Source organism: Diadema setosum, chromosome 16 (assembly GCF_964275005.1).
Source record: "Diadema setosum chromosome 16, eeDiaSeto1, whole genome shotgun sequence".
Lineage (NCBI taxonomy): Eukaryota > Metazoa > Echinodermata > Echinoidea > Diadematoida > Diadematidae > Diadema > Diadema setosum.
The window spans coordinates 8,120,251-8,192,339 of record NC_092700.1 but is presented as its reverse complement, the minus strand read 5'-3'; the positions used below and the strand labels follow the sequence as shown (position 1 = coordinate 8,192,339).

The window sequence follows — 72,089 nt, the reverse complement described above, 5'->3', positions numbered from 1 at the left end:
CCCATTCACAACGATCGTTTGCGCTAGGAATCCAGTCCCTCATTTATCGTGGGCTTGGTAAGGAATCCGTGTCTGGAACGATGAAGTCTTATTGATGATTTATTATGTCTGTCACAATAATGTGATATGTCAACATTATTTCATCCCCTATCCATTCCCCTGTCTGTATATCATTTCTCTCATTCCTGAGGAACCTATTATGATACAGGCTTTCGGCATTTAAACACCGATATCATTATATCAAACTCGAACCCGAGTCTGGACTGAGCAATGTTGTGTGTAAGCATATACCGTCCCCTCTAGCAAGAGGCAAAACACTCTGTCCCTCGGATAGGACATAAAATGGAGGTCCCGTGTATGAGAGAGTAACAACTCATGCACGTAAAAGAACCCGCTTCATTCATTCATCGCAAAGAGCAGGGTGTTTAACCCGGTGAAGTGGTCCCACCTCACATCCAACTGGACCCCATGGAAGACCAGCTTAACATACATGTAGCTGAATATGGGCTATCCAGCCATCTTCACAGATGGGAAATGAACAAACAAACAAACAAGGGAGCAATAATGCTATCGTGTTGGACGATAATCTTTCTTACCCCGCTTATAATTACTTAGATGCTTTCCAATATGTTTTCAGTATGTCATTTTTATATATTTACATAATATTATCTATATGTAATATTAAGTATATTCACTTCTGCCATTGCATTGCAAATTCAAATAATCAAGAGGGATTAGCACTTAACCCTAAAAAGACTGGGGGGGGGGGGGGCCCTAAAAGGCCCCCCCCCTCGACATTTCGCGCGATTACTCTGCAACATGCAATGCTCTCGCCGCGATGCTCTATGACTTTTTTCTTTCGAGTTTCCCGCACATTTTGACGCCAAATTTGTGACGCCCGGGGGTACGGTTCTGAAGTTACATAACTTTTTGTACATGCACGTGAGACCGAAAATGGCTCAAAAATGTGATTTTGTGTACAAAGTCAATGCAAATTGAGTTTTTTCACATGGTTCATATAAATATGCTTATTTTTACTCTCAATGGCTAAAATTAATTTGTTTTAGTAGTATCTTGCTTCAAAAAGTGTCTGCCACAAATTTTGTTTAAAAAACAGCAAAAACAAAAGGTCGAAAAAACAAAGAAATACATAAGAAATTCATAAAACAATAAAATAAATAAGAAATTAATTTTGATACCGAATTTTTTTCAAGTACATTTGCGAAGAATGCCACAAAGAATAATTAGACCAGAAATGAGCACTTCTGGAGCTTTATTTACTGATTTAGATCAAAGAGTCTGATTTCTCGCATATATTAGCATAATTAATCAAAATAAAATAAAAGAAGACTATTTTGGAAAATTTAAATATACGATCTTGTAGATTACATCGCACACTACCATTGTGCAAATTTCCGCGGTGATCGCGCAATCCACGGCTAAGATCTTAAGGGGGGCCCTTTAGGCCCCCCCCCAGTCTTTCAAGCTACCAAAATAGCCCAGTCTTTTTAGGGTTAATGTAACAGCACAGCGAGATATCGTTTTAAGCAAGAAGAAGATGACCTCTGTATGAGCTCTTCAGGATTTTACTCTGGTGGGAATTATTATAATTGATGAATAGGGCATATACATTAAATCAACTTTTATTTCATGGTTGAGTTCATTGTTCATGTCTTGGCAGTGAAAACACAAAATTCCTCTTCATGCTTATTATTATACTTTTTCCCATTGTCTGTTGGAGACATTTTTTTTTTTTTTCGGCAAATGATCATTGCTTTCTAAAAGCCATAAAATCCACTTTTAGTGTTACTTGGAGATGTATTATCTATGCGCTTGTGAGAGAGTTCAGCATACCGGTATATTTTGTCCTCATTGTTCCGTTATCCCAAAAGACGATTTTAGTATTGGTATAACCTTTATTCAGCATGATTTGAGCAATATTCCCATCAATGAGGCAAAGTGTACGTTTAGATCGCTTTCGTAAGACTTCAGTGTATTGAACTCTTTTATCTTATTGTATTTCTCTTGTTAAATGTATTGGCTGCATGTGTTAATGCTAATTATAAGAGATAATGGAGCAAACAAACGATAAGAAACCAAGGGAGGTCACTAATTGGAACGGTGCAGCTTTCTTAGCGGTTATCTCGAAATTATTGTCCGTTTCCATTCCAAACCAGGTACCGTCCCAGGTCCGATAGTGTTTGGCGCCCTCATCGACCTAGTATGTATAGTGTGGCAGACGGATTGCGACGGGTCGCGGACGTGCTGGCTGTACCAAAACGCCGATTTCAGCCTGGTTGTCCTTTCGGTCACGATGGTTCTACGGGTACTCAGCCTAACGTTCATCTGTCTGGCGCTTCTTTTCTACAAGCCAGCGGAGCCCGGTGACGACAAGGAAAACGTTTCGAATGACGCCCTCACAAGCCACACGACAATGGACACAGAATTCAGCACATCTGTCCGCGAGCCTTCGTACTGACACTCTTCGCTTGACATGAATCTGGCTCTTTGAAGACAGGAATCCGACTGAGGCGCCATTTTGTTTTATCCTTGTTGGATGTCACTGAGTTCTCAAAGTGGACTGTACAGTACTGGTTGAGGTGGGGATTCAGGTTTATAACATTATAAAGTGAGATAAGGAGAAGCCTCTTATGAAATATGAAAGAGCATGGATTCAACGTTTATTTGATGAAAATTGGTTTTCAAATGGCTGAGATATCCAAAAAAGTGATAATGATAAAAGGCGAAGGCCACGCCTTTTATTAGGATCTCTTTGTTTCACCTTGTTTTGGGATATCTCAGCCATTTCAAAACGGATTTTCATCAAATAAACTTTTGATACCCCTTAGAATAATATTGCATGCTCTTTGATATCTCATAGAGTAGTTTCTGAATATCTCCCAAAATCTTAAAAGCTAAATCCTCACCTCAACCAGAACTGTACACACCTAACACTGAAAAGTACTAGTATTCGATTCTTTTTAGCTTTTCACAACGTCGTAACTGCAAGGATTAAGATTTGTGTTGTGCGCAAGCCTGGCGTGTACCCCATCGTCTGTGTGGTCAATGATTTTGTCACGAAATGCAATCTTTTTGTCACGTGGCTGACGACAGATGTACGAGACGCATGCGCACAATTTTTGTAGACTCGCCGTGTGTGTAGATTCTTCGTTCTGGAGCGAATATCTCAATTTTATGAACTGCTGTAAAAGTAGACGGCAAATAATCAGCACCAAGGCAACCATTTACTAGTAGTAACTGATTCAGGTAAAGGCTGGCTCATTAGAGTTTCTAGTAAAGGCATGATGTGATGGTTAACATGCTCACAATAACTGTACGCATGATCTTGAAAGAAGGAAATAAGAATGGATGGGAATTCATAGCAAGCGGAGACATTCGCATTTCAAAAAATTATGAAAGACTGTACAGTTGTAGTTCACTTCATACTGATAATAAGTATACACCATTCAGAAATACACGTTTTATGTGAAGACAAATTTGACACCGTTCAACTCATCGTCGGATTTTGTCCTTTTTAAAATTTTAGATGGTTGGAGTGATAAGTATCACTACTTTTAATCGTCATTGATTTATTTATACTGAATGTGGAGTGGATATTTGATACTACGTACGTTTCTTTCACGACTGTGAATACGAAGTCTAAAAATAAAGCAAGAATGCCAGTGTACTCAAAGAGTTGAAAATTACCGCCAAAGGTAAATACATTTGCCAGTGCACACAGTGCGTAGAATGTGATAACATAAGTTTTGTAATGTGAAGTTGCATTTAGAGGTTATGTCGACCATCTAAAAAAAAAAAAAAAAAAAAAAAAAAAAAAAATGAAATTACCAGTTTTAGTCACACCCTGTCTGGATTTCCGTCTTATGGCATTTTATAACTAAAATGTCCACGAGAGATTGTGTGATAAGCATGGTATTGTGTCACACAAAAAATTGTCTAAAACCAGAATCTTTGAAATTTCTTTTGGAAAAGCACTTTCCACATAGATATAAAAGAAAGACGACTCACTGAAATATACCGAAATGAACGAAATACGTACCTTTGTAGCAACTTTTGGACGTGGAATATGTGACCATTAGTAACTGAAATTCTTTGTTCACCGGCTGTAGTTGTAAGCCAGTGAAGAAATAATTTTATCTCTTTGTCTTTGGATGGTTGTTATTGTTTCATTTTCACTGTTTTGTAGTTAATGAAGGAGATTTTTATTTACATACGTATCATAAACAATGATACACTTAAAAAATGTTTTCATCAGTATTATGATTTTATTAAAAATGTGGACCCGAGTTGGTAATAAGTTTGACTTGTATGTTTTCGCCAAAAGAGGGCGATAGACACCTAAGTCAAGCAGCAAGGTACCGGGAGGCGTGTTTTTTTTTTTAGACGGCGCAGATTGGGGACCCTAAAAATCTATTGGGGACCTTATCCGTAAACCTAACCCTAATCCTAATCCTAACCCTAACCATCAAACCCTAACCCTAACCCTAACCCTAACCCCAACCCCAACCCCAACCCCAACCCCAACCCCAACCCCAACCCCAACCCTAACCCTAACCAAAAACCCTAACCCAACGTTTTTCCCATAGGTTTAACACGCGCCATGCCCCAATCCGTGCCGTCTTAAAAAACAAACAAACAAACAAACGCTACCGGGAGAGCCGACGAGTTAATACTGAAAAATAATTGAAGACCTGAATATAAGAACGACCCAAGTCCAATTTTTGGCCAAATTCAATTTGACATGGGAAATTGTAGCTTATGCATAGACTCATCTTGTGTATAAATGATAAATCCTAATTACCCCCGGAAGTGCCTGAAATTAATGAGTTAAATCTTATATGAATGTAAAAATGAAGGACTTGGGTCATTCTTACATTCATATTATAGCGCCCTCTCTCGTCCTTCTCTCATCTTTATAGCAGAATCAGTATATGATTGAAAGTAGGACCCAAGTCCATCACACAAAATGGCCTCTCCACAATTAATGTAAATGTTAAGTCATAGATGTTCTAATTTGTATATACAATGTTGCCTTCCCATCACAGTTGAATAGAATATTATTGGACAAATAAAAAAGATATTCAGTTTTTTTAAGTTTACTCGAAAATGGTCTTCCATGGACTTGGGTCGTTGTAATATTCATATGCTCAATTGATTTACTTTTTGTGCAATGAAGCAAGGTTATAAACACATCCCATCAAACTTGTATGTATGTCTTTCTGTCTTGAGTACCATTGTGAACCAAGCATTTCATCGTGATGTAATGCTTTTAGACCTCATGACCTTTACCAATATCGCAATGCAATTCATAAGTATTGTACATTGATTATTATCTTTTTGAAAATTTTTTATCAGTTTGATGCTTCATAACCCATATCTCACATACCTTTAGTTTGACGTCTTACCAGAGATATGGTTACGATTCTGAGCATTATGCACCCGATGGTCGTAAAAACATCTTTAAGTACTCATAGCTGTTCAAGTAATTTCAATGCAGACCGCTTTGTTGATTTCTATTTACTGGAATTTTTTTCTGACTGTGCTACTCAGCTCCTGAAAAACACTTGTTTGTTTGGGATAATGAACAATGATAATTATCGTCAATGACAAACCGCACGCGATTTCTATAGACAAAGAGAATCATTAAACCTTATATTATTATTGTTTTTATTATTATTATTGTTATGACGCATTGTGTTTCTTTCAGGCTGTCTTTATCTTATTATGACGTTCATCAGGCTCTAAGGTTGAAAACGCTGTACAGTACTTTCTGAATAATTGGGAAACAAAAGATACTTGCGGAAATGAAGCCTGAAAACATTACATCCGGAATGTACCAAATAATTCAGTTAACAATAAAATCACAGTTCCACGTGAAATAATTACTATTATTATCTCATAATCATAGTCTTAAAGAAGAGCTTTACTTTCAAGCTATTGTTTCATCATCAATCTTCTCCGTCTCCCCCCCCCCCCCCTCCGCGTTTTTATTGTTTTTTTTTTCTTTGCCTCTAAAATAATCATCTTTTAATTCCTAGTTTCCATTCTTTAGTCTCTATCTTCTTCTCTGGTAACAAAAGTATATCATCTTCATTACCACTACGATTACGTTTATCATCATCATCATCATCATCATCATCATCATCATCACCATCATCGGCGTCATCGTCGTCGTCGTCATCATCGTCATTCCCATCGTAACCCTCGTCATCATGGTCATCATATCATCATCCCCGTCATCGTCTTCTTAATCACCACCATCATCATCATAACTATCATCCTCGTCGTTATCATCATAATGATATGTAACGAACTAAGTAACAAATTCATATTTGAAGGCCAGTCTCAAAATTCAAAGTAAGTTTGTCGAAATCAACCGCAAAACATGCAGATGTATATTATCTGTTATTAATGTCTTGTGCCATTACAAATGAGGAAGAATGACTCACATTTGTACTACAGTGGTGTTTGTTCCTATTTCCGCATTGCCCCTTCGGCTGTAGTACCGCTGTGGTTAACTGATTACCTCCGGAATACTGAGAAGTCCTGTTCGCATGCACTTGACTGATGGGACTTTATTATCTGGTAAAACGGATTAACTTTGACATTGCTGTCAATCTGTCCCTATCTTATCAAAACCAACAACAACAACAAGAACATCACTGACGTCACTTGTAGGTTTAAAGGGTATTTATGATTTTTTTTTTTTTTTTTTTTTTTTTTTTTTTTTTTTTTTTAGGGGAAGATCCCGAAAGCAAGTTTGAAAGGATCGAAATTATAATGGACACAGCTTTTTGAATGAACACTTCGGATACCTACCGCCCGGCAACGGAAATATAGAAACCTTACTGTGCAGCTGCATGTATATATGGCAGAAGTCATATAATGTCATTCACTAATAAAAGACGCGTGGCTTCCTCGTATAGGGGGGCTTCCATTTCCCTGTTACAAAGAAGAATGTGCCATTAAGACCAGCTATCCATGCACACAATCGCATCACAGCAGCCATTATCACAGAGCATCATACAGTGAAAGAAGCTTTACAATGTGCAGGATAATCATCAGCGGAGATGGGGCTGGGACATCTGTTATTGTCGTTGCTCATCAGCTGCTCGTGGCACACACATAATTATACACACATACACACAGACATACACACAGTGTATAAATATACATATGTATGTAGATGTAGTGAAAACTGTGAGCAAAGTTTTCCTTTTTTGTTTTTGTTTTAATAAACCCCTCAAAATAAGTTCTGCAATTAAAGTTTGATATATCATAAAAAATATTTCTCATTATCCCGGCGTTATCTTCATTAAACATGACATCATAAGAAAGCCTGATTAATTTTCTTTAAAATGATACCTCATTTGCTATGACTGGGTGTTCATGGAATGTGCAAAACGGCCGAGTATGGGGACAGCTCAAAAGTGAAAAGTCGCAACAATTTTGCTATTGATAATGTACAGTTTTGATGAGAAAGGGCCACTGGAACGGGTAATACCATGAATACTGGGGAGCGGTTCATGCCGTAAAACATGAGGTATACAACCTCCTAATAATCATTAGTATTCTTGCCCTCCGGAAAAATGAAAATCCTTATCATCGTTGCCGCTTCCCTCATTCACAAACTTATTGTTACTGCTAACTGATGATACGATTTACATCAGCTATAATATCTCTGACCGAATGAACAGTACTTTTGTTCCATACTCTTGACGATTTTACGAGATAGCCACACAACACCTTTTCAAAGATATCATTATCATTATCATCATTATCACCAGTTTGGTCCATTTTGTTTACAAACATTAATCTCTATGTAATGTCAACAGTATATTATAGTTAGCTGGTAATTCTCTCATGCTTCTGATGATGATTATGATAATAACGATAAAGATGACGATATTAAGAAAAATGATATTAATTATGATAGATACAATAACAAAGTCCTGCCATGCTATAGAGCTGATGATCACACACATTTTCCCAAACAAACAAAGCAAAAGAATTAATTGAAAGTAGTGCGTATTGGTGCCAAGAGTCACAATCCTTTCGCATGCACCTTTAGTGCCCTCGCTTGTTACAAAATAGATAGAACTGTAACAAAAAAAAAAAAAAAATGAAACTAATTACAAGACAAACTGGCTCTCTTGCAACCTTGTTTTCCCGCTGCCATCACGTCAAGCACTTGCACACAATTTTGGTATAACAAGCACTGTCGGAATTGTGAATTGATTACTCGTCTTTGTCAATTATTTATCGCTTTCAGCAACTCCTATGTATAGCACCATCTTGAAAGGGTCGACTGTCAATGCGACCAATCAAAGAGGAGCACATTCACTATCTTTTAAGTATCTATCGCAGCTATAATACAATGACAACTGTGTGTCCGAGTTGTCATCTTCTAGTCTTCTTGTTATGTAATCGCTGAATAATTACCGACACTCTCAGTGCGTTGGCAGGAAGAACAGGGACCCCTTTTAATCGATATGTGCCCATATACTGCAGGCTGCAAGACAACAAAGGCATTATAGAATATTTCTAACAACCTTACCAATAATGTAGAGAGAGGCCCTATGCTTGCTAACTCTTCCTGTGTAAGGAATTTTGTGCAGTGTAACTAAATGTACAATGCGATGGATTTTTCTGAGCCAAAAATACACCCACGGCACACAACGGGTTATCATGAAAATACGCGGAAGTAGATCTGAAGTGCTTGTGAAAGGCCGATCCTTTCAGGAGTTAGCAATGTAAGGTGATATTTCCCGGAGTAGCTGGAAATTTTCGCCATTAATGATAAAAAATGTTAACGGATTTTGCAGTTTTAAGGCCAGTTAAAACTTCCTTATCCTTTTTAGAAATTGTAGGGTTATGTATAACATCACTAGGCCTGTCCCTTTTAATTGAAATCCTTTCAAAGGAAAGAACAAAGAGAGCTAAGCCCATTCAATTCGATTTCAGGTTCAAGGTTTCTTCCAAATCCCAGAATATAATTATATCATGATTTATCTCTCTGTACATTTATATATGATTGTACAGCATAAATCGCACTCATTAAACTAGGAAACTTGTGGTTTTCACCCAGGAATGTTCATAGCAGAATAACGAGTATAATACAGAACGTAATAACAATTATAATTATGTCAGTCAATAGACAGATATACATGCAAACATGCGTATTGCATTATGAAAACAACCAAGACCTGGACATGTTTCGTAACGAAGTTAAAACCACATTGCTGTTGGGATCATAGTGTAGGGAAAGCAGACATATCTTTTTCGAAACATATTAGGGAGGTTTGTTGCAAAAATCTAATGTAATAGCAGTGTTATATGATACTATTCCCGTGTTCCTGTTTGGTTAGCAAATGTCAACAGGTAACCATTATTTTCATTTGCAAATTAAAGAGAATGACATCAAGATGAAGAAGAGGATTGAAGTAAAATATAAAAGTTATGGAAATTACAAGACGTGAATTATGAGAAAGAGCAATTTCCCTGGGTTATTTATCGAGTGTTGAAACTCAACTGGCGAGAGACATGGGGAGGGGGGGGGGGGGGAGAGAAGGTAAAATCGCATTGTATATTAAAAATACTAATCTTTAGATTCCACGGGAAATTCAGCAGGGTGGTCCACAAATTGAAATTTGAGCATGCTGCAAGCTCAGAATCTGAGAATATTTCAAATATTGCTCACATCGAGCAGGGAGTACGCAATTTTTCGCAGCTTATCTCTTTCACAACTCTCTTTGCTGCTTACATTCATTGTTCTCTCATGTTTTGCACACACATATCTCAGTACCAGATACCAGATAGTTTGATGTTTCTTATGTTTTGCACATGTTTTTCACATTTTATTTTGAGCTTGTTGCAAATTTTTGAGGATGTTGCACAGGATGTTGCTGGCTTTTGAGGATATTGCACAAGAGTTGAAGATGTTGCACAAGAATTTGAACATGTTGCAGCGACACGCTGAAACCCCGCGTGGACCATCCTGAACTGTGACTTGGCGAGTTAGACCACTGGGTTTGAGATTTTATTTTAATGCATGTTAGTTCCACCATTGACCAATATTTCAGGAACTGTTTGCCTCTAAAATACAGTGAAAGACAATGTTTGTAGTGCAGTGATAGTATCGCGATTCAAATTATTTTGCACTGCTTTTGGGTACTAGTATAGTAATTTTCAGATGACAATTCATATTCTTTCAGATCGAGAAAATGACGGTTTTAAAATGGATAGGTTATAAAGGATTCCTTTTACTCTGGACTAAAGTTATGTTAAATATGAAATTTGGAACTAGAAAACGCATGCACATACCAAACACCTAAGTAACGAAGTAAGCATTGCAACGCTTATCTGTATGTATGCAGCTATTCTACTCGTCAAATTTCAATTGTTACTATGACATGTCACAATGGTTTTTGTCATAGTTTGCTGTCGGCATTATGATATTCATCAAGTTTGTTACAATTTTTGATTTTATCTCCACAGAAGCATTCTCTTCTGCCTGAGTTTACTTAAATCCATGGTATATCCGCAAAGAAGACCAAGTGTGCTCTTGTACACATTCAAATGTTGTTCATCTTTTCAAAGCGATAATTCTTTTCTCCTTGTTACGAAATAGGCACTTCCGCGTTCTCACAACTCACAACACGGTTTCAACGAGAAGACAGTATCATTTGGGGGCGTGGTCGGCTTCGGTTATGTTCGGGTCTGTGTGTAGTGCGTGTGTGGCTTTGTGTGTATGCGTGTACTGCATGAATGTCCACCTACGAGGTACACTCACTTATTGCGTTTTCATAACGATAAAAACTACGATTGCGCGCGCAGGGTGTAGTCGCTCGTTCATTCATTCATTCGATGGATGTGGATGGCGTGATTCTGCGTACACATAAAAGCAGGGAAAGACACGCGTCTTGCTCAATATTTCTATGAACTTGGTACGCACGCGCGCGCTGGTGAGATTCGTATCCTATCGTGTTATGGTTTTACTTCGAAAGGTCAGCAGACAGGTTGGGGAAATAAGTGTGTTATGTGCTGTGTGGAAAGCTCGCTGACTTTCTCCACGCGAGTATTCCGCCCATGAAATTGTGAAGTGTACTACCGTTGAGTTCGTGTTCGAGACAGCTCCTCGCCCGATCGACTTTGTGTGTGTTTGTGTGTGTAACGTGTGTACGTGTGTATCAGTACAGGGAATGTACGATCGGCGAACGAACGATCGAAACCCCATCCATCCATCCACCGCGAGCTTCCGAGACAAACAAGGAAGATAGCATCCTACGCCTAACGAGATAAGTGATCCTCACGAAAAGATGACTGTTAGATGACACTGGATTTGTTGGAATTTAAGAAAGGAATTTACTCATGGCAAGGACTTCACTTGAGCACGAACACGACGAGAAGTGCGTGTCGAAATGCAGATATTCACGTAAGTACAAGTAGACGCAAAAATGCCTACTTCTCAAGACATGATCGTCTGCGTACATAAGAGTACCGGCGTTCATGTTGCGTGTGTTCTTGTGTACCGGCGTGTGTTATGGTATGGTGTGGGTGAACCTCCCTGATCGGAGCAGGTGATAACGGGTGAAAGTTTTTGCTGTGTAGCATACGTGCGTGAGATACAATCGCTTCCGCCTGCGAGTATACCTTACATGATTCTGTGATGTTGTGCGTGTATTCAATATTAACTCACTGGGCTAAAGCTATTAAAGAGTAGAACAAACGAGTGCATGGATTTCCTATCCCAATTTCTGTCGTAATCGTGTAGACTCCAGAGGAGAGAAGCTTTGCAAATTATGCAACTATTAATGTCAATACAATTGTACCACGACGCAGTGCTGAAATAATTATCAAATGGAATCGATAAGAGACGATCCTTAATTTCACACAAGATGAGATACCGACGTTCTTTGGCTTTTGACCATTTGTGACAGTTGAGTTAAGCATGACTCACTTTTGAGATGTATGTTAGAACGTTCTATATCAAAGTGTATACACTGTGTTCAATGGTGTTAGATAGGCCTGTAACTGTATGTGTTTTCCGCTGTTTTGATTTACCGCTGACCACCAGCGATCATGCTCGATTAAGCGAAAACGGGAGAACAGTAGAACCGTTGAATTGCTACCCATGCATAGACGTTTAAATCCTATAACACTTGATGAAGCAGAGACGTGACTACTGAATTGGCAACTTCTCAACAAATTGCTGACTACTCCGACTGATCTAGCCCTCTGTAGAAAGGCCTATCGTAAAAGAAACAAGGCATGTGAATGTAGTCAGGACAGGGGCCAGGACTAAGGAGGTAGGCCTAAGTACTTTCCTTCTTAATAAGTTAATAGTCCAACTCGTGACTTGACTTGTTCCAGAGCATGAGCGCGAGCACGCTAAGGCCGGGCGTCTTTACTGACATTGTCTTGGTCCAAGGCACGGGCTGAGATGTCAAATTCGCCGCTTCGGTGATTGCCCCCAGTGCGTTGTCACGACATTCAGATCTTCTCCTGACGACAATGATTTATTCCTGCTTGATTTATTCATTTTTTTCTTTGGTTTGTTTTTGTTGATTCTGCGATGTGAATGTTATCTATATCTTTGCACTATCCGGAAGGCGACGAACATTACCGCATCCTCAACTTCCTTCCATTACAAGGCTTTTTCTTTCTTTATCTATTTTTAGTTTTTTTTTTTTATTACTGCGGCCTCACGGACTTTAGACAAAATTGGATATAAAAATATTGCAAACAGAATCCAGCTCAAGCACCGTTGCTATTGGTACAGTGCATGTATTTTTATGTGTACCTGTGTGTGTGTTGGGGGAAGGGGGTAACCTAATGTTAAAGAGTAACAAACAATGTGTGCACCTCTTTACTAGTTAGGCCTACTTCATGGTGGCGTGGATGTTGGTTACTTATATCTCATTGCTTTGCATTTGAAAATATTGAGGTAAATAGTTTTTTTTTTTTAGGTGTGTATTACATAATCACGCACTTTCGTCAGAAGCCTATTAAAACAGGAAAAAAAAATACAACTTTTAACTCAACTGTTCAAATTAGATCGACGTGACATTAGAAATTGCATACATTTGAAACGTGCTTTTGCATTTCATCTGTTCTTTCAACCCGGATGCGAAATGACTTAATCATCTAAACTCAAAATCTAGTGACCGCGAAAACACCGCAAACCGAGGATTATTTTCTGTCCCTTTTCAACGAAATGGAGGGTTTTTTGAAAAAAGAAAATATGCACGTACACTAACAATCACAGCTTTCAAATCCTGAGTTGGGCGAGAAGTTGTGTAATAATAATTGATGCGATGTTGTTTAGGCAGGATCGAAGCAGCGCGTGATGTCGCAATAATTGCTTTGTGATGTCACAGATATTTTACTTCGTGACATAACCATATACCGAGTACTACTGAGATTGTACTACGTATTTGGTAAATGTTTTCATAAAAAGTGACGTCAATTTTCCCTCATTACCACGGATAGTCAAAAATGCCAGCGTTCTGAAATAGTTGACTATACGTCACGTGAAACTATTCAACCAATCACTATACCTCGAGGATGAATTTTTGATCCCAAATGTATTATTGCGAAGTTTGCGTTGTGATTCATACCCTAATAAGGGCAAGGAAAAATGTCAATTTGTTTAATGTAGGCCTACTTTCAATTAACCAGTGTTGCCTATAAAAGATAAGTAACAATGTAATGACCCTTCACAGGTGTTTGGCACTGCCTCAATCGTCAATCTTGCCATAGATAAATCCGACTTCAGATCACTGTAACTTTATATGGCATCCATTAAAGGTAGGGAGTCCCATTTGCATGCCTCAAATGAAGAGTTGTATAAATACAGTGGTATGTTGAAGAGAGTATCATTTTAGAAACTCCCATAAAGTATTGAAAGTGGAAGGTAACATTTAGTACATTTTTATTGACCGTTAGATTTTTAATTGAATTTTTTTTTTTCGAGGCTCACCGTAAATTCCAGTACATTACTAGGCTACCTTTGCAGACCCATGCACTGCATGTGTGTCCATCATGTATATTTTGTGAAGAAAGTTCATCAAAACTTACAAACATTTCTACATTCTTGCCACACACTCTATAATGTTATTACATCAGCTCTTATACTTTTAGATTTGTGTTTATAGCAGAAGACTGCAACAAAAAGGCTTAAGTGTGGCTGACACACAGAACTACTGAGTAGTTGAGTTTCGTGCATTATTCAAATTGTAGATAACTGTAGACTTCCAACTTTCTCAGCAGTGGCATAAAAAGGTCCCCTGAGGTTCATATTTAATGTTTTGCTGCATTTTGGGAGGTCTGTAAAAGGTATCCCCTACCTTTAGGGGGGGGGGGGGGGCTTCTATTATAAAGAGCAAAACCACTTTCAATGGAATATGCAATGAGGAAGCTGTGTTGCTATGTCAGTGCATAAATTATTCTTTGGTTACGTATACTTGAAGCCATTCAGTTAGAAATTACCATAAAAACACAGTTAGCAGACCGAATTGGCCTATGGGAGATGAGACGAACGTGACTATTTTCATGGAAACACTGCCAGGGATGCTTCCGAAGGGGACAAAAGGAAACAAGGGATTACCGCTACTTCTCGGGGACAGTTATTGAACATCTGCGCCTGTTGTCAAACAAAAGGCCGATCGAGGGATTTTCGGTTCTCACGTGTGTGGACAATAAAAAAAAAAAGGAAGACCCTCTCTGCGTTTAAGTTGAGTTTAGACAAATGAGAAGAATGTATAGTCACTGTATGAATGAAATTTGACGAAGAGTTTCGAAAATTGCAGAATTGAAAAGGAAAGTTGTACAGTCTGTTTTCAAGCCAGACGGCTATACCGATCGTGGTTGTGTATGCAAATTAGACAAGGTAACGATATCATTCGCCAACAGCTTTACCAGACACTTGTTTAACGTATAAGTCAATAATACTTCTCAATAATTACAACGTTTCCCCTTTTATTAAATAATGCATTCCTTACACCTGGTTCTAGAACAATTACGTTGAGTTTAAAGGCTATTATCATGTCATCTTCTTGAATGGCGTGCGTGTGTGTGTGTCCACGTGGGGGGGGGGGGTGCATGTGGGCGGTTTGTCGATAAGTGAGTCTTCCTTCATTCACTCCCTACCCCCCCCCCCATCTTTTTCATCATGTGCATTTGCATTTATAACAACCAAATTCTACCCACAAACATAACCCTGCCCCTAATTCTAATCCTCGCATCAAACTACATGTACATGTATATAAGCCCCTAATTTTATTATGTAAAGTCCATGGGGGAAATAAAAACCGGAGCAATTGTCGCAGGAGCAAATGTCGTGTCAGGCATTATCCCTGCACCTCCCTCCCCCAGCCCCCCTCGGGACTTCTCGTGAATAATACATTAGCGATGCCACGCGAGGTATCACCGCAGCCTGAACGAGGAACACCTACATGTATACGGTACCCCATGGAACTGCCGTCTCTATAAAATACCAATGTTGAATGCACTCGTATAATATCGCTGGCTTCTTGCCAATGCTGACGCACAGTTGTGGTTCGTGGCTTGGTCCCTATATGATATTGATAAACCGAAAAATGATTAATTCCATTCAGAAACCTGCTCCGTATTCCATGTAATTTGCTTTGTCATTCTTAAACGAAATCCTCCAGCAGAAAAAAAAAAAAAAAACAACAACAACACCAAAAAACAACGCAGTATAATTTAAACGACAGTGGAACCGGGAAGTCCGCCTACTGCGACGTATGCATTTGACAAGTGTGAACAGAAAAATTATCAGTGATTATCATTGCAATAATTTTGCGTTGTGAGACTCACAATTAGACATACATAGGCCGCTGACACCGGGGAAAAACACGATTATACATTAAGTAAGGCATATTTTACAATTATGCAATGAAGGCGGAGAAGAGAAGAGAAGAAGAAGGTGACGAAAGGATATCCGTCGTATTTCTATAGATATTAAATGAGACGCTGCATGATTTTGTCTTTCAGATGCTTATTGAAAAGAAATATCACAGAGCAAACTATTAAAGTAACCAACCACACTCTCATGCAGAGAACATCCCAACAGTCTTATACACGCTGCATATCCACACACAGGAGCTAGGAATCCTGTTTATTCTGTAGCCGAACTCCATTTTTTTTTTCAGTTGTCTATCACGAGGTCACATGAAATGGCATCATGACATGAAACCATAAAAAACCCGTGGTTGTTGTCATGTTGTCATGGTGTTCTTGCAGTATCACAATGCGAAGTACAAATCTATTTTATTTACGCAGTATGGGGTAAAATCGTGATGTTCCCAAGTCGTTATTATAGACATTATTGAACGGTTATATGGATTCATTTTGTTGCTTATGTATGCAAAGTATGAGGAATTACATTCAGCCATTGCTGTTCATGGTCTTGGTGGTTCTCCACATAAACCAAGTTCTACTCTGTCATAAAAGCCAAAAGATTTTGTGCGTGAGTGTGCAAAGACCTCACCCCTGAAATTAAGTTTCCAAACTGTCGTACTTGTTGTCGTTTAATCAATTCGTATACTATAGTCTTAGGTTGTATGAGCTGTTGTGCTTTTGGTTAGAATCATCTCTTACAAGTCTGCAATCTGTATGGGGTTCGTTTCATAAAAGTCGTATGACATCTAACTTTTCACTCAAAAGACACACTTAATGATAGACTTCATGAAATGGATTTTACTTTTCTTTGAAAATCTGTCAAAGCTATATTTTTATGAACTTTTCGGCCATTCTGATCAGGATATATCTGAAAGACTTTTATGTGATGACTTTATGAAATAGACCCCAGGTTACGGTATGTAACTAATTTTCACTATAACGTTTCGCGAACAGTGAAATACATCAAACAATAACACCAGCAAGATAAATTGAGTAACGAAAAGCGATCATTGTTTTGGTGTAATTATCGCTAATTGTATTATCATCATCATCGTCATCATCACCATCACCACCATCATCATCATTTATCATCGTTGTAAAGTATAGTACTTTAGCGGTGTAGTAGACCGTATACCACGTTGTGCCAGTATCGCAAATAATAGATACACGATGTATTGCATGTAATTATGTTAAAGGGAAGATAAACCCCAAGAACAATGTGGATTGAGTGAAAGCAGCAACATTAGTAGAACACATCAGTGAAAGTTTGAAGAAAATCTGACAATCGATGCAAAAGTTATGAATTTTTAAAGTTTTGGTGTTGGAACCGCTGGATGAGGAGACTAGTAGAGGTGATGACGTATGAGTGGACTACAATATCAAGAAAATATAAAGAAAATACTACAAAAATCCATTTTTCATGAAAATTACAAATTCCATCAACTTGATATTGACATATGTTAAGGGTAGCAATTATTCCCCCTGCTTTCTGAAAGCGGTTGGTCCACTGCTCTTTCATAATTCTAGAAAAGTGAATTTTTGTTGAATATCCTTTATATTTTCTTTGTATTGTTGTCCACTCATACGTCATATCCTCTAGTAGTCTCCTCATCCAGCGGTTCCAACACCAAAACTTTAAAAATTCATAACTTTTGCATCGATTGTCCGACTTTTCTCAAACTTTCACTGATGTGTTCTACTAATGTTGCTGCTTTCACTCAATCCACATTGCTCTTTGGGTTTATCTTCCCTTTAAAGCTGTACTAATTTATAGCCCCGATGAATAACGGATAAGTACGTATCGATTGAGAGATAAAATGCTGGTGGTTCTGATGCAATGAGGAAATTCGACTGTTTACACCGCATGGTCAAGAGGTCAGTTCACAATAAGCTAGAGCTAGAGATCAGTACCTGACAATTAATTTCACGACCTGAAGAGAGAGTGGACAAAGAGTCGAGTTTAAAAAGGAAATTTATCAAGAATGCTTATGATAATTAGACAAATTCTATAGTGTATACAATTTTACAACATACTAGTAATGAAATTGTATGGACTGACTTTATCGGCTGGGTCACAAAACGGATTTGGTCCGGTTGAAAATGAGCCGGATTAGTCCCGGAATGGAGGGTAATTTATGCTACAGTCACACACGGCCGGATTTCGAACCGGGTCCATATAGGAATTAAAACCGTATCGACCCGGTTCGAGCCGTATAGACCCGTATTGACCCACATCGAACCGTATAAAAATCAATACGGAATTGAAATCCGTGAGAAAATTTTGAACATGAGCAAAAATTTTTCACCGCCGTATCGTGGCCCCCGGAATCCATCAGGAGTTGACATGGGTTACGATGCGGGTCAATGCGGGTCTCTATCGGTAAGCACTATTTGGGCACCCGTCCTGCTTCATCATGAATATTCATCACGCAGTAAGATACTGTACTAGTAAATGGCAGAACGCTGGATACGTGGAAAACGTATCGCCGGGAAATGTAAAAAATTTCGAAAAATTGCATCAACGGGGAATGTTAAAACGTCTCGCCTGGAGATGGAAAAATGTTCAGTTTTGCCGAGAAATGTAAAAACGCTGCCGGGAAATGAAAAAATTATATATTTCCACGGTATTACGGATACATGTAGATGATGAATATTCATGAAGAAGCGGGACGGGTGCCCAGATAGTGCTTACCGTCTCTATCGCACGAACCGGGTCGATACGGTTTTAATTCCTTATGGGCCCGGTACGAAATCCGGCCGTGTGTGACTCTAGCATAATAGAGTTTAGTGATGGAGACGAGTGAAAACGGTGAATACGACGAAAAGAGTGTAGATGCTGGGTGGTCCACAACTTGAAATTCGAGCATGTTTCAAGCTCAGAATCCGAGAATATTGCCGAAATTGTAAAAAAGCTATCTTGTAAATGGCAACAACGCAGTCTCCCCCCCCCCTCCCAAGCGCACCTATGGCAGCCTCTAGCTCTTCCTCCTCTACTCCGAAATTTACCTTTATAGCCACTGATTGATATACACTTAAACGATTTTGATTGTCAGGTATCCATTTTCATCATCATGTTCAAGAGGGATACATTATCTCACCCAGCATGTCCAGTAAAAGGCATCGCTTGCGTATGCTTCCGGACAGGATCTCGAACCCATGATTTTGTTTTTAAGAGTAAGCAGAGTCCATCTCCAAGTGATACACATGTACATGAATGTTGTTGTTGTTTTGGTTTTAATGGCGTGTATCACTCAAGATTGAGTATTTACACAGTTTTACAAGATTTAGTATTTTCACAGTTTATAACCTCATTTCAAGGCAGTTCATTGAAAAAAAATGACGATGTTGATAATAATAATGATAATACTAACCCTTGTGTAGGCCTGAATGTAGCAGTCATCATTATAACCTTTTTAGTTTTATGTTATGAGATGAATCCTTTACATGATTGCAACAACATGCTGCCATCATGGCATGATAGGTTCCTTGCTCGCTGATTGGACTTTTTTTTTTCAATAATAGTTTTCTCACCTCGTGCGATGGACTAGCCTAGGCTAATTTGAGGGACAGCGTATCATGCGGGTATTTAACGACAGTGACAAAATGCTGGTATATTATTTGTATGACAATTTGTTTTTCCATCTCTCTATACAGAAACATGTAATTTTATCAGGTCAAGCTGCAGAAATTATCATTCTGTCACTACTATTGGCAACTCTGAATTTCACTGCACACTTTATTATAACGGAAGTTAATGTAATAATACTGTTCGTGATTTAACTGCATGGGTGAATTCGTAGAATCTGGGCCTTGTTTCATGAAGAGTTAAAGATTATAATATACTTGATTTCAATTATAAGTCTATGGCAGCCTGTGTGTTAAAGAAATTTAAAATCCATTATATCTTTTGATAAAATGGGGCCCAGGTTGATCTTCTTTGTATAATGTATATATTGCCAATTTCTTTCGAAGTTACTGCAACTGAAATGATCACTAAAAGTATAGGAAAATCTGTATCAAGGGGGCTTAAATTTAAGAGTGTTTTAATGATGTTCCATACCTTTAAATGAAATGGTAACGACTAATCTTTATCGAAATTTATGGTAAAGTGATGTAACGCCAAATTGCAGAAATTTGGGCGTTTTTAATATCCGGACAATCCAAAAGGGTGATTCAAACACTGGCAGATGATTGTGAGTGTAGACCTACACGTACCCACATGATGACTAAATACGTGTTGCAGGCAAGTACATACATGTTTCACCACGCTTTCTTGATAATAGAAGTTGACAGACAATCATGGAATTCAAAGAACCAGTGGGCATTTTGTAGAGCCGTTTTACATAAAGGTGTCTCCTGTTATCTACAGCAGGGAGAGTGTCTATCGTTAATTGTTCAATGCAGTGAAATGTCTTATTTTATACTCGTAACTGCAAAGAAACATCCTGTTACGAACTTAATGTGTAGATGAGATCCTCCTCTTTGCGTTATAGGCCGTTAGTATTTGTGCTGCTGCTAATGATTTAATGCTGATGATATTTAATTATAAAAATTAATAAAGAATTAATATAACTATTTCAAACATTTATACCGAAAATGATGATTGATAACAATGATGTTGTTAAATCACAGAAAATAGGGCCATTCGATGCTATTATCATCATTATATATATATAATATTTAGTTGATTATTTATTTAGCGCCTTCTCCACTGTATAAAAAATCGCTATGCAGATGTCATCCCTGGTCGCCATAGAAGATAGAATATACATTATCATTTCCTTCATGGTTATGAATTACAGTTTTCAACGTCAGGAGCCACATGGCTTTTGATAGTAGCATGTCATTATTTTTCATGGAAACCCGGAATGAAAAAGTTGCTTAGTGATCATGATTGCGTAAGATTCCAGCAGGTATGAGCTAATGAATGACACGTGTGTGAAAGTGACAGGAAAGATACTGAGGAGAGTGAGAGTTAGAGAGAAAGAGAGAGATTATTGTATAGACGAATATTGAGCAAACGTTAATTAGTTCTCCGTGCTACTGAGGAGTCACATCAACATATTTAATAGATGACTAATCGAGCCATACATATATACGTCATTTTTCGTTATATGGACGCCATGTATGCTGCATCAATAATCACATGTACAGGGTATGTGTGTGTGTGTGTGTGTGTGTGTTTGTGTGTGTCTGCGTGTGTCTGCGTGTCTGTATGGTCATAGGGATGCGGTGGCATGGGTAATGCGGTCGAATACAGGGTAGCTTCCGCGATTATGCAATCATTTTTCTGATGGTCCGTGTGTTCATCAGCGGTAGAACCCTTCTGTGGTTCATCGCACTTTGCTCCGCCTAATCATCCTGTACAACACGCATAGCCCCACAGTCTTTACATTTCACGATGAATTTGCCCAGGTTTCTTTCATCATGGTTGATAAACTATGTATACTCCCTGGACTATAACAGTCCATCAACTCATATTGTGTATTATATTTTGGATAGCAAATTTATCCTCTCGTGTTTGGTTGAAAGAGCTTCTCGTGATTATGTATATTTTCAGCAACATCAGAGTGTTGGCATGTTTGACGCTCCATAAAGTAATGATGACATTTTGCAAATAACCTACTTAGGTAGTATACCACAGTATATTCATAGTACAACTGTATTTGCAAAATGATGTCACAATTACCGAGTAAAGCATTTTTGAAATTTGCACCGTCACTGACTCTGTGAAAATTAATGTAACAATTTTTTAACAAACAATTGTTACGTCACAAACCAATTCTGACATCGCGCACTGCATGCGTCGTACCGTCTCTCGAAAATGTGACAATTCCAAAAAAGTGACGTCACAAAACAATTTTGACATTGCGCGCTGCTCGTACCGTCATTCTGTGAAATGTATCAATTTCTTGTAAAGCAATTGTGACGTCATAAAGCAATTCTGACATTGCGCAATGCTTCGTACCGTCACTCTGAAATTTATGTAACATTTTTTGAAAGCAGCCTGACATCGTGCGCTGCTTACTCGCTTTACATTCCCCCCTTCTTATTTTTTTTTTAATCCAAAATATTTGAAAAGAAATATACTTTGCCTAAAATTTCAAGTTTCTGGTTAAAACTATGGGCCTCGATGTCTCCTAAAGAACTATTCATTTCGGGGCTGGGCCCCTTAGTGAATAGTTCCTTTGGTTTCACCTCTGCCCGTAGTTTTAACCAGAAACTCTCAAGGCAAAGTATAATTTGTATAGTAACTAGTATACATGTACAGGTAATTTTATGCTCGGGATACCGTTGGAGAATTATGCATGTATAATGCGGTGAAGTGTATAATTCTTCAAATTAATTGCACTTTGTGTGCGATTCGAAATGTGACAGTGAATTCCAAATTGCCTTTTTTTTTGTTTAATTTCGTGCACGTCTTACACAATATTCTAACGTTTCTTGTTCTATTGTGAACGGCATCGTCTGGTTACTTTGAAGGACAAGTATTGTATGCATTGGATATAATAGGTCCATATTTGACATTGAGTGTAGGGGAAATTATATTCGTGTTTAATTATAATGTTGAAACGTAGTACTTTTAATCTCTTTCCGTCTTTTTGTGTTTTATAGGAAAACCAGCTAACGAAAAGTATATAATGTCTATTTCATTTTTTTTAACCAAGCGTCTATATTCAATTTCATACTGTTGCACAACAAATAAAATCACAATTGAGAATTGTTCTCATCAGTCTCTGTAGACATGGGTAGACATACATGGCTATATTGCATCTTCGAGTGCAACTGGGTTGAGAATGCATAGTGCTCACATAAAATAGTAAAACTTATAAATTGAGCTTCAGTATGATCATGTGAGCCATTATGTATACATGATACGCTAATAATATTTTTGTCTGTGTTTGATGTGGTTATAATTATTTTTGTATGGTCATACATGCACGTGAGCATTAATTTTGTGTGCCTACAATGTGGGGATCTCTACAGTGTGGGCATAATCAATGCCACAGTGAAAAGAAAAAAAAAAGATTTTGGCGATCCCGTTTCTTGGTTGGTTTTGGACATCTTTTATTAGTGTAAAAACAGTATTCGGGCAATGTTGTTTTACCGATCACAAGTCAAATCTCGCAATGCATGTGCAGATCAAAAAGGTGTAGATTTGACGGGCCATATTATCTAAAGACGAATTGAAGATTTCTGGCGCATTCGGCAACTGTTTGATAAAATCTTGTGTTTCAGAATTGTCTTGCCTTCCATTCTTTATTTCATTTGCGAGATGTTCCTTCCTGATACACTTTTATGTCAAGTTCTGTGTGTGTGTGTTTGTGTCCGTGCGTGCGTGCGTGCGTGTGTGTGTGTGTGTGTGTGTGTTGGGTGGGGGGGGGGATTCCCAGAATATAGACAAAGAAGAAAAGGAACTTCTCATCCGGATATAAGATCTTCATTCACGACTCTTACCCCGAACCCCGAGGTCACGATAATGACAGCTGGTAATACTGTATATGTGCATATACAATGCTTGACGTGCAAGATGATGGAAGGATTAGGAAATGAGTACAGACATATTGTACTACCACAGGGTTGCGATCATGACGAGATTTATGCATTGTATACATCTGGTCTGGCGATAGAGGACGAGTTGACGGTGAGAGAGGGCGATATGAAAGTCAAGGGAGGGCGAGTTTATGATACTACTAGTAGTAGTTTTCATCCATGTCTTGCCTCCTCTTCCTAGCTCTTCTCATGTCCTGTTTCCTCGCTTCCTGTTCTTCGTTTGCTGTGTTAAACCATGGACCGTTGTAGGTCCATGGTTAAACGAAAGACATCGGTACATATGTATTTCCTTGTTTACTGCATTGAACATCAATAAATCATTTAAAGACAAAAAAGAATATAATAGCAGGGAGCAAGAGAAAGATCTTAAGAGAAGATTTTGATTTCAATTTCAATTTCAGTTTATTTTCATATTTCTCAGTGAAAAATACATCAAATATAACAACATGAAATATAACAATAAAATTGGCAGAGATTTCGTCAGAGTAGTAATATTGGTTTATCTGCTCAAGGACAACAATAAATTCCACAAATCTATACATTACACAATCGATTTATGCACCACATGATGTTAAGATATATAGGCCGAAGTCTGGAATGCCCCTTTAAGATGGCATATTTTTTCCATGAAATATCTGCTAATTTGCATAATTCATGAAACAATATGGAATAAAAAAATGTAACTGGCTTCTTTCATTATTCTGTGTTAATAATGCCTGATTATTCATTTTTGTTTGAGTCTAATCATTTTATTCAAGTTAATCATGATGTGCATATTTTTGAATGACAATGTACGGAGTTCAGACTATAGCCTGCCATGACATTTCCTCCTGCTCAACATTGCAGTGCGATCCCTTGAAATGCGTTCTCATTTTTCGTAGAATAGCAAATTGATAACAGAATTCTCCTTCAAAGACAAGCAGACAGACAGACAAAGAAACGAACAAACAAAACATTCAAACACAAAATCATATCGGCTCAGCGAGAGCGCACACCCGTTCCAGAGATCAGGGAGAAATGTGATGGCCGTGATGTGTTTCACACTGAAGGTGATTGATTGTGCTCACCTTCGTGCCAGTAATGAAACCAGCAATCATAAATATTCCATTCGATATGGTTCGAGGTATCTTATTAGTATCCTTCGCCAATTCATGTGCACCGGAATAGCAAGTTACCCTCTAAAGTAACATAACATAGACTACAATACGGCTGCTCGACTATTGCGTTCGCACACACCCACGTACACACGCACGCACACACTGTTTTTGGATCGTCATGTTAGATATGTTGTACATCATTGTATAACTAATGTGTGCATGAAAAATATAATGATGCAATACGGAAAACAATAATGGTATGGTCTGAACATAGCTTAATTATGTAGTAATATCTTATTACGACATTTCAGCTGTGACATTCATAATTGCCGATTATTAATTTTATAGCATGCACCTGTGCTTTGATACTGTCAGCTGGTTGTGTTACTCTTTACCTCCCAGCTTCCGTGTTGAGCTTCTTATGTTCTTTTTTTTTTTGACTTTGGACTCGTTTTCATATCCTTGCTGTTTCTAGGTTGACCCGATTTAGATTTGAAGAACCACTTATACACGGGGTTGTAAAATGATAAACCTAGCAATCTAGATTGTCCAGTGTGCACTTCATGTGTATCGTCTTCGCTAATTGTAGGTATACGGAGAAGTGATACATGTAAAATCTGTCATGATACTTTTTGCACCTTCATCAATCATCAAGCATCAGGCATCATGGGTTAATTTCAATCACGAGATTGTGTCATAATGTGTTATGCGCAAATATCATGTATATTGTAATGTGTACAATGTATGAGTGCCTTATTAATAACAAGTTATTAAACCACAATAATTGGCTCTTCTAAATCACAATAGAATAAATGTCTATATATTTACATATAAAACAAACGCATAAATGCACACAGAGACACACAAGTTACTTCGTTAATATCAATCGGAAACCCACCAACAACGAAAACCGACAAAATGATGAGGGAAAAAAAGAATAGGTGCAAAGTATATAATCATAACGATAATACACAAGAGCAACAATGAAGTCGTCTAACATGATAATAAATTATGTGCAATAAATATCTCTTAAGATGAGATAGAACGACGTTCCTGTCCTCACTATTTTCCGTAGTTTGCATTAAAAAAAAAAAAAAAAAAAAACAGGGGGAGGAGTTGCAGAGGTTTCATCAAAATCAGAGCTAATCATTGATTATGGAATGTTTGACTTTTCCCTGTATATTCACGAATCGGTTATTGAAAATCAGTCACAACTATACGATACGTCAAATACTTGTATAATAGTCACATTAACAGAGGCAATGACGTCGATCATCACATCAAAGTTAGTATCCGATTGAACCTTACATAAAGTTATATATAATAAAATTACGCTAAAATTTCCTTTCTTTTGAACCATAATGTGAAACTTTGAAATTATGATATTCTATGACATAAATCATATTTTACGACGAAATGCCTATCACGATTCTGATCGTCCATTTCATTCCTTGGATCAAAATTAACTCTAAATTTTGAGAAATTGCACTACATAAACGTCCTCTTGTCCAAATTAGAAAATTCACAATTTTCATTTTTACAAGAGCGTGTTTTACACTTGGATTTTGATACGAGTTAATGCATTAAAGTGTCTAATATAGCACGCTTGACTGCATCTAAACTGCAATGTCATTTCTGTGCAATCTCATCCATTTCCTCAATAAAACAACACAGAGATTGAGAGAGAGAAAAAGAGAGAGACAGGGACGGTGTGAGAATGAAAGAGAACAAAGCTTGCTTTTTCTTTTTCAGGGATATAATCCGTTCAGATTGACTAATTGAATTCCACTCGCGGCCTCTGACGATCATTGAACCACTGAAGAACTTTCTACTTGCCTTCTTTCTGTATTAATTTTACGCAGAGCATGTCCGTGAACGAACCATGAACTTGATGTGCTGCATGATGTGTTCGGGACGGGGATGAACTTTAAAGGGGCGCAATATCCCAAGAAACTTACTTTGCAGTTTCTCCGAATTTCAGTGAGGTTATTTTGTAATAATCGGGTTGCTCTTGCGTTTGTAACGTCGAAATTGATTAAGTTTACCAAAAATGACTTATGTTTTGGTATACCAAACATTTCTAAAAGCGCACGGTGACATTTCAGTGTTAACTCATAATTTCTGTTTTGTAATCATATTGACCGTACACACATTGCAACACTTTTGCTTAAGGGCATGAAGACGATGTCTATGAAGAACAATCGAAATGTATATAAAACACTATAAATAGAGTTAGGCCTATGTTTTCGTTCGCCTCACTAATTGAACAAAGAGAGACTACACCCAAATTAACAACAACAAAAAAGAAGAAGAAGAAGACAGGACTTCCCTTCAGTTATGTTTGTGAAATTACGGTTATGATTATGAGCAGCAAGCGATGTATAAAGATTCCAGCTTTACACCCCATGCAGTCGACGAATTTATGACTCATCGAACTCCTCGTCGAGTTAACCAACAAGAACCGTTGAGGCTTGAAATGGAATTCCGCACCATGACTTAATACATGCAATGAAGTTGGCTTTATAAATTGATAGACTACGATAAGACCAGCATGCGCCTTCCTCAAGATATGGTTCCTACCGCACGCAATCGGCCTACAAGTATACTACTAATGTCTTGATATAATTGTGTCATCAGCTCACAACATTCCTCTTATTTTCTGCACAAACGTGTCGTTATAAAGAATAATTGTACTTTTGGTCAGTAATTCAGATACAACCACATCCCCTAAGATAAACAGTATTATTGCTGGGCAATTGCAACATAACAATTTGAAACAAACATTAATATATTTTCTTTTCATTATTATTTCATGTTGGCAATGGAAGTTAAGTGACGATTTGCACTTATGTTAATGGGAGGATTGCGAGACCATGCATGACATTACCATCCTATCCAATTTGCACATGATTTGGTTAATAAATACTGTGTATAATGACTATGCTGTTTATGTAGAGTCCGGTATAATCTTCGAACATTCTACACAGCCAGTCTATATCGTGAGAACTCGCTGGTTATATAGCCCATATTCATAAAACATGCGCGCCAGTGCTGTTCCGTGCGGACTACAAAAGGTAATTACCCCATTATCGAAACGTTTTGAAATCTGCGTTTGTTGTTGCTAAGTGAAGTGAAGAAAAGTGACTTCTGTCAAACTGCCAACTTTAATATGCAGGGACGGCCAAAGTGCACATTAGGGGCTGTATCTTCATCGTAAACTGCGATAAAAGGGTTTGCAGAACAATTTGTGTGCGGGGTCACAGACCTACTCTTTCTCAAATTTCTCCGCCTTCCTTGTATCTTACACCGCCAACCTGAAAGATCAAACGTTCTAATTTGTAAGATGGTCATAAACGTTGGGTAATGAAGAAGAAGTGTTTTAAAACAGATCCAAAAACAGAAATGGGATCCCAGCTTACATGAAAACCATCCAACTTCGTAATATAATTCGTTAGATAATCGTTTCCGTTCAACAATAAAACGAAGTGGTTCATTATACTTTTATGGCCAATATCAATTAAACAATAAGCAGACATGAATTAATTGGCGTCCAAGTTTCTTCCTGATGACTATTGTAACATGCACTGTAAGCATTCATTATCCAACAGCCTCATGTTTGATGTTTGCGGAAACAACGTTTCAAGCAAATGCAAGTCCTACATGTATGATTCTGCTTGATACATTGTAGAAACTGTGGAATTCAAAACGTGTAGCCTTGCACTATCAGTATAGTAACGTATAGGAAACATTCTTGTCCATCAGTGAACAGAACTTCATGTGATGGAAGTTTAGGTAAAGATAGAAAAATTTACGAAACTATATAATATTATGTAAACATGCATTTAAAAAAAAGTGACATTCTAATTTGGTTGTAGGCTGTTTTAACAGCGGAACGATCATTAACTCGCTTCGGCATTCTTTGTTTTCGCATTCTCAAATAATTACCGGATTGCACGATGATTCTAGTATGAAATCTGCATTTGAACTTGTGCTATTGTGTGCTCTTGCAAGCAATCCCATCATGTTAGGAAAACAGGGAAACGTTCGTTACGAGAGACAAACAGTGATGCAGCGAGTATAGTCAGCCTTATACTGTTATTGTTGTGTGACGATGGTGGTGACAATATTGGTAATATAACAGTATGTTTATTTCCGAAGCTTTACGATGACACGCACATCTCACACCAGATAGACAAACGGGTGGTTATATACTGAGCAATGAGTATCACACCTGCGCGCGGGAGGTCGACTGTGTGTATAGGCCTACACCGTATCACCGATCCGTTTTGATATAATAATAAACTATCTTCATGACATTAGTATGCCCTGTGAGTGAGACTCTTGGATTCCCGTCTGACTGAATAGCTAATTGTCCTCTGACGGACTCACTACAATGGCAGCCAGACGAATGCCTTAGAGGTGATGGCATTTCATGCACTGCTGTCAATAGACAAGTACTACATAATATCTACATGCATGAGTCGACACCACTTTGATCAGGACTCGAATGAAACGGGAACACCACGTGACTTTAAAGGACCTAATCTGCAAGTACGTGTTGACTTACATTTACAGTACGTGTTTATCTATAATATCCTTACCACTCGGTGGCAAAAAGAATGTCCCATAATTTGGTAAAGATACTATTAATAGCCAATACTATGGTAATGAGATCACAAAAGACACTGTACGGGCACATGCAATTAATTGTCAATGTCATGTTCAGATCATGGGAAGGACCTTTTTCAAATGTCTTTGGTTCAAAGTATAATGATGCAGCTGTGATTGTCAGATGATGCCATCGAGGGTGTCTTGGTCGAGGATGTAATTATAACTGATATAACTGTGGGTGTATCCAAGTAATCCAAATGAAAACTGCAGAAAAAATTATAACATGTTATGTGACACATAGTTAAATAAGTGATGACATTGTTACAAGTGATGATCAGGGAATGGGTACTATGTTAAGTTAATACAAGTCAATTATATGTATTTGCATTGCATAATATTAATAACAAGTCCTTCAAAGAGAGATACAATAGCATTTCAATCTACAAAATATTCAGCGCTATAGATGAGACGTTGGCTCTATTTTCATGAAACAAATATAAGCATAAAAATGATAAAACCAATCTGTACTGCATTTTTGTACTCTGGCAGCAGTCAGAATATTATCCTAACCAATCGTTAGAAAATATTGTATCAATTGTTACGGCAAGTGTACAGAGTGGGCGATGGGCTTGTAATTACCTCCGCCAATAGGTGAAACCTACGACCAAACTTGCAGGGTGTGTTGATGAGGTAAGAAAGAAACGATTGACCTTTGGAGTCATGAGGTCAAAGGTCATAGGGGTTATATAATGGACGTAAAATAATCTTAATTTCCCAATAACTCAAGGACGGAACGATGATCGGATTTTCAAAAACTTGCAGACTGTGTTCATAATGAAGCATTAAAGAAACTATTAAATGTTTGGGGTTATGAGGTCAAAGGTCATATAGGGGTCGTTAAGGACATAGAATTTGCTTTACAGTATCTACCAATAACTCAAGAACGGATGATTGGATATTCACCAAAAAGATATTGATGCGTATAAAGATGTCCCTGTACTACCTGTACTCTAATTTAGTACATGTATAATGTGTTAAAGATACGAAATGGCGATATTTTAATCATGACTGCTTGGCAGAGGTCTGCTGTTTCGGAGTGCCCCTTTTAATAGCTTATGATATGGGATATCTAGGCCTATATATTTCTGTGGTATATCACAGACCAAATTAAGTACATGCAGAAAGGTGAGAGGCGTCACCTCCCTGGTACGCTGCAAAAAGTCCGGTGTTAAATACACTGTATGAAACACCGAGCTGGTGTTAAATTTCCGGTGCTCATTCATGGTGTTAGATTAACACCTCCGGGTGTCATTTCAAAATTTAAGATTGTTTTTTTTTTGAATAGTTTCTTAGTTACTGCACTTCTCGTTAATTTTGAACTTCAACAAGACGATAGAGAATTTTTCCGATAAAGTGCTTGATTTTTGAAAAAACGTGTAAATACATTTACACCACAATAACACCAGTTGGTGTGGTCTCCTATTGAAGCTGGACGGGTGTTATACCATTGAAATTAACACCACCAATATCAAATCAACACCATGCGGTGTCATTAATGAATTAACTCTAGCGCAGTGTCAAAAATATCACCAGCTACAGTGTCAAATTAACACCACGAAGTGCCAGGTGAACACTTTTTAACACCGTCACAGTACATTTTCTACACCTGTGGGTGTGGTCCTCTATTGAAGATTGATAGGTGTTATACAGATTTAACACCCATGGTGTTAAATCTAACACCGATGTTTTTACTAGTAGTCGAAGATTATAATATACTGTCACCTCGAACACAAGGTCACTGAACTAGGTAGGTCTGCCTAAGTAATCCAATGTATAGTTATATCGGTCGAGCCATGGTCGGGCAAACCATTACATAGCGGGAGTCTAGAAAGACTGAAAGGTCACTGCAACACAAATTGGCAATTTCATGTTTGTTCAGGTTGTTTTCGTCGCTGGCTCTGGGATGTTTTCTCCCTCTTCATTTCCATCATTTTCCTGGTCAAAATCCATTATCGGTTAGTGAGGAACTTAAACGAGGCCGGAACATGCTGGCTCGCACGCAAAGATAATTATGATTTAAGTTGGGGATTTTATGAAAGTTTATACCACTTGTTACCGGCAAATTGACAGCATTTTTTTTTTTAACATTGATACACACAAACACACTCATATGCACACAGAGCAAAAAAAAAAAAAAAAAAAAAAAAAAAAAAAAAAAATCCTACCCCCCCCCTCTCTCTCTCTCTCTCAACTCCTACATTGTCCTATACACTTTTAGGGCCTATACATATTTGACCCGTGATGTGTGACTGCAACATACTAAACAGGGTTGGCCTACTAGGGCAATCCATCCCGTCTTAAGTAACTGAATATGAATTGCAACAAGAAATGAAAAGTAAGTCTTTGATTACTTCACCACAATAAATAAACAGATTACCAATTACTTTCCATGTGTCATGGCAGACTACAGTTTGCACAAGTCGTGCAGAATGCACTCAAACAAGGGAAGTTTATTTAGCCACTTCCCTGACTTGTCGGCAATTAAATGTCTGCCGACGACCAGGCAATATACAACAACTGGTCTGCATTGCGGCTTAGAACTAATTTATGTTGCCCATTTTGTCAGAAATTTCTGTCATTGATCTGTTGATCGGTGATATGAGCAGGAGATATCGCGCGTCATTATATTTCGCTGTTTAAAAGTCTACTTTATTTTCGAAAGGATAAGACCCGGTACCTTCGTAAACCGCAACCGGAATTGAAGTGAAACTACCACCCCATGCATGTTCAAATCTACTGCCGAATGGACAAATTAAAATTAAACAGACAGAATATGGGAACATTTATATTTTCTAAGGATTTGGGGGAAAGGAAAGATAAAATGATAGAGAGAGCGTCGAAAAGTGGACCTGTGCTCTATCAAGTAGCCCCAACTATCATTATCATTATTAAGCATGCAAGTCATGCGTTTCATTTTCAACACTGGATGCAATCTTGGTCGAAAGTTTTCAGTTGACTGGCGCACACGATCTTCACACGATTTCAGTAAAAATAAATTACAATTTTAACATCAAATTAGGCCTACATATACTCTTGAAGTTGTATTTGATAAATAACGATGACAACGAGTTGATAATGAGTTTTTAAGTCGGTTGGGTTGTAATTGCTGATTCAAAGCTTATAATGCCAAAACATGGTGTGATACATATTGTAGGCTCTCTTTAAAATGAAGCTCTCTATTTCTAGGCCTGCCGATTTCCGCTGGAAGTTATCGTATCTAGGAGTCCCATCTAAATAGCTCATAATCTATGTTCCAAGTCCTGGATATCCATTTCCAGCTTAAAGATGAATGAATTAACCCAAAATATAAATGTGGATTGAGTGAGTGCAGCAATATAGAACACATCAGTGAATTAAAGTTTGAGGAAAATCAGACAATCCGATTAAACGTTCTGATTTTTTTTTTTTTTTATAATTTCTATGCAGCCATGCATCGCTGGATGAGAAGATTCAACTACTACTGTACAATTTGTGGGGTTACATAATCATGGGAAACGATAAAAAGAAAACGAAGAAAATTCAACAAAAGTTTTTTTTTTTCTTAAAATGAAAGATGCACATTCCTTATAAAAAAATAACATAACTTGGAACAGATTGTCCGATTTTCTTCAAACTTTCGCTGACGTGTTCTTACTAATACTGCTGCATATTCCTCGACCAACAATCCACTAATCCACATCCACACATCCCTGTTTAGGATTCATACCCCTTTAAAGCTACACTGTACCTGCGCGAGGAGCATGGATGAAACCGAGCTCTTTCACAACATGTGTTTCCTCCAGATATTCTTTATAGACGTCCTTCACTGTCGGTATAACTTCAGAGAAACTCTGCCCTACTTTGGCAAAAGGAAGCAAGTGACATAAGTGACATTTTTTGTAAAAGAGCAAAATGTGTCTGTCATTTGCACTGACGTCAATGGAATATCATGATTTATTACCTAACGTATCTCTTAGCAGGATGAGTGTTTATGCAGGAAATTTGGCCTGGAAGAAGAACCCATTAGGTAAAATATAAAAACATCAAATACTCGAATTTGGATGGTACGTCACTTGATTCCTTTTGCCAAAGTAGGGCAGAACTATAGAGGTATTTTTCTGCCTTTTATACTCTATTAAAGTTATGTATAGTCAACTTAGGTTAAATTCACTCATGATGCAGAACTCACTTGCATACTGTATCATGTTTCACGATGTGGGGGTCGTTTAATGTTTGTCATTACCATGATTACTATAATAGCTGCAGTAAGTATATACTGTGGCAACCATTCAAAATATGCAACTGATTGGTTCATTCATGGTTGCTGCCTCACTAACTGCATTCATTAGAGCTCCGAGTAATTGCAGACCGCTTTATGAATCGGGCCTCTGAAAATGTCCCATATCTAGTCTTGGAATAAGGCGTTCTCAATAGTACGCCCAAACAGGAGTCAAAAGTTTCCCCTCTAATAGAACACAATTCTTTCTTCAGTGTAATGTCGGAGTCTACGTCCTGATAGGAGTATAGCGCCCGGAGACAGCTACTCTGTCGGTGTCTGTAACCATAACTCTGGTTTCAAAATGATTTCGATATTTGACATTGTGTTATGTCGCGAATGCACTGATAAATGGATCGTATATCGAGAAATGACTTCGACCGAAAGGCGCCGTCATACAATAAAGAGATAGCCCTGATTTGCAAAGCATAATGGCGTCTCAATCTCAGAGTATACGTAATTATTATGAGTAAAGGTCTTAAGCCTTCATGGCGAACATTTCCTCGCGGTCGATTAACGCTTAGACACTGCAAAGGCATAACTGCATGCAAAGAACCGTGTTTAAAGGCATGGATAGTACCCTGGTTGAGGTGAGAATTCAGTTTTTAACGTTTTGCGAGATACGTAGAAACCACTTTATGAAATGTTATAAAGCATACAATTCGTAGAGGAATTCAATGTTTATTTGATGAAAATGGGTTTTTGAAAAGGCGGAGGTACAAAAAAGAAAAAAAAAGCAATCCTCAGGAGGTAGGTCCCACCTTTTATTAAGATCCTTTTGTTTTAGATGCTATCAGCCATTTCATAACCAACCATCAAATGAACTTTGAGTTCCTCTTAGAATTATACGGTCTTTCATAATTCATAGGAAGTTTGTCATAATCTCAAAAAAATTATCTTAAAAAACAAACAAAAACACTGGAAACCTCAAACCCCATCTCAACCGAAACTGTAAAGGCAGTTTACAGAAGCTGCTATATAGTCACATGTGACCGTGCACCTCAAAACGAACATAAAGTTGCACACACTGATTTTGCGTGAGGACTGAAAATAAGTGAAATTGGTCAACCTAGCCGAACTTGACTTTTTCATATTTTCTGAAAGAGCGGGTTTTCTTTTACATTATGCTAAATTTGGTATCATAAAACGGGCAGGAAAGTGTGTTTTTTTAGCAGTTTATCTCGAACATTTTTGGTAGAATAGTGTGATTAGGTGTGTCTTTCGAACCCCTTTTTCATTTCTGAAAAACCTTGTCCACACTCTTCACTTTCAACTCTAATAACTTTTGAAAGGATAGTGCTACTGCTTTGAAGGTTGGCATTAATTATGGACAGAATGTGTTAATGAGGCATGCTTAATTTCAGTTTAATCTGATAATCCCTTCATTGTTGTTACTCTGGAGGTTTACTTCCTGTTTTTGTCCCATTCATCGCACAGCCAGCACGGTTTGGTAGTGTTCAAAGCCTCTTTTCTCAGTTCACACTTTTCCTGAGTTTGTGCTTTCTTTCCAACATTTAGATAGGTTAGGAGAGTCCATTTGATTTGAGTTATACATCATTTTAAAGCTGAAAGTCTGCTCTTTCAGAATATGGTCTTAACTAAAAATTCATGTCTGCCAACTTTTTGTTTGTTTTTTGTTTGTTGTGGTTTCGTGCGGTATCTTTTTTTATGATAATCATTGTTATATTCGGATAAAAAATGGACATATCCTGTTGTGATTGGTTGAAAGAGCCTAACGTGATTTTTATAGTTTCAACTATTTCTGAATGTTTGCCTGTTTGACAAGCTCCATGGTATACTATTGGGAAAATGACATCACTTTTTATAACGACATTTTGCAAATAGATAGTACAACACTGTATTAATTTACGAAAGTATGTCACAAAGCGATTGCGACATCGCGCGCTGCTTGGTATGGTCACTGTGTAACATGTCACAAAACGATTGTGACATCACAGAGCAATTCTGACATCGCGCGCTGCTTCGTAATGAAACTTTGTGAACTGTCACCACGTCATTACAGTCTTGTGACATTGCGCCCTTCTTCGTACCGTCACTGCTATAGTAATATGGAGGTACAAAATCTTTGTTGCGTTTGTACCTCCATGGTAATATCTTGTAGGATTGATCCCACTATAGCATTGCATCTATGAAAGAAAATACTCTTCCTAACTTCGAGTTTCTGGTTAAAACTATAATGGACCTTGTTACTTCTAAAAGTATACTATTACGGAGCCACTTCTGCCCGTGGTTATGATAAAAAACTCAAAGGCAAAGTATTCCCATTTGCATACTATAGTCATCGTTTGTGTTTTTGAAGGTTATCTCGTATAGGTTTGTTGTTGTTTTTGAGGTCCATGTTCTTCCAAGTGGCAACATTGTATTTATTCATCTATATATTTATTTATCTATTCATTTATTTATCTATTTATCTATTTATTTATTTATTTATTTATTTATTCATTTATTTATCTATTTATTTATTTATCTATTTATTCTATTTCTTAATTTCTGAGGTAAGAAAGGTTATATTTCATTCCGGACCACTTAAAAGATACTCTGAAGAGAAAGAATGGAATATTGGAAATATATCATTATTTATAGATATAGATAATCATTATCTACAATATCTCGTTCTATTCAGTCCACCGCCTCGCCTATAATACCTACATGCCGAGCCCCAAACGTCGGTCCGCCACACAAAATTATTCTGTGAATGGCTGACCTCTTAAAACCAGGAAATGCGATTGTTCAGTCGTGTCAACTGTCAAATATCTTGCTGCAGCTGAGACTTCCTGACAGAAGCGATGGCGCCTGTTTAGAGTGGAAAGAGAGGGAGAGAGAGAGAGAGAGAGAGAGAGGGGGGGGGGGGGAGGAGGGGAGTGACCCAAGCACGAAACTGATGAACGTATCTCATTTTCAACACTTTTCCCGTTGCATAATTAGTTTGCCTGCATCATCACTAACTGTAGCTCTCGATGGTCTATATCGTTAATTGATAATAATCAGTGACTAATTCACTTAAGTTGATTATCACTGTCATCCATCGTGGTCACTGAACAAGAATCGGATGATTATCTTCTATACTGTAGCAGCGACTTTGAAGGAGATGATGCACCAACGTTTTGCTGCAATGTATTGATATTGATTGTACACTTGTATGATACAGGGGCTTCCGCGCGATTTTAAAGTGCATCATATTATTATTATAAAAAAAGTAAGGAATAATACAGTGTGTCAGGAAGATCGGGAAATTACTTTGTAAGGGCGATACACTTGCCAGGCATGTGCGGAAAGGAGGAAGGACTTTACCCAAGCTAAATTCTAGGACACTGAAACAAGCTATTGCTGAAAATCGAAGTTATACAGTCGAAAATAATGCTATACACAAGTCGAAGACAAAATGTGTTGAAACTTCAGCCGAAAATCATATGGATAAAACTTGATGCAAATGATACGTCGAATATTGTTTTACTAGTAATGTGATCTGATTTTGACGAAGAAAGGCAAGGATATCTTAAGGTAGCTAACAGTGATGGTCTTGTTATATAGTGGAAGCCGTGTTTGTTTACCAATAATATCTTTAGGTGCAAGGCAGTATAATATCTGTAGTTCGCGTGCGATATATAATTTCTGCTTGGACGAGCTCAAGTGCTACTTGAAATGATTTTTCACAATTTTCTGACGGCAGTGCCAAGGTTCCATGTATTTGTCACCGAAACGCCTTTGTTCCGTATGTTTGTTTGACAGCCATCTTTTTTCTTCTTTTTTTCAGACAATGAAAATATAGATTACTGCATGGCAACGAAATGCATAATGGCCTTGCACGTGCTGCAGAACACAAAAGAAGGTTCAGGTTGAATAATAAAAAAAAAAACAAATGTAAAAACAAAGAACAAATATGAGACTGAACAATTAAAGCGAAGGATCAGTGAGTTTCTTTGTACAAAAAAAGTACAGTGTTTACTTGCATTTCCACGAGATGCCGTACCTGGGAACTATAGACCAGCTTGGTACGGTAGTCATCCATGGTATAGTATTACTTTGTTCTTGTTCTCTTACTTCCTTCTTCTCTTTTTTGTTCCTCTTGTAAAATAATCATTTAAATTACTCATATGAATATGATCGTACATGTATTAGTATACGAAAATGATAAAAATAGGGCCTCTATACAGAAAAGTTGTAGTTAACTCTTCTTCGTTTATCTTCTTCTCCTTCTTACAATAACAATGATTTGTGTATTATATCGTCATCATCATTATTTATAATGTTGATTCTTACCGTTGATGTTATTGTTGCTGTTATGATAATCATTGTAATCTTAGTAATATTTGTATAATTTTCGGCAATTTTTCGACACAACAGCGTCATTTCAAGGATGTGGAGCTGAAGATTGAAGGGATGGCGTTATTAGTACACTGTACCACTTTGTTTTGGTGTGTTTTTGATATCTCAGCCAGTTCCAAACCGATTTTTATTAAATAAGCCAGGGCTGCACACTGACCCATTTTATTTTTTCTACTGGCCCCACCTGTTTGTTGGACCAGTAGGTACCCAGTGTGTGTGTGTGTGTGTGTGTGTGTGTGTGTGTGTGTGTGTTTGTTTTGTTTTTTACTGACCCATTCCTGAGAAAGTTAGTGGTCCGACAGTGATTTTTACTAGTCAGGGTCCGACAGTGCCAGTGTGTCTCGAAGAATTATTGTATGCTCTGTAATATTTCATGTAAGCGGTTTGATTTGATTTGATTTGATTTTGATTTATTTCTACTTAATTCCGTTACATCAGATATGATTATGTACATGTCATTTATGACAAACAGTATATCGACACATAGTTTTTAGTACAATTATACAAGACAAATACAAACAGCTTATGGAACTTAAACAGAACGGTCTCCAAAATAAGCCGAGGCTTGACGGTATGGAGACTATATGCTTACCTACTCTGGATAGAATAGGGAATAGAGAAAGAGAGAAATAGGGAAGGGTAGGGGGAAGAGGGAAAGTTACAGAGTGTATGCGTACCACTCCAACTACTTTACAATAATAGTAATGATGATAATAATGGTTTCTGTAATTATCTCGCAAAACATTAATATATGGATCATCTTCTCATCCAAAACTATACCGTCCCTTTATTGCTCGATACTCTTTGCTGGTTGGTTTTCAGTTTTGCTTGTGATATAATCATGTTTCCCGATGTGTCTCCTCTTCCGCGTATCATGTTTCCATACTGTCAGTGTTTCAGTATCTATATACTGCCCATCGCAAATGTTCACAATAAGCAAAGTGGCAAACAGATTGTATATAACATAAAATTAATCAGAGCAGGACATGTATAACTAACAGACTAAGAACTTTCAAAAGGAAACACAAGTAAACAGCTGCAATTGACAGTAATGAATGACGAAAGAGAGGCTCTTATAATAATAATATATCTTATATGGCGCATTTTCCACGTATAACATGTTCAAATGCGTTTTACATTTTGATCATCAATGAAGCAAGTAAATAATATAAATTTATATAAATCATATGTTTTATTTTTATAATTGGAGTTACGAATTTTGATTAGAGGGAGAGAGAGAGAGAGAGAGAGAAATGAAGAGAGTGAGAGAGAATGCATGTGGGATAAGATTTCAAATCACTTGCCGTGCTTGCCCTGTCCCATGTTTGCAACCAAACAGGAAACGCGGGTATCGGACCTGGAGGAGGCTGGGCTTGGGGAAGGGGGGGGGGGGGGTGGGGAGGGGGAGAAGGACAAGCTGAATGAGTGAACGGGTTAGAAGATCCCTTCTTTGAAGCAGGGAGGTGGAAAAAAATAATTTTCCACCTCCCTGTTTGAAGTGGCTCTCAAAGCCAGACCAAATGGGAGTGCTCACTGTGCTGAAATATAAAAGGAAGAATTCAACATTCATGAATTATTTAACAAGCGAGGGACCACCACGCGTGCACAGAGAGGAAGAGAGAATCTCGGTGCAGGCGACACCCGTGCGCGTATTCAAAAAGTCTACTAAAATACCGTAGGCCCCTACAGGCATTATACAGGGTGTCCCAAATAAAATGATATAATTAGAAAGAAATTTATATCACCGAAATGAAAATATTTATCGCATTTTGTATTTTTGTTAGGTGTATGTTAGGTGTATGTTACATGCATAGCTGAAAAATCTGTTTCATCATTAACTACGACACCAAGAAATCCGATATAAGGTTTTCTGCTTGAGTGAGCCCCCCCCCTCCCCCCCCCCTCCCCCCCCTCCCCCCCCCTCCCCCCCTCCCCCTCCCCCCCCCCATTTCACAAAGAACGTGAAATTACGTTGGGCAAGAGTTGGCTACACACTATGGGTGAAGTGAAAGTGTGTGTGGGAGGGAGTGAGTGTGATTGAGACGCGTCACAAGGCGTAATATTGTCACAGCTCCATCCTCATGTTTTTGCTCCACTCCAAACCATTCATCCCACATTCCCTTACCCAAAACTCTACCATTTCCTTGTGTGTGTTTTGGGGAGGGGGTGGGGGTGGGGTGGGGGTGGGGATACTCTCAGCCACAGGTCTATGCTACCAAGGAGCTTCAAGCTCCTTGATGCTACGTCACCAGCCATCTAAATGGATAGTAACGATTTTCTTAGCAGCCTACTACTTTACATGTTCTTTACAAAAGTGGGCATGCAGTGCTCACCAGAGCCATAGCTAACCATATTTCCCTAAAATGCAGTGTTTTTTTTTGTTTTGTTTTGTTGTTGTTGTTGTTGGGTTGTTGTTGTTTGTTGTTGTTGTTGTTTTTTTGGGGGGGGGTTAACAGTTTTTTTTTTTCCTGGGACACCCTGTACAACTCTGTTCAATGTCTTTTCTTTTTCTGTTGTATTGGGGTGGGGGTGGGAAGGGAGGTACATGTGGCTTAGTCCCAGACCATTATGCAGACAGAAAGAGTGCAAGTTTTGCAATCTACTAATACGGAAATTAAAATTTCCGACAAACGCTATCAACAACCGTCCAAGGAAAGCAACTCTAATCGAGGCTTTCTTCCCTCCTGTTCGCCAGCGATAAGACTCTATAATGATCAGGTCCATGCGCGTTTCAAAACGTTGTTCTCGGCCGCATTGATTTGTTTGTTCAAAGCAGTCCCAAGTATTTTCTCTTTATTCTTTTTGCGTAATATTTAATTGCTGAATAATCCATAAATTGTCATGTCTCCAGTATAATTATTCAGGTACATTGTATAGAATGTGACGTGTCTTGGTTTGTCCGACTGTGTCCCGACTTTTATTTTGTTCACTTCTTTTTTTTTTTTTTTTCCTTTGGGGTGTCCTTTGAAAAAGTCTGCTTTTGGGTACTCGATCCTTTCACAGAGAGACAGAGCTCTTTACAGAGAGCTTTGTTATGCGTGCAGTCATCATGGTTCTTACTTAAATTAGGTGCAGTATGAAGCACTAAATATATAGTTTCAAACTTTGTATGGTTTCGTACACTTCCATATAATGTCCTTTTTACCTTTGGGAACAGTGATTTATTTTTTTTTTCAAGATATGACATTTAATGCATATGTATAGGTCTGTTGTACCACAAAACATCCTGTCATATAAAATTTTCGCAATAAAGCCTAAACTATAAGGAGATATCTGTATTGTTCTCAGTAAACCTTGACTGTAGACGGTTTAGTCTGGAAACATTTTTATTATAACTATTGTTCACATTTTGTATATTTAGCAATACTTAACGTCGATTTTACCGATTCACATTTTTACAGTGGTTGTTTCTATCCCTATTAAAACCCACATTTTAAGAACTATTTTAAAGCACTAATGCTGGGTTTTTGTTTCATCTGCAAATGGTAAGTTGTGCCTTTAAAAGTGTAAGGAATTTTTAAAGAACGAAATTCAAGTATATATGCAGGTCCTGCATCGATTCTTAGGTGTTCGTGCGTGTACATCACGCCGTGCAATACGCTTTAAAATAATTATTCACGGACGTTTAGTGAACCAAACGAAGGATTAGGTCTCTTGAAAGTATGTACGTCGTTCATTCTTGTCATACACAGTAACAGTGTGTATGTTCATTTATAGTTCGTGTGTACGTTTTCCTGCACGACTTTTATTTTGTTCACTTCTTGTTTTTGTCTTTGGGGTGTCCTTTGAAAAAGTCTGCTTCTGGGTACTCGATCCTTTCACAGAGAGACAGAGCTCTTTACAGAGAGCTTTGTTATGCGTGCAGTCATCATGGTTCTTACTTAAATTAGGTGCAGTATGAAGCACTATAGTTTCAAGCTTTGTATGGTTTCATACACTTCCATATAATGTCCTTTTTACCTTTGGGAACAGTGATTTATTTTTTTTTTTCAAGATATGGCATAATGCATATGTATAGGTCTGTTGTACCACAAAACATCCTGTCATATAAAATTTTCGCAATAAAGCCTAAACTATAAGGAGATATCTGTATTGTTCTCAGTAAACCGTGACTGTAGACGGTTTAGTCTGGAAACATTTTTATTATAACTATTGTTCACATTTTGTATATTTAGCAATACTTAACGTCGATTTTACCGATTCACATTTTTACAGTGGTTGTTTCTATCCCTTTTAAAACTCACATTTTAAGAACTATTTTAAAGCACTAATGCTGGGTTTTTGTTTCATCTGCAAATGGTAAATTGTGCCTTTAAGAGTGTAAGGAATTTCGGAAGAACGAAATTCAAGTATATATATGCAGGTCCTGCGTCGATTCTTAGGTGTTCCTGCGTGTACATCACGCCGTGCAATACGCTTTAAAATAATTATTCACGGACGTTTAGTGAACCAAACGAAGGATTAGGTCTCTTGAAAGTATGTACGTCGTTCATTCTTGTCATGCACAGTAACAGTGTGTATGTTCATTTATAGTTCGTGTGTACGTTTTCCTGCACGACTTTTATTTTGTATATGCCGAAAAACTTATTTGTCACTTGTATTCCCCCGCCACATATTGCACCAGGAACTGTATTCGTATAACAGACAGAAAAAGGTCGAATTAATCGCACTTTTCGGCTTGTACTTCACTCAAGTGTATACAAAAGTGTACTTCGACGTGTATTTTTACACCAATAAGTGCTACACGCATCACTTTCCATTGGGTTTTATATTACTCTCTTTCGACTTTTGACACTCGACCGTGCCGTGTTTGACGTAAACACCTTGTACCCCGCAATCACCATCTTTTTTTTTTCTTTTTTTTTTGTTGCACTGCAATACAATAAGCAACCCCCTTCCTCCTGTACTGAGTTGACGTAACTTCATCATGAATATAAAAAATATTAATTGAATTACACAGGAAATGACGTAACGGTAGTCTTGCCCTTAGACGCAGAATGGAGGAATGGGATTTTTAAGTTGGATATAAAATAAATTGGTCACAATATACAAGTTGTATGTAAATTGAATGAGGTGACAAATGGCATATAACCTTCCGTTACTGAATCTCTTATGTTTGAAGTGAGTTGACAAGAATTGATTAATATAGTCATCAGACCCAGTGTTGCCATGTTTGTAAATAACTATAGAAGGTGGCAACAAGCTAAGATTGTCGACTGCGTTTATCTGGTCGCTGGCTGTGTGACCAATTTCTGTGCTACATGATTGTTTGTTTGTTTGTTTGAGTGTGTGTGTGTGTGTGTGTGCTTGTGTGCGTGTCTATTTCTTTCTTTGCTTTTTTTTGTTTGATTAGTGGGACAGTTCTATGTCAATAAAGAGCTTATGATATGAAAGAATTTCGGAACATGCAGTGTATGTCAAACAGGTAAGATCATGTTTGATAACTGTATCAGCTATTGACTTCCGTGACAGCAGGTCCCTTGTTATCAGAGTTAAGCCTTGTTGGACTGGACCTCTTTGATATGCTTTTTTTCATAAGTTTGATAATTCTATGCCATTGAAATGCATACCAGGAGAAAATTTAGGAATACAGTGTACCAAACAGGTACATTGATGTTTGATAACTTTATCAGCCAGACTTTCGTGAAAACACGCAGGTCTTATGCTATCAGAGTATAATGGCCTTACTTCATTGGGATTCTTTGTGTTGAACCTGCTGTTTTTCAGGCTTGTCCTCGGTCCAGGCAGCTCCCGAGCAATCAAAGGAGGACATGGTCCAGTCCAACGAGCAGACGGGGTCCAGGGACTCCCTGACCGCCAACGAGCAGGAAGTGTCGCTCTCGGACACGAGCTCGAGCATCAACGGCACGGCGGGCCTGTCCAACGGCACGCTGGTCCACGCCGACATCCACACGCCCTCTAACGGCTCGCTGCGCATCACCGACATCGGGAGCGCACAGGAGCTGGAGCGGAAGAACATTGCCAACGGCGTTCACCGGAAGGCCGGCGAAGAGACGTCGAGTCAGAACGACCTGGTGGAAGAAAACGGAAGCGACGGCGACGACGGCAAGGGTGACGCCGGGAGCTATCTTTGCGGCTGGTATTCGTGGAGACCGAAGTGTATACAGGTGAGATACCGTGTGGTGGATCAACGAAATTATGATATGATTAAATGATGGAAGATGTGATAATTATAATGGAAAAGAAATAATACAAAGTAATGCATGTAGAGAAATCTTGCAAATTGGTATGATAGGGAATTAAATTAGTAAAGTAACAAGAGGACAAGCAAAAAAAAAAAAAAAAAAAAATACGATCTAGGAGCATCAGCGCTTAGGAGCGGATTTAAGTTATCTATCTTTTTCCACAGGCGTTTAAGAACGAAATGTAACATGTGGGCCCGAATTCACGAAGGTGGTACAATCTTGTCCATGGTTGAAACCATGGAAAAGACTGTACCACCTTCTTGAATTCGGGCCGTAGTGTCTTGGTGTATTATGTCGAATGCAGCAGCCTACATGTAATTATCGCATGGTAGCATAATTTTCCATCGCTGCAACAGATCCCCAGTATCGATACGAAACAATGTGCAAGACTCCGTCTCAAACAAAAACACTAATCACCCCCAAAAGGAAAGAATAAGGTGATTTTTTAAAGATTTAAAAAAAAAATCATCATGACTGAGACCATCATGTTAAAGCTAGGAAAAAAAAAAAGATTCACGAGATGCAAGTTGTAATACATGAAGTCTTGTAAAGAGACTAGCACTTATGCATACCAGTATAAATTACCGTTTTTGTCGTGGACAGGCCGTTATATATTCAATCCTTGATTAAACGTGTGAGGCCGAAGAAGAGGGTAAAAACTAGTGTCCCATGTCCGACGCAGATTAATGATAACTTTATAGATGCCACTTATTGTCTTGATGTTGAAGTGGAGAGAGAGAGTTTGTTGGTTTCACTGCGCACTTTCATTCTGTAGTAGGTGTAGTAGGTGGCGGGAAGAATATCGTGGAAATGATGGGGCGTGTTTCGATAGTAAACATTTCACAGTCACTTTCTTAGTAAAATATCATGTTCAGATTATACATGATAATTGCAGATCTTCTCTTGAAATTGACTTGGAACTTGGCTATCTAAACACTAATGCTGGCCTACGGGTATGAAAACTACATTATATTAGTCATTATTATGTAAACCAGGTGCAAATTGGAATGTACAGGTGAAGCGTGTTCTTTTCAACTAATAAACAAAATACATTCATGCAGCACTTACATGTAAATTACAGCTTTCTGTGCTTGATTGTTTTCAAGTGCTCTTCGAGTAGATTATTCCATGTTTTGTAAAGTCCGTGGTTCCAGAGGTCATTTTGGACTGGTGCCCATTGTGAATTGGCTTATAGAAATGTAGTCATCTCTTTAGTCGCGGTCACACTGGCAAAAGATCGCGAAATTTAAGATCTCGATCTTAAAGATTTCCAACTTTAAGATCGCGATCTTCAAGATCTATCTTCAAGATCTCCATCTTTAAGATCGCGATCTTCAAGATATCCACCTGTAAGATCGCGGTCTTTAAGATCTCGATCTTTCGCCTGTGTGACCGCGACTTTTGACTCTTTTAGTCTCGTTGGGAATTAACGTCCACGGGTATGGTGTCAATAGCACTTTATGATGATGGTGAAGCTGAATGGGTTTATTCATTGTATCATGTTCCTTTTGACATTGATGACAGCCGCGATGGTGATAGTGATGGTGATAGTGATGAAAGCGATACTGCAATCTTAATACCACCACCCTTGACACCTCAATACTCTTATGATCATACTAAATTGGGAAAAGAAAGTTTAAAGGGTATTCCTGGGTTTAGAGAGACTTTAGCGTCTCTCTTTACCACCATCTCATAAAGCCATGCACAGTGTACAGGACAAGGAGGTTGCTAATGGCAAAATACCACATTCTGACATTTACAACAGCAGCATACGTCTTATTCAGCGGACCAGCAACAGCAGCAGTGGAAAATATTTTATTTTTCCCCCTTTATCGATTTATTTCTTTGAGAAGTAAACCTCGTATCAAGAATCTTATACGATCAAAAACACAAATAAACACATGCACAAAAAGAACACCCAACAAATGTAATGCACTATTAAATTTCGCCGCCTTCCTGACCCTGGAAAATAAATTTCAGAGAAGTCATGGGGGGGGGGGGGGAAGAAAAGGAGTAGGAAATCATATATTAGAATGTCGTTCGAAATTGTTCCTGGAACTGGCGACATGGCAGAAACCTTCAGACTATAATATCTGTTGGAAGTAGTGAATGACTCTACACTTCCTATATTTCTTATGCTAAAAGATGTGTCCCCCACCCCAGCTAATGTACAAGGCTTTTCAAAAGAAACGAAGCCCAACAGACGGATGTAATGGTAATATACTCTTATAACGACAGCAACGCACATACCTGTTTAAAAACAGCTATTGACACTAGTACTTAGCAGTTCGAAAGGTAATATGAGCTAGAGTGCATATACAACTGTACTACTCTGTGAGTAGACTGAAGCGCAAACACGTAAAGCTGACTGGGTTGTGCGTTCGCAACATGCCATTTCACTTTTTATGTGGTCCTTGCGTGGAGTTGTGTTTACTGCAATCCCATGATTTATGTCTCGATGTTACCAGGTAAAGAGTTTTGTTTCTCTCAACGAACGCTTTCAAAGTAATTTGCCCCTCTTTCTTTTGAAATTTATAGCATTTCATATCCTGCGTCATTAAACAGCATGACCAGTTTACGGTCAACATTCATCGACAAGCCGTCAAAAATATTTCACTTTGACTTTGATAGATAAATGATCCTGAAATCTTAGGCGTCATAATAGCTTCTTTTTATATCTACAAGTCAGTTTAATCAAAGTTGTCTATGGAAATGTCTTGACATACTTTATCTTTTAATGATAAGCTTCAGTGAGATAAATCGTTGTTGGTTTGGTTTTTATTTGTAGTCGGTTCTATCAGAATCTCGTATTCTTAAAATGATATTACACTGATCATTCGTTTCAAAACTCCATATCGTGTCAAGAAGTGTAATAATAGATAGAAAACTGGCTCGCTTCCAAGCTGTAGGGTTTCGCCCTCTTATCCCCTTTGTTCTTCATCTTGGCTGTCAACATTACATCTAGAAAAGTGTAAAAGCCAATGAGTTCTATAGGGCAGACTTTAATTGCACGTTTCTGTGCTGATATTGGATCTGCCTGCGTTATTATATGGCACTCGATGAAGATTGCTGATTTTCCCTTCTGATTACAGTGTGGATTGATTATTTGTGACGTATTTATTCGCTTATATACAACTCGAATTCTATAATGACTCGTTCAGCACCGCGGGTGAAATGTTGTATACAGTCTATCGGTATGTTTTCAGGCAGACTTCAAGTAAGTAAACCTATATAGTATACTGATGAAGAAAAAAAAATCCGTTTCTGAGCAATCATGCGACTATCACCCAACAAATTCCCTATGCTTAATGTTTAGAAGGATATGGTCAGCGTGATTTGGAATAAATTTTGTGCGTGAATCTTTATTCTTATTGTACTTGTCTACAACTTGTTACTTCTGTATTAAAGAGTTTGTTAACATCACTGAGCTAATATATTTCAACATCAATCTACAGTACAGCTTCTCTACCAATAGTCCCCTTCCGGCTCCTAATCTAAGTGTACCTTTAAGTTGATATCAAAAGAAATGAAGGCAAAGCAAAGAAAAGTCTGGCAGCGAATATAACATGCGACAGCATGAACCTTTCAACCTTCAGGTATGACATTGTATAATACGTGATTCTGTTTTGCATTGTGGGCATGGCTTTGCAGGGAACATTACACCCTTGTGTCTGCGAACAGCATTACTCACGAGCATAGGGGGTGTATTCTAGCGTCCACGCACTCACTAAAGTGACTACAATACATTTACATCTTGAAACTCCATTGTCGTTCTTACACTACTTCCAGTGATATGAACACAGCTATTATAGCTTCGCGAAAGCAAGCTTTAGCAACGAGATGCTGTACAATAGAAGAGAGCGTTGCTATGGGCAACGCAACACGGCGTCCTTCGATATTCCAACCCATCCATTAGTCATGGTACATTGGCTTTACACGCACGAACGTGTGCGCGGAAACCTTACACAATGTTTTTCCTTTTCTTTTCGTCTGTCACGAGAACAGAAGTTTATATCTTGTCACATATGTACGTGTGTGAGGCAAGACTTCTTCAAGACGAATCTCTGTACAGCTCTTTCGCTGCCTGGTCATACCCGTCGCTAATTAGGCGTAAAGGCTCGCTGTGAATCCGGCTTACTTCTTATTCCAGTCATGCAGAAGTGCCGAAGATTTGGCGGAAACGACACTTCTTTGGAAATTTTACCACGCGCTCTCATTAATGTTTTTCCTTGCATTGACGTGTATGTATTATGGAAAATGTGAACTACTAGGCCCTTTAGGTATCACACACAGTATAAAATGTATGTGAGTGTGTGCGTGTGAGTGTGTTTTTTTTTTCTTGCATGTGTGTGTGCGTATACACGTGTGTGCCTGTAGGATTTTGCAATCTCGCAGTCTCTGAGCAACGCCATCACCAAAAGTGGAAATCTATAGAGTCTGCCAACTCAAGAACACGAACAATAGAAACAGAGATAACGATGTAATTCTGTATGACGAAATCTTAAATGCACGCACTGTACACCAATGCGCATATCCCCAAATCCTCACATTCACATGAATACGAGATCTATGGTAAGTGATCTTGAGGATGTGTTAGCGAGGGAGCACAATGTTGCTGGTTGTTAAAGCGTTCATGTTGATAAATACTTCCAGTGAATATTGTCGCGAACGGTTTACTGGAGATAGATTTCATGCGGAGAAGGTGCTATTCATAACAAAAAAAAAAAAAAAAGTCTGAAAGGGAGGAACTGTTTATTTATGTATCTTTTAAACCTCATTTATTATGCTTGTCTCGTCTTCTGCTGATTATTGTTCAACACCGGGCCCTTTTACCACAGCTTGGTATCAAAGTCAAACCAAACAAAGATGATACATCATGTTTGATGGGAAGGGAAGGAGGAGGGGGTTGGGGGAAGGTCTTGCCCTTCGTTCGAAAATGAATAAAGAGCTATGTCGACCAATATTGATGCTGATTATAAGAAACAGGGTAAAAGCAAACGAAGAAAATTTTATAAAGTGAACATACCTAATGAAGTTGTTGGAATTGTTTTCACGAAAAAAAAAAGTGATGCAGGGCGCAACAATTCAATGCTTTCGATTTGCTATAACAAAATAATAATTATGAAAAAGCATCCACTCTATACAACATAATTATATGTGATGCTCTACAGTGAAAACCCAAATTATTGATGGGGAAAGAGAGAGAGAGAGAGAGAGAGAACAAAATGGCATGTCCTTTTAAAAAAAAAAAAGAAAAGAGGTATAATTTCATAGATAACATGTTCTTGTTTTGCTTGTTTCAGTTTTAGTTTATTTTGGTTAGTTTTTTGGAACCATCTCATATAAACTCTTTTCTATGCAGGTGTGCAACAACCCGATCGGGTATCTGGTGTTCCTCTCCCTCTTCGTGGTCGCCCAAGGCATGACCGTCAACGGGCTCGTCTACGTGGTCGTCACGTCGCTCGAGCGCCGCTACAACTTCCCCAGCGTCCGCACGGGCTTCATCTCCAGTAGCTTCGACTTCACCGTCATGATCATCATCGTCTTCGTCACGTACGTCGGCGAGCGCGGTCACAAGCCGATGTGGCTGGGCATCGGCGCCTTCATCTTCGCCTGCGGGTCGTTCCTCTTCGCCAGTCCGCAGTTCACCACGGGGCCGTACATGATCTACGGCGAGGTGCATATCTATTCTGTTCGTTTGCTTGTTTTTGGTTTGTTTTGTTTTTTTTATTTGCTGTCATTTCATCGTTTTTAAATGCCCTTTAATGTTATCATAAATTCATAATTCCCCTTGATATCATTACCACCATAATCAGTAAGCTGGTCCTTTCAATGCTGCAAAAAAAAAAAAAAAGAAAAAAAAAGAGAAGAAATATATATATATATATATATATATATATATATATATATATATATATATATATATATGTATATATATATATATATATATATATATATATATATATATATATATATATATATATAAAACTAACTATACTGTCGAACATTAAAATGAAAGAAAACAAAACAAAAAGACTGCGCAATTGTGTTTTGTGTAGAGACGTAGAATTGTCTGAGGTGAAAATAGTTTTGCTATACAGGGAATGTTATAAGTGAACGTTTTTGTCCTCCATCCGAATTTTTGCAAGAATGTGTCATTACCAGTTTGATACTCTATAATCATAATATTCTGAAGAACTGCCGTTTGGGTCATTTTCATCAATACCTCGTCGCTTTCCGCTGTCCAGGAGATCCACTCTGACGAGTGCAGTGCCTTCAACCACAGCCTCAACGGCTCCAACATCGACAACGGGACCAACGACGAGGTCCAGGGGCTGAGCAACTACTTCTGGGTGTTCATCGGCGCGCAGATCCTACACGGGCTGGGGGCTTCGCCCATCTACACGCTGGGCATCACCTATATCGACGAAAACGTCGCGCCCGCTTCGGCAGGCATTTATCTTGGTAGGCACACCAAAGGTGGAAAAAGAAAATGCATGGTTTGATTTGATTTGAATTGATTGGATTGGATTGGATTGGATTGGAGAAGTAGAAATTCCTATTGGATGTCAGCAAATATGCCAGTTTCACTAGATAGTAGGAGACTAATCATAATATTCAGTGGTTCTCATCGGTACTTTTTCGTTGGACTTTATAGGGAAATTGATTTTTACTTCATGAACCCTGCCTAACCCATCGATAGATGTATTCCCTTGTCTGTATAGAGGGGTATAAGGAAGTTGAGGAGTTAAGTTCACTACAATTATACATCACGATACTGAAACCTCATTTGGTATTATTTTGCCTGACATGTTTGATATAAATTACACAGCGAAACGATTGTTGATTTCTCTGCTGTCTGTAATTAGTATTAAAGAACTATACACTGCATGTACGCGTCAACTGATCAGATTACACGTTACAGGGAATCTGTTTTTAAGATGAGGAAAAAAAATGATAATGTTGTATGCTGCTTTTGTTTATAACGGAAGTGTGCTTAGAGGGCAAGTCTATACTGTGTTAAAGTTCGCCGTATAGCACACAGAATAAAATTAGTACAAACAATATGCTAGCGGTTTCGTCAAAATAATTGACCAAAATCATAGTTACGGTAAGATTTTGGTGTACTTTATTGGAGATATTTTAGTTAAAGAGCGATATGTATTTTTTTGAATACATACCGACTTTCAAAATGCCACTATATTTTTGTTACGTCTGATTTCTGATGAAACATACGCCATTTCGTTCGTGTGATTTTTATTTTGATTTTCAGTTCAGTTCTATTAATTTCTGTCACTTTTTTTCCCCTAGAATATACAAAAATACCAACGAAAATACCAGTATGGAAGATTCTGTTTAATTATCAAATTTTCTGCGAAAATCCAAGTCTAACAGCAAATTCAATAAATCGTTCAGGTACAAAATCTATTATTGCATATTCATTTCCGTATCACAGCTGAAAACAATTGCAGATGCTATACATAATGATGCTTGATGACATAGCAGCCCTTTTCTGATAACGAATCTACAAAAAAAAAATGTTCTTTAGGATTTACACTCAAAAGAAGAAGAAGAAGAAGAAGAAAAAAAAAAGAGAGGTAAATGTTGGGGGTGGGGAGATTCACGAAGGACCTGATTTCTGTGGTATGTTGTTGTCAATACCACAGTACAATATTTTTATACTGCTCATGAAGTCAAGCTAGACATGGAGTCGATTGGCAATATACCCCTTCCTATGCCAATAAGTAAAATGTACACAAATTTCACACACAAACCTATGGACATTTCATCAATGTGGCAGGTCAAGGGTTAAGGAATTGTTTTTGCCTGCAGTAAATGTGGCGAGGTCGGCCAGATTAAAGGCGACCTGTTCTGTTTGCATTATTCAGAGTATTAAACTAGAAAATATGAGCAGATTACAGGAGGATACTGGTTAAGTCTGCATTTTAGATGGAGAGTATTATATACACCTAAAGGTTACTGTCTTGCATAATGCATGTGATATTTAGCGCAACGCTTAGTGGAACAGTGGTGCCCTTTAATAATAACACGTCATTACTCCCGACATCATACCAGGTGTGTGTTTGTGTGTGTGAAGAAGGCTGTATTGAGTTGTCTCTGTACAACCAACAAAAACCCAAAACGAAACAAAGCGAAACAAACACACACACAAAAAAAGAATAAAACAAAAATAATCATGATTATACTAACCTGACATGTAATTCAAATAATTGAGTAAGATAAATGAAGTGAAAGAATTCGTTATATCAGTCAGATATGACAAAATAAACTTTTTTTTTTTCTTCCCTTTCTTGCTCACGCAGGCGTCTTCAAAGCGTTCGCCATTTTGGGACCAGCGCTAGGATATTTGCTGGGAGGCGTGTTTCTTGGTTTCTACATCGACCCTTTAATAGACCGCAACGAGTGAGTACTGTAATAGAGATATGTTTATGAAACGAACGCCGGCGACACGGAAACCAAGATATATATATATATATATATATATATATATATATATATATATATATATATATATATATATATATATATATATATATATATCACTTCTTGATATCTATGGGCTTTTCACTTAGCCAATTCGGAGTTAGCTCATGACGATGTGTAGGCTGCATGGGAACAAATCACCTTTCTTTTTTCTTTCTTTTTCTCAGTTGCTTTGACACTTTTCTCGTTTTCAAAGCGACATAATGCATAGGCCTGCTTGACGTGAGAATTTATTAAATTCATCAATCATGTTCAAACAAAAGATGACCTTGAGTAGACCAGGTAAAGAGAGTGGTCCATCAATTATCACTTGGGGAAAGCCTCAATTTCATTATTTTGCACTGAACGTATGAATAATCTTTTTCTGTTGATATTCCCAAATACCACTGTTGTTTCCTCGTGGATGTGCTGACAAGCGCCATTTGTAAGGGTGACTTGAATAATCATTACATCACAGATGCATATCTCAGTGAATATAATAACCAACACGCCCTGCTGGTATAAAAGACCTTTTTCTTCTCATGCTCAAAGTTGAACCCCAAACTGACTTCTTCGCGTTATTGCTGAAAGCATTCCACCCTCACGAGCTCGCTGTGTCGCTGGCTTCTATACATTGGTATAAATGCATTGTGTGCATTCATTCATTTTGTACATTGTCTGCGTGTCTTTTCACTACCCCCCCCCCCCCCCCACCTCTTTCTTTTACAATGCATTTCTGGGAAATTGTAATAAAAACAGCGTATTATAGACTTGGTGTCACCAATAACTAGAGACTCAATCGTGTCTAATAACCTATCACGTAGCAATCAAATGCTCGTTACATCAGTAATGAGTCTAGTGAAATATAGCATTAAGTTCTCCATGGACAAATCTAGATAGCTATTGATTGCATGCAGATAACGAGTGATTGTTCGAAGATTAGGGGGTCCAAGGTGTGAGTAATCAAACCTATGGACAGAAATAGCCATATTACCACTATTATCTGAAAATGAGTTTATTTTCTCATTAAGGGCTGTAAGTCATATGGTGAGCGCCAGTCATTTTGATTGTTCTCAGATGAACTTATCTCCATGTGATGAAAGGGTGATAACAAAAATCTACTACTAGTAGACTGTTTACGTTTTTCTTTATGCTCCGTACAAGGTCTCTTTAATTGTATCAAAAATCAAAACAAGAAAGAAGCGATCGATCCTTGTAACGTTCTTCTATTCACGGCTTGTCACTGGGACTCTCTGCATCTCGCCCTTTTGATTTACTCGTGCATGTATATATCTCTCTCTCCCTCCCTCCATCTACCTATCTATATCTATCTATCTATCTATCTATCTATCTATCTATCTATCTATCTATCTATCTATCTATCTATCTATCTATCTATCTATCTATATCTCTCTATATCTATAAAAAAATCTATTTATCTATCTTCTATCTCTCTGTCATTATTTTCCTACCCTGTTCTTCTTTCTGTCCATCTCGCCATTCATCTTTCGTTTTGTACTTTCTTTCCATCCTTCCTTTCACCGCTATCAACTCTCGTTTTTCCCTGACTTTGTACCTTTTTTCTGTAACCATTTTCTGTTTTTCCCGGGCTACTTCTGTCCCGGTGTGTTTTTTTCCCGATAGACTTGACATCGACCCGCATAGTCCCGTATGGGTCGGAGCCTGGTGGATGGGTTTCTTGGTGACCGGAATCCTCGCCCTCATTGTCGCATTCCCGCTCTGTGGATTCCCAAGGTCACTTCCGGGTCAGTATGAGTGGTCTCTGTGTTTATACCAGTCTTTACACAATTCCTTCCGGGTCAATCTCTACTTTATGCATAAAGGGATGGTATAGTATTGGTGGAGATGAGGATTGGGCGTTTAACCTTTTTGCGAGATACCAAGAAACCACTTATGAAATACTGAGCAACCATTCTGAGGGCATTTCAAAGCTTATTACAAGTGTATGTTATGAAAATCAGTTTTGGAATGGCTTAGACATTCAAAAACAAAGTAAAACAAAGCGATCCTAATAAAAGGGTGGGTCCCACCTTTTATTAAGATTGCTCTGTTTTGGATATCTTAGCCATTTCAAAACCAATTTTCATCAAATAAACGTTGAATCGCTCTTGGAATTACTTGCTCTTTCATATTTCATAGGAGATTTCTCATTATCGCATCCAGATATGTTAGAAACCTTAAAGGGGAAGGCTAGTAACTGATCAGTGGGAATCAATGGAAATGCTGGGAGATGATTGTTCCAATCCTTATGGGATTCATTCAAGAGTTCCTTGTATATCTATTGTTGCGTGAAAATGATTTGCTTCAGAACGGTCTCATATTCAAGTAATGTGCAGATTAATGCACCGTCACTGACCAGGGACGCTAACCTGGAAGCATTAAACTGCACATTACTTGACTATGAGACCATTCTGAAGCAAATCATTTTCACACAACAATAGATATATAATGTACTCTTGAATGAATCCCATAAGGATTGGAACAATCATCTTCCAGCATTTCCACTGATTCCCACTGATCAGTTACTAGCCTTCCCCTTTAAGTTAGGTCTCAACCAAAGCTATACCATCCCTTTAAAGTGTCTCAACGTGGCCGCTTTTTTGATATGTGGTTATTGGTTAAAAAACAAACAAACAAGCAAACAATGAATGGTTAAGTATATGTGAGCTAGGGTCAGCTTCATTTTGCTAGTCTCTGTAACCATGCTGTAACAATGCAGTGGTTGATAATGTCTTAAAATACATTGTACAATCAAGAACCAGTAGCTTTGATTTCCTTTTACAGGGTAACCCCATTAAAGCGGCCTACTTTCTTCCACCTCTAAAAAGTCAGAATTAACCATCTCAGGACAGGACCACAAACTTTAAAGGCCGTCGACATTGTGTACAAATAATTTGCTTGCGGTTCATATTAAGCGTGTGGAGTCTCCGGCACTGAAACTTGATATGTGATAATATTATGTTACTTACACATGGCACGTGCAATGTGCACATATTTTGCCTTTTGCACGTGACGCTTGAATGTGCACATTTTTAATCATGCAGAATCAAAATAGAAACACAAAACCAACCAAGAAAAAAAGAATGAAATAAACCACCATAAAGTACGTTTTCGCAATGCAAGTGAAATGCACTTGTGTAATGAGAGATCATAAATTTGTTGCATTCTGCGGATGCGCTCCAATTTTATTTTTCTTTCGATAATTCAAACACAAGACATAGTTGCTGAGTGCCAGCGGAAATTACTCACGAAGGGGTTGGTGTACAGGCACGTTTACGATCATCTTTCACCTGTTCCGTGGTTAACGCAGGTGTTAAAACACGTTTCGTGCCTGCATCGAGCGCAATAAATAAACATGTGAAAGCTGGTTTTATAGCATCAGTCATGACAGTAGGAAGCAGGTTTGAGGCGTGATGGATGAAATGGATTGACAGACGGATAGATAGATAGATAAATAGAGGGATAGATAGATAAATAGATAGACAGATAGATAGATAGATAGATAGATAGATAGATAGATTGATAGAGGGATAGATAGATAGATAGATAGATAGATAGAGGGATAGATAGATAGATAGACAGAAAGATAGATAGATAGATTGATAGATGGATAGATAGATAGATAGATAGATAGATAGATAGATAGATAGATATAGATAGATTGATAGATGGATAGATAGATTGATAGATGGATAGATAGATGGATAGATAGATAGATAGATTGATAGATGGATAGATAAATAGCTAAATAGAGAGACAGATAGATTGGTAGAGAGAGGGGAAAGGGGGGGGGGGGTGACGGAAAAATACTGTGTATAGGTTGTTGTTGTTATTTTAAGATCGAAAGAAGAGAGAGAGAAATGGGGCCCTATACAAATAATTTGCCCCAGACAGCACTTATAACATAAAACAAACATTATATATCTTATAGAGATATAAACAAGAATATTAAATGCATACCAAGTCTCCTCGAGGGAGCTCATATCGTCTCCAAGAGGGAGCTCATATTGTCTCCACAAAGGAGCTCATAAATTCTCCACGAGGGAGCTCATATTGTCTCCATAAAGGAGCTCATTACGTCTCCACGAGGGAGCTCATATGATATTGATGAATACCTCATATTCTTCAGACAAACTAAAATAACTACACAATGCACGCGCGCGTGTACCGCACACTAACTCATCCACGTGCACACACCTCCAACCACGCACAGACACACCCATATCATGGTTCAACCCAAAATAATGTACAGTATTTAAATAGAGCACACACACAATGATATGTTTTTTACAAAATAGATAAAATTACTATAACTGTATCACTGTTTCGAAAGAAGGAAGAAGAAGAAAAATATATATATATATACAGTGTTTATATCAAGGAGCTCTAAGGCGTTGATACAGAAAAATATTTGCATATACAGAAAAATATTTGCAGTGTTTATACCAAGGAGCTCTAAGGCGTTGATACAGAAAAATATTTGCAGCAAACAACGGAGAAATATGATACAGATATAATCCTGGAATCAAAGACGTATGAGTATACCTGCGGGCTTCAAGCCCCAAAAAACAATAAGTACAATTTAGTGCCAGAAAGTGGGAGTCATAATAATCTTCAAAATAAATTCAAACCACAGATTTAAAGTATTAATTAGGTGCAGGCGACTCATACGAAAGGGGATTAACAAACATTTTAAGTTGTTCTCACCACAAAAATTATGAAAGGTGTATCATTTATAAAATTACACTATAGGTATATGAACGAAAAGATCCCCTGTTCTTGCTAGGGAAACGCACGCAAGGAACGTAAGACAATAATATACATGTATATATTTTATATAATAGAGACCCATCGAGGGAGATGCCGGGATCTGCAGCAGCGAGTGACTCCCCAAACCCGCTTGCTGCAGATTCCGGCACCTATGGGCGAGGTGGACGGATGGAGGCCTCGACGTGACGGCTGACCTCGACGTGACGGCTGAGAGTTGACTAGACTAGGCGGATGCGAATTCGATGACGGCTGTATAGGTGTTTGCTTTAGTTTGTCCTAAAAATTGCCCCTCCCCCCCTACACGAATAGAAAATGCCTGGACAGCTTCATCATAACGTACTGTCGAGAGAGAACTCCAATTTGTCAACAAGATGATAGACAGTGTTTCAATATTTGCTGCTTGTTCGCCATCCTAGCCTTTTTCTGTTTTGTGGCAACCCGTAGAATTTTGAATGTGTCTTTTCGCTTAATCTGAAAAATCATCTTGTGTTTCCAAAGGAAATTTATGCTTTTCCCCTCCTTTCTCCATTACTTGTGTCTTTCCGTTACCCTTCAACTATCTTCTAAATCTCAATCTCTTTTTCTAATCTTCTGTCACTTTCTTTTCTTTCTCTTATTTTTTCTTCAATCGTCATCACCTTCACCACATGATCTCCCTCTCCCCTCTTCCTCATCACCATCTTCTTCTTCCTCCTCCTCATCATTCTTCTCTTTCTCTCCTTATGCCTCATCCTTCTCCTCATCTCCCTCCTGCTCCTGCTCCTCCTTCCCTTCCTACTTGTCTTCCTCTCCCTCCCCTTCCTCCTCCTCCTCTCAATTCTTCTGCTCCTCATCTTTATCCTCCTTATCTTCCTCCTCCTCCTGCTCTTCCTCTTCCGCTAACTCCACCTCTTCCTGCTCCTGGTCCTTCTTTTCTTCCTCCTCCTCTTCCTCTCCCGCTGCCTCCCTCCTCCTCCTCATCTCAATTCTTCTGCTCCTGATCTTTATCCTTCTGATACTCATCCTCCTCTTTCTCGTTTCCTTCTCATGCCTTTCTTCCTCCTCGTCTTCCTCCTCTTCCATTTTTGCATGTCGACTCTCCTTATTCCACATCACAGGTGCGGAGAAGATTCGCGAGCAGCGTCGCAACGAAGCGCACAACGGCCACGAGTTCGAGGTGCGGGCCGGCTTCAGCGGCGGCCTCATCGACTTTCCCCGGGCCACATGGATGCTGATCCGCAACCCCGCCTTCATGTGCGTTAGCATGGTGTCGGTCACCGAGACGTTCACGCTGGCGTCGATCGCCGTCTTTGGCCCGAAGTACCTCGAGTCCCAGTTCAATATGACATCGGGTTCTGCCGCCATCACTGCAGGTAGCTGCTATCACTCTACTTAAAAGTTTTCCAAATATGTTTGAATGATATCCCATTATTTCCACACACCCAAGGCAGAATTGCTAGCATCCAGATGAACACAATGTAGAGAAAATTGGTCTAGAAGTTTACGACTGCCAGTCAAATTACCCCATGACTTCGCAGTTTTGTCTGCCCCAATACAAAACTTATTAAGGTAATGGTGCTGTGATATTTTTTAGTGCAAAAGTAGTAGTAGTAGTAGTAGTAGTAGTAGTAGTAGTAGTAGTAGTAGTAATAACAATAATATTAATAATAATAATAATAACAAAAGTGAAATTTAATGATGATGATAATGATAATGATGATGATGATAATAATCATGCTACTACTACTACTAATAATAATAATAATGATAATAATGATACTGATGATAATAATAATAATAATAATAATAATAGTTGTGATAATAATATTATCAGTTTCCAAAACGCAAAACCTATATACATATTATATTCTTCTGCCCTGCAAGAGTATTAACAAAATAATTAGTACAATTCATATCACTGCCAATGTTTCATATTTGACGTCATCATGCAAAAAGAGATCTGTGAGTCAACAAGTGTAAAAATCCAAGTAATGCTTATCACTAAAGTTATCTAACCGCCTGTCGGCTTCTTTTGCTTCTTTTTTGTTTGTTTTTGTTCTTCTACGAAGGCCTGCTGGTCACTCCGTCCAGTGTGTTGGGCGCCCTCGTCGGTGGCTACATGGTCAAGCGCTTCGACCTCAAGTTTCGCGGTATGATGAAATTTATCCTGGCCAGCCTCTGCGCCTCTTTCCTCCTCACATTCACATTCATGATCAGCTGCCCCAACGCCCCGTTCGCTGGGGTCACGGTCGAGTACAGTAATGGGTGAGTTCAGGGGTCGCCAGTGAGTGTATTAATGTGACCATGCATCACTAAAACAGCAAAAAAGTCGCCAGTCACAGTCATTAAATTTTAATTGAGAGCAGATTCTGAAAACGCAGACCTTAAACTTTAAAATGATTTAAGATGCAAATCAAATGAACTCTCATTGCCTATCTAAATATTGGAAAGAAAGCACACACTCTGGAAATGTGTGTACTGAGAAAAGAGACTGTGAAGCATAGGGTCTATTCGCTTAATCTTACCAAGCCGTGGTCTGTGCAGTTGATGGGACAAAATATAGGGTGCAAAACTCCAGAGCAACAATAATCAATGAATTGTTAGATTAAGCTGATATTAAGTATGCTTTCGTAACACATTTTATTCATAACTAATACCAACTTTCAAAGCAGTAGCGTCATCATCCTCTGAAGAGTTATTAGGAGTTGAAAATGAAGGATGTGTAAAGAGTTGCAATAGAAATACCTCGCCACAAGACTTTCATCAGTTGGATACATACAGTACCCGCTGCATGTTATAAGGAATAGAACCAGCACTGGCTTTCAGGCGGAAGCTCAGTGGTCTATAGTGGATAAGACAGGAGGTCGTAGATTCGAATCCTGCTCGAGTGTATGCCCACGATTTCTTTTGTCATGGCTATTTCTAAAACACTGATGAATTCAGTGCTTACTTACGTCGACGTAAGGCAATTTACCAATCAGTTGCAATTAAAAACGGTCAGTTGTTGGTTTTGGTGCAAATAGCAGTGTACCCAACGTTTCTCGCGGATAGAGGCATGAACTTGGTATGAGATCTTTTAAATACATCTCTACAACCGTCCCCAGGTCCCTTTCCTACGGCGGCGGATCGGCAAACCTCTCGGCGGAGTGCAACTCCCACTGCCACTGTACGGACAACTTTCAGCCGGTGTGCGGCGAGGATGACGTCATGTATTACTCCGCCTGCCATGCTGGCTGCGAAACCGTGCAGAGCGAAGATGCGCACGTGGTAATGTTTGTTTTTTATTTAGATTGCATTTTTGCTCCATTTGCTTTAATATTTTTTTTAAATCTCCATCAAGAAAAACATAATTAACATTCAAAAAATCTGTCTTGCATTCATAAGGTGAAATAACTACTGTAGCAACTTGTACTCATTGCCTTTAAAATATTCATAATCACAACTGATATCAGACTAAGAAAGTCAGAGATCTTAGTGGTTCATCACTTTTTTGGTATGTTTGTCTGTCTGTCTGTCTGTCTGTCTGTCTGTTTGTTTGTTTGTTTGTTTGTTTGTTTTTGTAAAGATGAGAATGACATTCCCAGTAGCTTTCGACTACATTACCTCTTAAGTATCCATCGCCGCATTATGTACCTGTTATCATGCAGTTGCCATGCAACCCTGTTGTTATGGTCTCTTTCAGATCATTTGGATTATTTGTCTCTTTCCAACTGAGCAGCAAAAATTGTCTTGAATTTGAGCGATTTGGGGGATCTTTCATTAGGGTATTATGTTGGTGATTTTGATTTCTTTCTATACAGACGTACGAGAAGTGTCACTGTATAGCGAGCAGCAATTCCACGTCGCAGTCGCCAAATTACGGCCACGGCGTGTCGGGACGCTGTGCGACGGATTGCCCCCTGAGGGCGCCCTTCTTCGCTCTCCTCTTTCTCATGATCACCTTCACATTCCTAGCAACTGTTCCCATGATAACTGGGACGCTCAGGTAAGCGCACATTTGGATGGTTAAGACGTTTAGGGCTACTAAGATGTTTTATTAAATGATGGAGCAGATCCTAATAAAATCACAGATCCTAATAAAATCAAATGATTGGTTGAGAGTAAACACGTGACCAGGCATTTATTTTGCATAACACGTAATTTTGTTTATGACCAGTCATTAGTAAAGTATAGTGATTGGTCATTAGCCCTTTCACTGTCACGTTGTGATGGTGAACTTGCAAGATTTCATTATTTTACCTAGTACTCGCGATGAGGGTGATTTATCAATTGAAGATGATCCACTTCACCATCCTATAAAGCAAAATTAATGACGCAAATCATTTTGTTCGGGCATTAGTACTGTTACCCTAATACTCAGGGTACCTTCGAAACAGTCCAAAGCCCGCCATAGTCGACTATCGCCCCTGGCGTGTTAGACTGTTACTAAGGTGCCTTGTGTGGGTGATTCTTACTAATGCCCTCCCTGATGTGTATTATTTTCATATTACCCCTCTCTGATTTTCAAATGAAGTTCTGATTTCTATCTGCTCTTGATTAGTAGACGCATTATACCCCATTGTGTTGTAGGCCCTATCGAATAATTCCCATATGTGCATGCATTATCTGTAAACTCTATTTCTGTGAACTGTTTGTCATCAGCGATGAGTCTTGTTTTAATTGAGGATTTTGCTGTTCCCATTTGGAAAGTCTACTTTCCAAATGGAAAGTAGACTTCAGACTTATCGTTTGCATTGAAATGAACCCCACTTAAATGAGCCACATTAACATGATGACAAATAATGCTCTGCATTTCTTGAAAGAAGTGGCTTTTCTCAACTTTTAAAGGGATGGTACAGTATTGGTGGAGATGAGAATTGGGCTTTTAACTTTTTGCAAGATACCAAGAAAACACTTATGATATAATACAGACCATATCATTTTAAGAGGAATTCAAAGTTTATTTGATGAAAATCGGATTTGGAATGACTGAAACATCCAAAAACAAGTAACACAAAGTGATCGTAATAAAGTGTGGGTTCCACACTTTATTAGAATTGCTCTTTTTTTAATATCTCAGTCATTTCAAAACCAATTTTCATCAAATAAACGTTGAATTCCTCATAGAATTACATGCTCTTTCATGTTTCATGAGAGGTTTCTCATTATCTCACCAAAAAATGTTAGAAACTAGCTGAAATTAGGTCTCAACCAAAACTATATCATCCCTTTAACATTGATCTATCTGACAGCAGTATGCTACATGTATAGGTATAATCCTCCCAACTCTACATTTTCATGCATTCATTTGTATTTTGTATTCATTTATATTTCAGAGTGGTCTCAAGATCTCAACGTACATACGCCCTCGGTGTCCAGTCATTAATGTTTCGAATGCTCGGTAAGTTTTACAATTCATTAGCCCGTCAAATGAATGTAATGTCGCTGGCGAACGTCTCATGAAAATGATTACTCCAGCGCCCCATTTCCTAAAAGATGTAAGGATAGCAGCTCATGCTGGAATGGTAACTTCCCATAGCAACAGCCAATCAGGAAACTGGATTCTTGTTGTTGCCATGACAATTGTCATTCCATTCTATCACATCAACCATGAAACGAGGCCCAGTTTTCAAACATAGGATTGTGTTATCAATATAATGACTGATAATTCTGTCTACAAATCTAGCATTTCATATGATTATTTAATACCTTTTTTTTTTTTTTAATAATAGTGTTTTCACTGGCGAAAAGCTAAGGAAATTCTCTTAATTTTCTGTCTCGTCACATGTCACTGAGACAGAGTTTTTTTTTTTTTTGTCTTAGTTTTGCGATATCATTTTGTGCGATGAAATTAAAACAAAGCGCAGTAACAATACCACGACATAAAACTAGAAAACATACAAAGTTTCAAGCGTCTCTATGTACCTCCGTTGGACAAAACGATATAGTTTTAGCTTATGCCATTAACCAAACAATACAATACACTTTTGAAAACATACCACTTATATGACACCTTGTTTACAAGATATTATTATTCAATGTTGAGACTGAATAAAAGATTAAGAATAGGAAAGAGAGAGAAAAATGCGGGTTCCATTAACCATACAATGTTTTCAGGACGAAAAAAAAAATCATTTAGACTCATCAGGTAATTCATTAGTAGAAAAAAAAATCTTTCGGGAGCTTTTAGATTTTTGCGACGCCGACGTTCAGAGAAAAAAAAAAATGTTCTGCGCATGCGCACATTAATTTTGCGTATACAAATCGACCTCGCGTCGTCAAAGTTTTCACGGTCCGTTCTGGGACATTTTTGCGTTTGCTCATTTCACGACGCAGAAAGCTACTTGATGCAGTGAGCATATGGGGGCACTATTTTACTCTGTATAGGCTGCGTCCTCGCGTAATCTAAAGCTACTTTGCAACACGACCCAGGGAGAGAAGAGAACGGCCAACGCAACCGTCGTCCTAACGTGCACGTCGCAGGTCGAAAGCTCCCTCTATTACAGTTTGTATTATCAGTCCCCACCAGTTTGACTTATGACGTTCTGCTTCGCTTCTCAGGGAGTGTGCCGGGGCCCGTGGTGTTTGGAGCCCTCATCGATAAGTCGTGTCTCCTGTGGCAGTACGGTCAGGACGGCAGCCGGAAGTGCTGGACGTACAACAACGAGCTCTTCAGCCGCTACACGCTGACGCTCCTCGTCGTGCTCAAGCTCCTCTCCGTCGTCTTCGTCATCCTCGCCCACGTCCTCTACAAGCCCAGCAAGCCGCTGATCAAGAAGGTCGATTCTCAGGATGGCATCAGGAGTAAAGCCAGCCAGAGCGAGCTCTCCATCTCCTCCCAAGACACCGGCACCATCGTCTAGCATCCCCGCGAGTTGAGGGCTCCGTAAGGTTTGGGCTTCCGCTACAACATAGCGGCATTTCTCTCCCAACCCTCCCCCAATTTTCATGGTGTTCAACACGGTAGGTGTGGTGGGCAGCAGAGTTTCTATCACCTACAAGCCGAGAGGCAAACGACAGCGCAATTGGTAAAACCTCTCTGTGAACTCTCTCTGAGTGGCAGGGACCGTTGGACAGGGCGTACAATGATTATGGAGTTTAGCGCTCAAAATTCACAAAGGATTAGTGAGTTGGAGAGTTTTCTGGATTTAGAACGAGCGCAGTGCGTCATGCTTGGTTATGTATGCTGGTCGGATCAAAGCTTTATCTTATTGGCGACAGGACGTGATTTACTTTGGTATTTTACTTGTCGATGTGACTGGTTGAATGAAGTCCTCCACTCTTTGTTCATGTTTACTGTGGCTGGTTGTTTATTTCTGCGGAATGTTGCACGTTTTCATAAAAGAGCGCTAGCAATATCATGCAGTTTCCTATCGAGTGTATGAGTATGAAAAAAAGTACATGCAAATGAGTAAGATCGGATATGCAGGCAGATTTATACTGTTTGTTTGTATGTCTGTTTGTTCCTTGGGGGTTTTGTTGTTTTGTTCTCAAGGGTGGCGTTCGACCAAATTGCGCACTGCATTAAAACTGTATCCTCTGTTGGAAAAGAAAATTCTTTAAGGCCCATACACATCTGAGGCTCCGGAATCATTCAAGAATTCATAAAAACTGAATTAAAAAAAAAAGAGAGAGAAAAAAAAAAAAAAACACCCAGCAACAGATGTGACGTTGTGGAATGATTATCCCCTTTAACTTGATAGAATACTCTAATACGTATCTGGTACAATGTAATGGGTCTTTTATTTATTCTGAGTATCTAATGCAGTACACGGCATTTTACAGAAACAGTTAGTATCCGACTAGCAACATGCGTCAAACAGTCAGGGGGGGTTCCATGAATATGGAAAGCGTAAAGAAGCTGCGATTCTGAAAGAAAACGGATAAGAGCGCTGTGTTCCACTCTAATGGAGTAACAACAGATCACGCCCAGCGAGGAAACCTGCCAAGTAGGCTATGATGTATGATCTTGCACCGATCAAAATTATTTACAGATCTGTCTTTTCTTGCATTCATTTCGTCCAGTAGTGATTTTCGTACCATTTTGTCGACTTTTTGCAACACCAATGATATAATAATTTTGTTGAGGTTTTGTGATTGTCGTTCAATTATAATGCACACTATACAATCGTAATACAGTGTGAAGGTGCAGTAGGGTACACGATGTATTTTAATCATCTATGACAATCAGTGCATAGTGCATTGGATTCGGTGTTATTACCATTAAGTTTGGCAATTGGTATTGCAACTGCTCTTTACTACTTTCATTTTTCGTCAAGTGATTCGATTTTTAGAACAAATTTATATTTTGATAAATATTTTGGCACGCAGTGAAACTAAATCTATAAATATTTCAGTATTGCAATTTTGTTCGTTGTCTGGCATGTTAAACACTATTTACCACATTGGAAAAAGGAAGAAAAAATGATTGAGTTTGTTGGAGCTGGCGATAACGATGTTATTGTTATTGTAGCGCTGTATCTGTTGATGGCTTAACCCTAGACTAGTCCAGAGTATACTCAGGCAGGTGTCTAGTCCAGAGTATACTCAGGCAGGTGTCTATTGGAAATGCGTGCTAAAGCAAAAATTAGCTCGTCCTCAATGGGTTAATCCCAGGTGTGTGTGTGTGTGTGTGTCGTTTTGTCGACGAAACCAATTAATGTGCAAACTAAGAAATCGCTTTGCGTTATCAGATCACTGCTTTATAGTATTATTGTATGGATAATTTATTATTCTGTTTTTCGTTTTCCGATGTAGCAAATTAGTATATTCCAACCAAAGATAATATATTTATATTCATGTTATACATGCACATAATTGTGAAATAAGTTTACTTTATATAAGTTGCCTTATTGTTAGAATACGTTTAGGCATATGGTATGACTTCCATAATAATAAAGCAATCAGATTTTGTTGAGAATTATCGATAACTTGCCAACATTTCTACCATCTTACCAGGAACGCTACTTTCTTTCTCATTTTTCTCTCTGCTTGAAAAACAGAACTTGCCTCCTCTCGATGTAGAAGAGAGAAAAAAAAGAAACAAACTGAAAGGGAATGAATTTGCCAAATCAAACGGATTTTTTTCTTCTTTTTTTTTTAAATAGTATTGTAACATACCGACGTAAGGCGTAAAACTGCACTGGAGAGGCACAACAAATAGATGAAATTGAAACACCAGTGCATACACACGCGTGTATAGCATAGTTCTGGCATCGGGCGTGCGCTGTTTTTTGTACGTGTGTTTGATGACAACATACCATGGTAACATCAAGGAGGTACTAAGCTCGGCTAGTACTAGCGTTTTGCAAAGGCAGCTCGCAGTGGACTCGCACGCACACAGCAATCGGATTGGTCGCTCCGCTCGCAGCTCGCTGCGCGCGCGCTGTGTGTGCGAGTCCAACTGTTCTCTGTGTGCGTGTGCTGAAATAATAGCGAGCTGCCTTTGCAAAAGTCTACGTTTCCACTGAATCCTCGTGGATGATATCTGTAGAATGACGCAACCAGTGGTAACAGGGAACCCTGGTTTGTCAATCGCTCTATCACTCCACCTCTTCTTCATAAGTGCATCATATTAAAGCAGATTTATTATCGTTTGTGGTGGATTTTTGTCAGAGCCAGCACCTTGGGACCAGTGAAAACACTTAATTATATCAAAATGTTGACATACGAGGCTTTGAAAAAGAGTTCATGGTGCAAATAAATTGTTGGCGAGGATTATTACTTTTGTCGTGCCAGAGTTAGTTTTTATACCTCTGATATCATAATGGGAGTACGTTATGATATTATGTTAGACTGGTGTTGGGATACGCTGCTGCTCTTGTCTGAAGGCCATTCCGTTGGCTGAATGCTGCCTCAGTGACAGGGCCCACAGCTGATCAAATGCAGCAGCGCCGTCGTTGACAGTATGCCTTTAAACTCTTAAACCTAAAATTTTCCGTGAAAATGGGGGTGGTGCAAACGGTGCGCAGGGTATTAATCTTTACACATTTTAAGTACCATGGGAGTACACTTTCCTCAAATTAAGATGATTAGAATTTGTGTTTACTTTGGCGGAGTTTGTAATTATTTTTCACGATTTTAAAATACCCGCCGTCATTTTCATGCGTCGTATGGTGATAGTCATGTATTGCATACATCCCACTTGTATGTTTATTGCCACTCCTTCCCCTTTGACGTGTGCTTATTAATGTACCTCATATTAAAATCGATCGTCTTTTTGTTGTGAATTATGATGTTCTTGTGTAGACTCATTGGCCCGAATTAACGAAGGTGGTTTTAAGTTTAAACCTTAAGTTATGTAAATTTCTTCTGCGTAAATACGATTGACAGATAGCGTCGCCAACAGACGTCCAGTAAGAAACGCGCATTGAATACGCGCATGTCAAAGGTACGCCTATTTCACGCTTATTTTAGACCATCGTCTAAAATCTGTCCCATGGTACACTATTAACGTTCAAACTACCTTCTTGAATTCGGGCCTTGTAGACGCAATGCCGTGTTCATTGCCATCTCTCGGCCACTTCATTGCCATGGTAACAGCGAGCAGACGATGCTCACGTATGTACCTCCAATTTCAATTACGAAAACGTCTCGCCAACTTCGTGACGGTGAAGTCTTTAAAAAGGGGCTAATATTAGGTAGATTTTCTATTTCACATGCTCGTTATTGTTCACCACATGTTCTCTTCGCATCGCTATGTCTTAAGCGATTTTTTTTTTCTAGGTCAACGGCGCTCATATGCTTGTCTCAGTTAGTAACACTGTTTGCAAAGACAAGATGTTGTAAGTAAAAACTATCGGTGTAAATTCTATGTTACTGGTAGTTAATAGAATGTACATAATTACCGTATTTTGTATAGGACACTATTTTCGGAATTAGTGTAAATAGTCATGCCACACTTAAACAAAGTAAGACATTTCTGCATTTCAATCATGTGGACATGCATTACATACCAAAGTTTGGGCCATATCTCTTCTTTGTTTCCATGGCAACATTTATATTGCCAATTCGATCAGATCTTTCTTGTGTAGACGTTCGTGCCACCATTAACAGCTTTGTCAATTTAATATGCTGCAACGGTTGCGGCGTACCGACAACGAATGGCGCCCTCTTCGTTTATACTGAGGAAGGGATGCCTGCCCAAAATGTGTGTGACACAAGAACGCAAGAAATTAGTACACAATATTGCTTATGTACATAATAACAACGAATGCAACGTTGTGCGTGTATGCAGCGTGAATTTTCCTCGTCTATGTGTATGCGTGCGTGCATGCTGTACGATCACACAATATAAATGTCAACGAAATCGCAGATGCCCAAGGTGCTTGTTTAGACATGGGGTCAAAGCGCTGTCGGATTTTATGATCTTCTGAAAAATATAAAAGAAAAGAAATACACATGAAAGCTTTCGTCATCCCGACAGGAAAACAATGGTGAAATTTCGCCTACTGTAGCAACCTTACTGCTTGCTCACCGTGGCTGATCGACTAACATGTACGCAGTTGTCTGTCGAATGTGTGTACAGTGGCATTTGATATGTGTTACAGAACGTTTTTTTAGGAGTTTTAAGTGGTTACCAGTCAGTAGGTCTGGTGTTCGAATCCCGGTCAAGCTGCTCTTATCCTTTAGGCCACTGTAGATGGTTCAAAGTAAAGTTGTTCTTACTGTTGATCTCATGGATGCGTCATATCTTTTGATTCAGGAACATAAAGAAGGGACATGAGTAGCTTGCATCAACAGTCCAAATACTGCTGAAAATGCCCAACACCAATTTCAATAACTGGGGCCAGTGGGAGCATTTTTGTGTGCACGAATAATACTCGAGCTGTAAATGAGCGTAGATCGTGTCAAAATCTTGAGCTGCACTCACACATGGTTATGTTGTGTTAATTCATGTATTTCTGAAAACATGGAAAAAAACAACAACAAGCAAACAACGATTTATTTTCCCGTAGTTTCTGAACTGTTTGCATGGACAGTAAAAAGTATGTTTGTGTACCTTTAAAAACCTTTAACAAATGTCTTTGAAAACGTTTCGTCATTCCACATGTAAGATTCGGGAGATGACCAAATTCTAGAATATTCCATTGTCATTTGTTTAGTTGCTGCAATGAAAAAAAAAAGAACAAAGACACCCCCCCCCCCCAAAAAAAAAAAAGTATAGAAGTAGTATGAACTAACATTTATTGTGACTGAATAGAATGATGCAAGCTGAAATACTCCTTTTGTCGGAAAATCAAACACAACCAAGTACATGTTAGTTGTGAATGACGCCCGGTGAGCAGTGCATTCAAGTAAAGGGAAGCGTATTATTATGACCGTTTTATTGTGAGGTAAAATGTCTATGCGATCGCGTTTGTCTATACGTAGCCGAATTAACTGGAGTGGATCGTAACTGCCAAACCCACGATCATTGCGATATCACATTTATACTGTCGTGCTCAATTGGGTATACGGTGCATGTCGATTTGATGTTAACGAGTGTTGATCTTTTCTTCACTCGTCTAATGCGTAGACATCACAGTGATATGGAAAATTTGTTTGTTTTATTACTTTTTATTTGTTGTTATTATTATTATCATTATTTTTACAATCCCTGTTTCGGAATTTCATAGTTTAAAAATGAATTCAAGCGGAAATTGCAGTTTGTTTTGCACTGCGTGTTTGTTTGTTTGTTTGTTTGTTTGTTTTTCCAACAGTCTGTAGTACTTATTTCAGGTGTTAATGGAAGTCTGAAACTCGCCGCTAAATAATCATTGGTGTAGGAACTTTCGTTGGGGCAATCGATTTAATACTTGTATTTGATGTCACGTAAAAATGATTCATCTACTTTAGCTTTTGTACCCGGAATGTCGTACTAATATTGATCGTATTTATTTCTTTATCTCTTGATAATGGTCATAAAATCAGATGTGACCATTTTTGTTCATTTTCTGCTTTTGCCATGATTTTCCTTTTTCCAGGCATAAAAAAATTGTACTTCCATAATGATTATTTCTGTCTTTTTCCTCGAAGGGAATTATATCCCTTTATTTGTGACAATACTCGCCATTTTGTCAGGAAAGGTTTAGATGAGTGCAATAAGAGTGTCTTATTCTTACGACTTTGATCTAGTTTTCCGTTTTTGAGTTGTTACGGTAAATATTTCTTGTCCATTTATGTCCTTTCGAAAGGTGCTCACAATCAATTGATTGCGTTTGTGAGAAAGATTCAGATCCAAACCACGGGAACAAGTGTGTCTTACCCAAAAAATGATGAAAAAAAGGAAAGGAGATAAAAGACAATCACAACACTGCTGCAATTACGTGTCGAGCACATTATGACGTACTTGTGCAATGTATTGGTCTTGTGTTTCTACGTGTGGTGTGTGTTTTTTTTTTTTGGGGGGGGGGGGTGCATGGGGCAGTGTGTGATATCGTTTGTAGCTCGAAGGTTTATGGATATTGCAAGATTCTTTACCGTGGCGGAAAAGTGATTGGAATTTTGTCATATGACTTGATGTATTTTCAAACGATGACAATGTTTTTTGGCCGATTATACATGAAGGTGCCAGTTTTCTTGTATATTAATGTATGTGGGTATTAGCTGTCGAGGCTCACGAAAGTCTTTTATATTTTAGTGTCACACGATGGTAGAATTTTGATTTACAAAATGTCGTACTTTCTGTGAATGAGTATGTGCATGATCGTAAAGACATTTTGCTGTATTTATACTCGAATCCGTTCCATTCTTTTATGCACACGGGAACATACATTGGGAGGTGAAGAGAGTTCCTGTTGATAGTACGTTTATCAGCCATGTTTCGTTCTATGTGAACGTCTGGTACACCATAATGACATCCGCAGATGTAGAAAAAGGTTTGGAATTGCACTCCATGCTGTCCACGATTTGTTTAGCAGCTCATGCAAAGAGTGGACACAGTTCCAGGAGTGGATTACATATCAGTTACGCAGAACTGACTAACTGAAGCGGTGAAGAAGGCAGGTCGTGTGGCTTTGTGTTGAATAGCGCCCTCTCTTGATTATATGAGGGACACGATTATGACGTAATGATAGGCAGTTATGCCTTGAACCTCCTTAGTATGCGATGTTCAATTTTTGTACGTGTAATTCTGAGGACCAAAGTCGCTGTGTATTATGACGATTTTTTTTTCTGTCATATCATGATGTGGACGGTATACGTGTATGTAGTCGTCATCTTATAACATTATCTCATATTTGTATGAAATTCGCCTCGAGTTATTTATGACTTTGTTCCTCGATAGAAAAATGTAAACTGCTCTGATGTTGGTTTACGATAACACGACGTTTATTACTCCTACTGAACCTTCACGCGTGCATTATTCAAACTGCACAGCGTTTTTATTCGTTGTATGTTTCTCACTAGCCTTTTATTGACACTGCTGTTTCGGAGCTAATGATATTGACACTGCTGTTTTGTGGCTAATGATATTGAGACATGATTTTCGAAGAAAAAATGTTGTCAGTTGGAAAGTTCGCGAGGGGGTCGAATAGAATAGTCTCATATCTTCATTACCGCTTTGAATTCAGTTTCAGTGGAATGCTGTGCATGTTGAAGAAGTCGATACGTGATCATAAAAACCATGCACCGGTGACTCACGGATGATATTTTTATAATCCAACGTTTTTTTGTTTTTGTTTTTGTTTTTTTTTTTTTTTACTCTGACCTACTTTAAACTAAGCATTGAAGCTACACATGACACTTGTCTAGTTTTAGTACAATTGCAATTAATAGTATTATTGATGAATTATTATTACA

At 38.4% G+C, this 72,089-nt stretch overlaps 2 protein-coding genes across 2 annotated transcripts in view; both read left to right on the top strand.

The window, feature by feature from the left end:
* The window catches only part of LOC140239449 (solute carrier organic anion transporter family member 4A1-like), a 19,326-nt gene extending 16,732 nt beyond the window's left edge, over positions 1-2,594 (top strand). Inside the window, exons 10-11 of the mRNA XM_072319284.1 lie at positions 1-57; positions 2,178-2,594. The exon at positions 1-57 is cut by the window's left edge and continues 8 nt beyond it. Of these exons, the coding sequence (XP_072175385.1) occupies positions 1-57; positions 2,178-2,479 (359 nt within the window). The 3' untranslated portion in view covers positions 2,480-2,594. The remainder of the gene's footprint in view (positions 58-2,177) is intronic.
* Positions 2,595-11,438: 8,844 nt separating this feature from the next.
* Positions 11,439-64,171, top strand: LOC140239448 (solute carrier organic anion transporter family member 4A1-like). Its single transcript, XM_072319283.1, has 12 exons — positions 11,439-11,455; positions 43,597-43,997; positions 49,438-49,752; positions 50,324-50,540; positions 52,400-52,499; positions 54,204-54,325; positions 58,448-58,702; positions 59,399-59,594; positions 60,434-60,587; positions 61,130-61,314; positions 62,645-62,709; positions 63,870-64,171. The coding sequence occupies exons 2-12, from the start codon at positions 43,641-43,643 to the stop codon at positions 64,169-64,171; spliced, it is 2,268 nt and encodes a 755-aa protein (XP_072175384.1). The 5' UTR covers positions 11,439-11,455; positions 43,597-43,640.
* Positions 64,172-72,089: the final 7,918 nt, after the last annotated feature.

Coding starts and splice junctions, on each gene's coding strand:
- LOC140239448 (XM_072319283.1), top strand. CDS start 43,641: ATGGTCCAGTCCAACGAGCAGACGGGGTCCAGGGACTCCCTGACCGCC. Junction 49,753..50,323: donor CGTACATGATCTACGGCGAG/GTGCATATCTAT, acceptor TCCGCTGTCCAG/GAGATCCACTCTGACGAGTG. Junction 52,500..54,203: donor CCTTTAATAGACCGCAACGA/GTGAGTACTGTA, acceptor TTTTCCCGATAG/ACTTGACATCGACCCGCATA.